Source organism: Falco punctatus (genome assembly GCF_963210335.1).
Source record: "Falco punctatus genome assembly, chromosome: Z".
Lineage (NCBI taxonomy): Eukaryota > Metazoa > Chordata > Aves > Falconiformes > Falconidae > Falco > Falco punctatus.
In genome coordinates, this window is record NC_137586.1 from 45,838,288 (window position 1) to 45,910,376 (window position 72,089).

General features: G+C 38.8%; 2 protein-coding genes across 3 annotated transcripts in view; both read right to left on the bottom strand.

The window, feature by feature from the left end:
• Positions 1–225: 225 nt before the first annotated feature.
• On the bottom strand, positions 226–36,917 carry LOC308057082 (uncharacterized protein). Of its 2 annotated transcripts, XM_080373266.1 has the most exons (3): positions 21,169–36,917; positions 15,315–15,463; positions 226–12,818 (listed from the first exon to the last, which is right to left on the bottom strand). In XM_080373266.1, exons 2-3 carry the CDS (start codon positions 15,458–15,460, stop codon positions 12,686–12,688), a joined length of 279 nt encoding a protein of 92 aa, XP_080229392.1. In that variant the 5' UTR covers positions 15,461–15,463; positions 21,169–36,917; the 3' UTR covers positions 226–12,685. The 2 variants fall into 2 exon arrangements, with proteins under 2 accessions (XP_080229392.1, XP_080229391.1); XM_080373265.1 differs by having other exon boundaries at positions 15,315–36,917.
• A 21,108-nt stretch (positions 36,918–58,025) lies between these two features.
• The window catches only part of LOC308057080 (protein FAM240B-like), a 16,531-nt gene continuing 2,467 nt past the window's right edge, over positions 58,026–72,089 (bottom strand). Inside the window, exons 1-3 of the mRNA XM_080373263.1 lie at positions 71,362–72,089; positions 64,439–64,583; positions 58,026–63,130 (exon numbers count right to left, since the gene is read on the bottom strand). The exon at positions 71,362–72,089 is cut by the window's right edge and continues 2,467 nt beyond it. Coding sequence (XP_080229389.1) covers positions 63,052–63,130; positions 64,439–64,583; positions 71,362–71,506 — 369 coding nt within the window. The 5' untranslated portion in view covers positions 71,507–72,089 and the 3' untranslated portion in view covers positions 58,026–63,051. The remainder of the gene's footprint in view (positions 63,131–64,438; positions 64,584–71,361) is intronic.

Genomic DNA, 72,089 nt, shown 5'->3' on the forward strand with positions numbered 1-72,089 from the left:
GGTTAATGGAGGTGGCAACCAAAATTCCTGAAGGGTAAAAGTGCTTTTAGCTAAACATGCTGAAATCTGGCAAGCTAAAATCAGAGGTAATATTAATTAGGAAGTTTTGTCATTGTGTAGATTTCATTTCATATTTTCAGTAAAGGGCACAGGATTTGCCTTCACTGCAGGTTTACCTGGAACACAGAGAGCTTTACCCTGTATTAAATGTTTTTTTGTTGTTGTTTTTTTTTTTTTTTTTTTTTTTACGGGATAAATGAGTATCAGTGTGCAATACCAATACATCAACATGCACTGCCTCATTGTGAAGAGCTGTTTATATGAACATAATAAGGAACTTATTGGAACATTAACTGCATTGTAGAAAGTCTACTCTCTTGACAGCTGCTCAGGTTGCTTCTTTGCCCTGCCCTTCAAATCATGTTTGGTCAGAGCACCTTACTGTGTTTTTGTTGTCTATATTTGTGTTGATCAATCTGTCACACTAAGTTAAACAACACTACAGCTGGACTGTGCAATATACTTTATTTTTAGGTTTCTGGAAAAGGTTTATGTCCTACATGAGAGCTACGGAGGAAAGGCATCATTATGGAGGCATCCTAATTGTAAATTGAACCACATAATTTCCTCCATCCCCAAACTGGCAGTGTAAGGTAAGAGGGATTGGATTTCAAAAGCTGCGGCGCTCTTCCCTCTGTTCCAGTTTACTTGTCCTTGATTCATCTGGAGAGAAAACAGGCATGTTAAAAGGCAGTATAAAGCAGATACTTCCATGTACAAACAAGCATCTCTCAGCCTCATAAAGGTTTGAAAAGTCCAGCTATTTATCATGTTACATTCTTGCTCATTGCCTGGTTTCAAATATCAAAGCAATATAGTCATACTTGTCAGGCAGAGGCGTGAATTTCTTATTGTGCCTTCCTGTGAAAGGTTCAGTGTTTTAGCTCCTCCTTTGCATCATTTGTTCATAATTATTGCCATCCTACAAGGGCTAAGATTTGGCTCCTTTGATAATTTACTTGTTTTAATACATATGACAAGTGGCTTGTCGATTAGACTGTGCAGACTAACCCTGACTTTTCCTTGGTGCTGACCAAAACGGTTCACACAGGCTGGCTGGCTGTGACAGTTTCAGCTGAGGGTTTAGAACTCCAACAGATCATCTATGGAGGATTTAGCTGCAGGAGTTTTGGATGTTACTACCCCCACCTGCCCATTTCTCCTTACCAGCTGCAGGTTGCTGCATTTCCTAGCCAGGATGACAGAATGGAAATTGCGTCTGTACTTCAGTTGTCCCAGGTCAAGGACTTGCATTTCAGTGCAAACCCTTCACTCTTGGCTTAAGCTAGTTCACTAAATTGTACCTGCATGCTTAGGTGGGCTGGGAGCCTGGGAACCTGGCAGCCTAAAAACAGGGACCAACAATTAGGTACTGCAGTACTAAATCTGCCAAAATATCTTGGTGGAAGTCCTACAAAACACCAAAAATTGGAACATCTGCCTTGTGTTGCACCAATAGATCAGTTTTCAAGCCACAAAACAGCAGCTGTTTGGGAGAGGTGAAAAAATGAAATTACCATTTATTTTTCATTTTTTTAAAAAAAGGTCAGATCCAGGAATTCTGACTCTTCTCTCTCTCCTTTAGCTTTGAAATCAACAAAAATTACTTAAATTTAGCTTTTAGCTTGGCTAGGAACAAATCTGTGAAATTGTAAGTGGGGAAAATCTATAAACATAATTGCAGAAGTATTTTTTCATATGCCTATGCTGTATTTAATATTGATATTTCATACATTATGTTTAATATATTGACCATACAAATAATATTTCTGTTAATTATTGTTCAGCATTTTACTTTGTTCAAATGTATTTATATTTTTTATGACAGTATATGCCTACACAAACTTAATTTTTAACAGGAAGCATATCTTGCATTTGGTTGTATTGAAGAGCTAAGCTATGTGAATGCCTGTGCTATAGAAAGAAGGGTTGTGTTTTTCTGACAGATTTTTTTAAGTCTGCAGTTCTCATAAATACGATTTGACATGAAATTTTAGGATCTCTTTAGGAGTTCCTCAAAAAAGCAATACCACATATGCTCTTGGAGTTCTGTATTATGATATAACAAAATCTTTCCTCAGGGTATTCTTCAGTATATTACCTGTCAGCTGGGGAAAGATGCTAATTAAAGCATGAATTCAGTTACCTGAGCTTATTAGCCTATTCCTAACTAACAAGGCAAAAGTCCCCTGAGTTTTGGGAACTGAATGGTATTGTGTTAAACTCTTCTCCCCTGTGAGAATTGCTGAGCTGCATCTTTTAATGATGCTTCGTTTCTTTGGAGACAAAGAAATGTTAAATGTTGTCAGTACCCTCCTTCCCAGTTTCTCTTTTAGCTCTGTCTGAATAACTTTCTGCTTTTACTTATTCCCTTGATGCAAAGTTTATTGAGATCTCAATTCCTTGTAAATTGGATCTCAAACTATCTTTTGAATTTTATCTAGAGGAAACATAAAGCTACTGAGAATGACTGTTCCTCTTTGTCTCTCCCTTCATGCACTCTCAGTAACTCCATAGACAGTGAATTATTTTACTCATTTCTGTGGCACCTTTGCTCTGCTAGCTGACTAATTTACATCTTGTAGAGTGACTTGAAGGTTATGAACACTGGACTCTGATAAACTGCCAATGAAGAGAGTATTTTCAAAAGTCAGGACTCCTTACCAGTCCTGCTAATTTGATGAAGGAGGCACGCTTAATTGATTGAGATTCATTATGAATTTGCTGGATTTCCTCTGCTGCTAGATGTAGTCAGAACTAGTCTCAGAGTTTTGAATCCCCTGAAAGCAAGGGATTCCCAGTCAACCCTCAAAGCCTCACCAGTACTACAGCCAGAAAAGGTTAGCTAAAAGGTGACTGCTCATCCTCAGTTCACATGAATCATTGAATGAAAAAACAGGGAGGCAACATACCGTGGCAGTATGTTCACACTTATCACTGTAAAGCTGGAAGCAGGAAGCTATACTCTGCATTTATTCCATGTCCCAGGGGAGCTTCCACGGTGTCAGGGAACACCCTGCACAAACAATTCTCAAGGCTAAAGGCAGCAAAGGGATAGGTGAACCTGCTGGTTATAGCCCTAGGTATTGAAGACTGTTGAATCCAAATAATATTTTGCACATTAATTTATTACATGCACAATGAAATTGCTAGGTTTGGGTACAGCGTATTTAATGCTCACAGTAAGGTGTGGTGTTAGGCCATCTGAATGTGAAGATAAGCCACATACCTCTTCCCCACTGCAGCTCTGCTCCCACTTTCACTTACATTGTATTTCATCGTGCCCACCCAAGGGAGCTTGTCCTGGACGAGCCAGGTCTCCCTAACCCAGCAGAAGTCTCATCCAGGAAAACTGGCTAGGTTTCTGTGACACCAGAGAATTTAATGGGCAATGTGCAGAGTCCTGCCTGCATGGGGGGAAGAGCCAGTGTGGAGACATGGGCAGGGCAGCAGGGGATATGGCCTTCCTGGTAGCAGTTGAATTCTGACAGCAGCTCAGTCTTTTTGTGTAACTTTGCAAGCTCAAGAGACAGAAACTAGTGTGAACCTCTTTTTAATACAAGTATTCCTGTACAGCAATTTGTTTATGGGGCATGATGGAATCATAGAAAAAAGTATTATGAATTTCAGGAAGGTTAGACCATGAAGTTTGAATGCCTGATAGTTTTTTCTGTGCTGTATAAATTAAAAATTAATGTGACTTTAATGAAAACTCTACCATAAATTCTGAGAAATGTTAACATAGGAAAAACCTGAGAAAGCAGACTTCAAAGAACATGGTCAAAATTTCATTGGAACAGTCTTATTTAGCTAGAGAAATATACAACAACAGTTTAAAAGCTTTCTTTTCTGGATCTTCTGTTTGGCTCCAAAGCACCTGTTAGTCTGCTTAGTACTGTGCCCTAGCACTGTTGCCTTGACTTTCATTTTCATCTTCCCTTTCTCTCTAACTTATACATTCCTCCTCTTGTTGTAGCACTGTATGGCAACACCAAAGAGAATCTTTGCCTCACGCACACTGGCTGGGATTTGTCCTGTGGCTGCCCTGCTGCTGCATTTGGGACTGACATGAATGCAGCCAGTGGTTCTCAAACAGCTTCTATCACATGCCATTTCAGGGTGACAGGGAGAAGAAAGCCAGGGGCAGGTCTGTCCTCAGACCCCATTCACATATTGCTACTCATAGACCTAGTGAGCTGTTGCTGCTACTCCTGATAATTGAAAGGCAGGTTTAGGTAGCTGGAGGCTGCGGAAGAGCAGGGTGAAAAAAGATTGGCTCTTAGGCCTGCTAGCAGGATGCCAGCTGTGGATGCAGCTGCCCCAGCTAGGCAACCTTCTCATATGGCCTTCTTGCACAGATTTGTGTTCCTCTGCCACTTGGAGAAGGTGATGGAGCCACCCCTCAGTGACACAGAAACAGAGATGTAAATCTTCCTGTAGGAAAAGGCAAAATTTGGTTCCAGACTGAGGGAGAAGCTCAGCTTGACAATGCTGGCCTGGGGATTTGAATGTTCCATCTTTGACGTTGCTCCTCTGACAGACCTCTGACCCCTCCCCCCCCCAAAAAAAATCCCCAAACCAACCAACCCAAAACCCCACAAACCACCAAAAAAACCAACCCAACCCAACCCCAACCCCAAACCCAACCAGCAAGAAAATCAAAACAAAAAAGCAAAAATATTTTGCTCTGGAACCTGCTTGTTTTGTGTGTTTAGAGCTTCCTAGAACCTGTGTGCCTGAGGCTGCTGGGGGGATGTGCTGGAATAGTGTTTGACATTCCCTAGCATGGTTTTCCTCTCTGATGTATTCCTTCTATGGCTGGCATACAGCCAGGTGAAATTGTGCGGAACACCAAAGATTAAGAAATCAGGGGCAGAGCACTGTGTCTGTGTCGCCTCCAGACTGGAGGCTGAGCATTAGAAACTGACATTTTCCTAAACTTGAGATTGGAATTGCTGAAGCATTTTAGGATAGTATGTCTGCATGTGCTTTTCTTTGGAACAGAAAAAATTATTTTTAACTGTAATTCCAGTTGTCCATGTGGAAGGCCTTCATTGTTTCAGTTATAACTGATCAAATGATACTGCTAGAAAAAATATGTTTCACAAGGGTAAAATTCACATATATGTGTTTAGCTTGGTTTACTTTTTAATTGCCATGTAATTTGGAGCATCAGAAGGCATAATTGATAGCTTTTATTTCTATTTGTTTTCAATGATTAAAAATTAATTTTCTAAGACAAGTCTTCCAAGTACTATTTCTAGTTAGAAAATACATGTGTGCAAGTCAGGAATTGCTCTGCACTTAGGAGATACAGCTTGCAGATCTGGGATACATAGTAATTACATGCCAGATCGTATCAAAGCTCGGGAAGCTTGTCACATTGACTAGAATTCATGCTAGAAGGCTGTATTTCTCCCAGTTCAAATTTTGCCCTTGACAACATAAATATAGCTCCTCTGTTTGGAAATCCTGCAGCCTAGCTGTGAATTCTTGTTGCCTAATTGCCAACAGAAATACCAGACTTTCCTAAGGTACATTGAGGACTGGCAGCCAGGAGAATTTGCACTTGGATAGGAGCCTTTACAGCTGAGTGCCAGATTCCAAGTAAGAGGTTACCTGAAAAAGGAGGTGGCACTGGTGGAACTAGGCAGTGTACCTGCTCAAATTTGCTGGCTTTTGTTGAAGACAATGGCTCAAATTTAGCAGTATTTGGGCTAGTCAGTATTACCCTCTTAGAAACCAGCTTGCTGGGAGAGATGCTATCTTCAGGACTGGCTTTCTCTGATGATTCCAGCGTATGTAATAGGAGTGTCCAGGTTAAATTATAAATACAGCAGCTAATGTAGTTGAAGGTATACTTATTTTCTGCATCCTTAATCTTTGTAGTTATGTATTAACTAATTGCTGTCAAAATTCCTGCAGTAAAGCTATAAAATACACCTGTACTTACTTTAAGATCTTTTTCAGTGGTGCCTTGGAATAAAAAAAATAAATAAAAAGACCCTGTTTTGGATTTGAGATAAAGAGGATATTCTTTAGTGCATCCACCAATTAAAGCAATAAAACATCCCCTGAGAGACTAGTATTTTGTCAGAACACAGTGAAGTGTTACATATTAATTACTTCCATGTATTGCTCTTAATTATCTGTAATGGCCAAAGGTAACCAAACTGAAAATAAACAAAGCATATACAGAAACTGTCTTGACCAAACACATGCTACAGAATTTTGATATGGCTCCAAAGGGGCTTATTATGGTTTGGAAGTACTGAAATTTGCCTGTGGTTTAGACATAAAACTTTTCAAACATGGCTGCGCTCTGTTAGTTTGTTGACAGACTCATTCCACACAATTGTCAGCCCCCTAGTACATATTATAGAGGGGTCATTAGTTCTGGGAAAATGGAGTATTTGTCATCACTGCAGCAGAAGTGTGTACATATCATAAATGGAGCCTGAAGGGATTTAGTTCCAGGTTATTAAGAGTTCATTTGAGATAGTGGATAGTAACTTTTGTTTCTGATATTTTAGATTAGACTACTCTTACTGCTTGTAGGGCTTATTTTCATTGACTGTTATTATTGTTATTACAAATACATATTTATTGATTGAGGCAGTATAAACAAAGTCAGTAGACCCATGTACTGTCCAAAAGCTGCAAAGTATCAATTCATTAGTTAGTGCTTAACAATAACTAAGCTCTAACAAGAACTCTGCTGCAACAATATCCAGTAATTAATGAAATAACATTGATATGTGGAACTTTTTTACATGTAAAAATGAACAATTGTGTGTGTTTATTCACGTATTAGAATTCTATAAAAGCACTGATACAAATCTTACAGAATAAATTTCTGTAAGGGAAGCTGCAGTGGAATCAACACCACACACCCCCACACACACCCCCTGAAAAACTAAAATGAAGCTATCAGGGCAAACACAGGTACTTTTTCAAAAGGTTTGTCTGAAGTAACACTGTCACCCACTCCACTAATGTTGTGGTTTCCTTTCCTCATCAGACTCATAGCCTATACTGCAACTTCAGACTCTAACAGTGGTGATGCAATTGCTGACTTGACTATCACATTAGAGAGAGGAAACTAACATTAACTATAGCAAAATGTCTCTGAAAATATAATTTTCTGCTGATTATTTGCAAACAGACAACACAGACTGAGCTTTTTGTATCAGTATTTTGCAGATATAATTACTCTGTGTTAAATACTAAATCTAACAGAATCAAGAACTTTTCAATATTAAGACTACATTTTGAACTGTTCCTTATGGTTGAACAGTCAAAATGTACTGGCAAGTTATGGTTTTGATCAAACTGCACCAATGTTCATGTGGGATATGCAGTACAGTCATAGTGGAAACCAAACACAAAAGAGCTAATCTTTAAAGAACTGGCCAAAATAGCTAAACTAAATATTAACTTTCGGATTTGCTATGCATCTATTTTCCCCCTTTGACTTTTGTTGGATGATTATTTTTATTACCGCAGTTGTTTGAAATTATGCTGCTGCTGCTGCTGTTTGCTGTGGAAAAAATAGTGACCCTGACTGTGAACCTCTGAAGCTATACAATTGTGAGGTATGGATTGGTATCACTGAGGCTGACAACTAGCACTGAGTACCAGGTAAAGATTAGGCCAATAGCCTCTCACATTTCAATAGCCACTAGTAGGGAATTATTATTTCATTTAAGGAATGACATTTGAGACAAGTACACTTAATTATGAAGGTAGCACATAGCAACCTATTGTTAAGTTTGGCTTCCCTGGTAATATAACCCTTTTTCAGCCTATTTGCCAGACTGCCATTTTCGGGGCTGGAATTTTCCCTGCTATGTGTCCACCTTAGCTTGAAATATGTTTAAAACTCTGGCCACTAAATAACACACAGACAAAAACACACAGCTGAAATATATGGGAAATAGGAGAAATAAGTAGGTTTTTGTATTGTCAGTCCTGATTACTGAATTTTTGCATGACATTTTGTCTCAAATGAGTAATACCATGGATAATCCTGTTCTCTGTAAGAAATAAATTGTATAGTAATGCTTAATTCATGAAGGGAAGCATCCTCAGGAAGTATAAGATTTTCTAGAGCAATTCTTTGTTTCATCCTCACTTACCTACAGATGCCATTTTCAATCCACAAGTATCTTTTATGTAATTTACTATTCCTTACTCACACTGTGGTGGTGAAACCCCACTCAGGTGCTGTTTAATAGGCAAGGTAGAGAACAGCATCCCTCCGGACACAGCCAGTTTGTAATTAGGAGGAATATTTGGGCTAGAAAATTGGTAATTATACTCATATTCCTATCATTTAACTGTAGAACACCACGCATATCTCTTTTATGGTTCCAGAAGCGAGATCTGTGTTGTTTTATTGTAGCATGGGCAGACCCTGTTCCAACACATAGCAGCTTCAATAGGTCAGTTGATCAAGCTGTGTGTGCATCGTTATGCATGTTAGCACATCTGCATGGCTGTATAATGAAATTGTTATTCCCGAGTTCAGTCATTGTATCTGCTAAGGTCTTCAGATCTACATGAAGCATATTAATTTGCTTTCATCCCATTTCTATTGTTTGGTTGGGTTATACTCATCTACGTTAGCAAGTGACTCAGCACATTACCAGCAGCTCTGTAGGTCACAGTGGCTGTAGCTGAGGTCCCTGCATTAGTCTATGAATGGTTTAAGGATTTACATCACTCGGACTAATTTGGTGAGTTGGACCAAGTATCCCCAGTAAGTAGGTGTCTAGAAACTCTCTGAAGAACTACTGCTTATCCCAGAGCCTTACAGGCTAGGGTCCTTTTGTGTGCACTTGGAGCATGGCTTCTGGTCTGGTTTAATTTTCTTTGAAAGAATTCCCGTTTGCATGCCTCAGACTTGCTCTGTGATCCAAACCAGTGTGTGCTAAGTGCAGACAGTCAAGAGTTTCACTTAAAAAGGGCTCTCCTGCTCTGAATTTAAGTACTAATTCAAATGTACCAGCTGACAGGTTTGAGTTGCTGCTTATTTAAACATGTCCTACCTGTAACTGATTGTGTGAGTGCTTCTGGGTGATGTCTGAATGAAATCAGGCTGCAGCTCTATGTGATTTATATTCACCCTTTTGACTGTCTTGATTTGAGTAAGCTGGACTTCAACAGCTGGCCACAGCTCAGAGACGGTTTAAGAAAGCAATCCTTGCTGTTTCTCAAGCATTAGTCATTGGTTCCCAGATCAGACAGCACCTAAGAGTAGCCATGTGAATGAGTGTAGTATTTGCTCACATTATCTGCCATGCACATACCTTTGGAAATGCCAGCTTAAGCACATTACCTCATAGACGTGATCCGTGCCTATTGTGTCATATATCACATGCTTAAAGTCCTATGACCAAAAACATTAGTCTCTGACCTATCTTGTACAAATTTAGTTGTTCTTTACTGGCTTAGGAGAGTGCTGGACTGGTTTATATGCTGAAGTAAGAAAGACATGGTAATAGCTTGCTAGTGCAGGCTCAGAGTGGTACTAGTTATGCAGGCTAACTGATATTTTATTCCAGTTCTTTTTCTATTAGGCAAATTAATAAACTCCAAGGAAAAAAATATTTAGGTAATAAGTTTTTCTTCTCAAATAGCTAGTCCAATTTTCTTAATATAGCTACTGTAATCTATATTTTCACTTGAATTTATTTTTTGGGTTTTTTTCCCCATTGGAAAGGGGGAGAAACTAAGGGACAAAATAAAAATGCTGTATGGAGTTGGAGACATCTGCTCTCCCAACAGCTTATGCTCACTGGATATCCTGTTTTATCAATGGGAGCTGTATATATTAGTGCAGGGGTCCTCAAACTTTTTAACCAGGGGGCCGGCGCGCGGATGCAGTGGCAGGCAGCCATCTGCGGCTGCTTGGTTTCCCCCCCAACCCCCGGCGGGGGGGGGGCGGGGGGGTCTGTAAATACCGGGGGCTGGATTGAGACCCTGGGGGGCTGTATCTGGCCCGTGGGCCGTAGTTTGAGGACCCCTGTATTAGTGATACAGATGTATTTTAATGTAACAGTTCAGCTTGTACTGGCTTGTTTGTTTGCTTTTTTTGATGAAAGTAAGGTTTGACATTTTCAGGCATGTCTGAAATGCCGAAATTCAGGCTAAAATTTCACCAGTCCTATAACAAAACCAAAAGGACAAAATGCTATCTGTCACCTTACTGTCTGTCTTCAGCTTTGCAATAGACAAGCAGCATATCTGGCTTCTGGACCTTATTATTCCTAGTACTTGATTCCTTTCTGAGTCTGGTTTTATGTGCAGTAGCAGTGAAAAATGGATGAAAATGCACGCTGGGGAACAGAAAGCATCTGGTGTTCAATATAATGGAGGTGCCAGGATACTGGTGTCCTGTAAAATATGTGTTAGAATAGCTAAGCATGACTAATGCATATGCACTTGAGCAACTCACAGAGAGCTGGTTTTCACTAAGAGTGAGAGTATCTTAGTCAGAAGACTTGTGATATACATGCTCTGCACCGCAGTGGGTGTATCAGAAACCCATTTGTGACTGAAATGGATTCCATGTACTTGCAGAGATAAACAATGCTCACAGTACTTCTCTGGCGTGTAGTCAATATGATGCTGCCTGCTTATAGCAGAAGTGATTTCACACATCCCTGGGCCTCCTTAGAGCTCCTGAAAAAGCTTGGAGACCTAAGGTGGTTTTTGTGTACTCTCTGGGAAGTGCTGTAAATTGCTGCATGTGAATTGCATCTACTTACGTGGTCTTTTTCCTGTGTCTTACATAGCTTCATAAACAGTCAGATATACTGTCATAAAAATGTTCCTAGTAATTTAAAACATTGACATTAAATGTAAGAGAACAAGAAATGCTTATTGGGACAGCTTTTTCTTGTCACACTGGCATACAGTAGGGGTAACCTTCACTGATGTGTGTGGCATTACACCACCATAAAACAGTGGTTAAATTAGCAAATCTAGTAGATCATGTTTTCAGAAGTGGGGAACCTGGCGTTTCTCCATTTCAATAGGCCCTGTCTATGCCCTTTAGCTACTGCTACAGAACAGTGAAATATGTTTTTTATGTAAGTGGAAGCAGGTTCAAGTCCTGCTTGATCTTCTTCACCAGAGATAGCTTGGGTGGCAGCAAAAGAACTTTTTAGAGAATAGTGGGAAATAAATGAACACAGAAGAAAGAGACCAGTCTGTAAAGGCAAAAGCAGCTACAACTTTATTATTTTTCCGCATTGCTTTTCTAATAGAAAAAAAAAACACGAAGAAACAATTTCTTTTTGGCTTGGATTATATGAAAAGAGACTGATTCTACATTCCATTCAGTGTTCAATAACCAAATAACATTTTATAAGTTTTTAATTGTTTTAATCTTTCCTGAATTATCAACTTTTTTTTTGGCCTATGATTTTTTCTATAGGAGACTGCCACTGTGTAAAAGTAGGAACATTCTGTAAAACAGTGTGTTTTAATGAAATGTCTTAAAAAGATAAAAAAAGCATTTCTGTGAGGTCTGTAAATGGTTTAATTTTTGTTTTGTTGTGAAATGTATTAAATTTATTCCTATCTCCTTTTTCAGTGTATAGAAAGATGCAAGGTAAAATTCCATATGTCTCAATATTGTTAGAGAAAAACAGTTGTTTAGACTTATGACTCTTGCATATCAAAGAAATTAATTTAAGACATAAAAAGTAAATGTTTTCATCCAAAATATATGATATTTAGATACACAGACATATAGGTAAATGGAACACACTGTTATTACCCCGTGTTTAGTTATTCCTCACTCTTTTTCACCTGACCTAGAAGAAGATGAAATGCAGCAAGCGTTTGGATTAGTGCACACCAGGTATGGCAAGTGATACCTTGCAAAGCATTCCTGTGCTGTTGAGATGAAGTGATTTGCTGCCTCCTATTTCAAACTCTTTCATACTCACTTGCTCTGACATTTCTCAGACTGGTTCATAATAACTTCAGTAGTCTTCTTACCTACCCCATGAAAGTCAAAATCCTTTCCTCTGTTCATTTAATGATTAAGATCTGCAAGTTTTCTTACATGTTGATCAGAAAAGTTCATTGTTATTGCCTGATTCCATTAAAGAATATATTTCTCCTTCTGCCCAACTGATCAGACTAATCCTTAACTCCCTTTGCTGTGGCTCATCAAGACAGGCAGAACAGCTTATATCTGCATTAAGCCAGACTCTATAAGCTCTCTAAATGGAAATGTGCAATTTTGCATGCAGCTGTCTAAATGTATTATTCCTATTAAACAAGTGATCCTCTTCCCTAGAAATATGTTGTTGTCACTTGGAAATGCAGAGTTACATAAGAAAGTCCTGCTGCATCGCAGTAATAATATATCATGAAGAATAAAGGTGTCTGCTTCTTATCTGTCCCTTTACATTTTTTTTCAAGATTGTGTTCTGTGGCCTTATTTTTGCACTGAATTTCAGTAGGACTTTATTAGTAACTCCAGTAAGTAGTCTGCAAAAGGGCCAGATTCTGTCCTTTTGCTTGTTCAGCAGTGTACCTGCTGGTTTATAGGTGCGTGCAGAAGGTCAGAGTCATGCTCAATGCTTTCTGTTTTTTCACAGTAATTTTAAGCAACAGTTTTATCTGGCAAGGGAACAGCCTCAACAGCCATCATCATCATCTGTTCTTTCTGTGTTTTCCTGTGAGCCTGGACCTGCCTTGTTTGTCCTTCCAGCCGCAAAGTCCATTCATGACGAAGTCTGCAAAGAGAGAACAAGTGCTTAGCAAGTACTGAGCCAAATCCTTCAAATGTATCCAGGGCTTTTCAGCAGGGTTGAAGCTTTCCTCTCTTTCATCACCGTAGCATTTGTCCCATATTTATTTACCATCTACACATCTCTCTAGCTTACTAGATTGGGAATGCAGGGAAGAAAGGGATAGTGCTGATGCTATCAGTGGTTGACATTGCCGGATTCCTAATGAGTCAAACAACTGCTGAAATACTGTCAGTGCGAAGAGCTCTGGTTTTTCCTCTGGGGTATTCTCAAAGCCACACAGAAATACTGTCTATGTGGTAAGGTCATTCAATGTATAAATTGAAAAATACAGTTACACCCCCTGACCCCCCAAGCTCCCTGTAAAATGCTGTGGAGAAGAGCAAGCAGAACGTTAAATATGTCCATTTGGGTTTACTCCGATGAATAAGAAAAAAAAAGTAACCATTTTGTAACCAAAATTTCTGCAGGCCTTGTATGTGTTTAATGAAAGGAATTGATGTCACATGCAAGAGGAGCCACATAGCTTCAAGACATAAGTATAGTGCAGGCAAAAGAGAAAATCACTAGGGACCACTTCAAGTTATTGTTGGCCGAGTCACTTTCCACAAGAAATGGTGTTATGAAACACCTGACCCAGTAATACTATAGGTTTAGGTATCATATGGTAATGCCAAATGCATCATGGAATATATGGGTTTTTATATTACATTTGGTGTGTTAAAAAGAAGAGCAGCCAATGATTTAATCTGAGAAAAAGTCAGCAGTAGCTGTTTCACATGAATGCTTGTGGTAGTTTGGCTTCAGAGTTTGTTTTCAGATTGTGTTTTAAACTTTTCTTGTCTACGTTGTCTTGGCTTTACCATTCTCTTGTGCCCATAGTTAAGCCTGAAAACATTGGTGCAGGTATTTACCAAAAATTTGCCATTGAAGGCATCAGTGTTCCTTATCAACTAATGTCTTAGGTGTCAGAAAGAGCACTTTCCTATACTTAGAGCCATCTAATTCTCCCAGGTGCCACTTACATGAGGTAGTGGACCTACAGATTTTGTAATGACAGTGTCTATTATCTCCTGAAAGTATCTTTTTTTTTTTTTTTTTTTTTTTTTTTTTTTAAATTAGAGAACACTTTGCAAGCAATTTGGGCTTTGGTAAAGTGACCTTGAAGGAACTTGATTGGGTCTGTTTCAATTGTGATCAGTCAGTTAAGGCATACTGCATATGTATGTGAAGACATAGTCCAAATTCTTTTGCTGCATTTTTTTCCTGTTCAGAGATCTTATACAAGCTTTTAACATTTTTGACTTTGTGAAGCTAAAAGTATTTTCTGCACACCTAATTGCAATTAGTTTGTGATGTCTTCTTGCAATATTTTTTTATGAAGCTGGGGTGACAAAAGTTTCCAGTGCAGCTGAACACTGTGCTGGGTTTTGTCATACATGCTTTCCCTCCAGCAACTTGGTGATTTGGTTTTGGGACTATTACTGACTAGCTGGAGTAGGATGCTGGGAGCAGGACTGTCTACATCTGACTCTGTTGGGACACGAGGCCTGCCCAGTTCTTGATTTCTTCATCCTTAAAATAATCATAGTAGCTTCCTCCTTGGGCACTAGGGTCACAGCACCTGGCATTTTTTTTAAAGAAACAGCCATTTACCAGCACATTCCAGTTTACTGAAGTCAAATTAATTTATTTGAATGTCCCAGTTTTGAGGAAAGTTTATGCAGGGGAACCTTTGTCAACCTAAGGAAGAAACCCCATCAGAAAAAAACACAAGAGACACAGGTATTTCTTATAATCTTTCTCCATCTGTTATTAGTCAGGGGATTCATGAAGAGCAACAGGTTGTGCAAGTATTTGAAGCAGTTTACTGAACTTGTATGTTGTATCTATACCACAGTCACAACTCTTCCTAGGCAATGCCTGGAGTTTTATACTATTTTTGAAAAATATTAAATACATTTGAATAACCTTATTTTTTACCTGTCATAAGCAAGAATGCTTATGAAATCTGTTTCATGGCATAGGAAAATCTTATTGTACTGTTTATGTCTTTGGGTTTATATGATGCAAAAGGCTGTTAAACATGGTAAAGACGCTATGGATTTGCTTGTACTACACATCAAATGAGTGATTTGCCTGTCCCTTTAATGTAATACTATTTTATTTATTTGTGTAGCTGTACCAGTTCCAGGTAAAAATCCTGATATTTTCTGGCTGTCACAAGCCATAGTGCCAAAGTTGTGGCTATGCTCCAAGGCCTTTGAAGAATGCTCATGAGGTTCAGGGGTGAGGGGTGTCTGAGTTTCCATGAAGAAGAGCCATGGAAATATGAGATAAGCAGCTGTGAGAGGAAAAGTGCCAAAGATCCAGAACACAATCTGTGCTATGAATAAAGCAGTACAATAATGGTTACCTTATTTTAAAGCACGTGATGACATGCCTTGCTGGTCTTGTGCAAAAGAAAAAAATACCACTTACTTGTTCAGGGCACTTTTGCTTAACCTAGACTCTTCACCTTCTCGTTGCTTAGTTTGCTCTTGGATGACTTTTTCCCAGAAATTCTTCAGCTCTTCTGCATCATGACCACCCATTTTGTAACGTCTAGAGTTGGTATGCGTGCTCATTTTCTGAAAAACAATTTGGAGGTCAGAACAGTCAGGAGTCTAACCTGAGGCAGATACCATGTTGCTTAGCCCTTTGCAATTTCTTTCTCATGGAGCGCTATTAAAATAAAACATGTTACCTGAGAAGAATAAGTAACTGATGCTTACTCTGCCTTGAAGGAAAATACAAGGCATTGGAACAGGCCTTGGGTGATAATTAAATTGTATACTTATATTTTTGTAATATAATGACTGAGTAATGGCTACGCATAGTACAGTTCACTGAAATGTTGTGGAGGCCTCAGGATGTGTGAGATTTTAACTGGTTTTGGAAGGACTTGGGATAGTCCAAATATAGTGCCATTTTCAGTGAAGTTCAGATAAGATGTTGTGAAGGGCTTTCCCTTCCTCTGCCTCCTGCAGTTTTAAAAGAGATCGTAGATGGTTGCTATCCAAAGGGTATACATTGCTCTTAAACGATTCCTTTTACTACTCCAATGATATAAAGTACAAAATATGCAAGGGAATTATCAACTCAAAGTTAAAGCACACAGAGTACAAAGCCCTGGGGAACTTGTTATGGCCATGTTCTTTAATTTATCAAAATTCAGTCTTAAATGTTGTTAAAAGTAGAGCTTGTTAAAATATAGAGATGAGTTCCAATAAATGAGAAAAAGGATGGAAATGAGGTGAATTTCTCCTTGCTAAATGCATAGTATTCAAACATGGAAGGTTTCAAAATTCTCAGCATGACTGATGCACTTGCTGATATTACCAAATATACCTTGGTTATCAGATCTTAATGGTACTTTGAAAAGTTAAGTTCTGCTGTCTATTCCCAAATGAAATAATTAGAAAAATTCCATCATGTACTATATTTGCTGCCATACTATATTTGTTGCTGTACTATATTGGTTGCTGTTGCTTTGCTATGATGTTAAATAAGGTACCAACAACCCCTTATACTTCTACCCCTGCTGTGAAACAGTATTTCCTGCATCAGTCTCCTACACTAAAACCCTCCAGCAGGTGGGAGGAGGCAAGAAAAAAAACAAACCCCAAACCCATGTTCCTGAGTTTTCTATGACTAGATCAGCACATAATTTGAAGGTTCCTGTGAAATTCCTTTGCTTCCTTGTGTTCATGTATACTCTGCTGTCACTAGATACTTTTGCTGTCTGTCCACTCTGTAATGCTGATGAATTAATACCTCATAGACACTGATATGTACTTTTGAGTCTGCTTTATAGACAGTGTCATATATTATAAGCTATCCTTGATAAATGCTATAAATATTATGCTAATGTAGGCCAATCTGAGGTGAGTTGTGCAATGTTGTAAGGAGAAGATCAGAGAAAAAGAAAAGGACGGTCAGATGCAACACAATGAAGGCAGACTTGTGTAAGGTCTTCCTATCAAATACTGTATGTTAAACTCCTGAAGTTTTAAATGGGTACGTAAGTCAGATCTTGGCATCTCCCTAGATGTAATATTTCAGATTTGGCATAATTTTCATAAACCTCTTTTTCAGAAAGATCAATAACAACAAATAACTTTGCCAAACTTGGTGCTAAGTCTGACTGGACTGAAAAACTTTCTTAACAAAAAGAAAAATCTCTTCCAGATGCAATATTTTTTCATGGAGAAGTCCAGTTGCTTAAAGGCTGGCACAGTCCAACTTGAGTAGCAAGTGTGAACTGGTTAGTCCATGTAATATAATCTCCTATGCAATGGAATATCAGACATGCTTGAGTTGTTAGGATACTGGTCTTCTTCACAGCAAGGTCAGCAAGAGCTGCAATATCACCAGAACAATCAGATATTTTCATCTGAGGCAAACAACAGTTTTCTGGTGTTTCCTTTGCTGTGAACTGGGGATGCTGTAGCTGTAGCATAGTGGGGTACATCAGTAATTGTTACACTGGTGTGGGTACATCAGTTCTACTACCTCCTTTTGCTAAATGTGCTTTGTTTATTTATGATATTGTCTAAATGGAAATATGGATAATCTTTTAATGATCTTTTATCTCACTCTGAGGCCCTAAAATAACAGTATTATTTAAAGCTTCATCCTGCAAAAACGTATGCATGTCACAGACACACTGGAACATGCCCTATCTGAATCTTAATTCTATAGGCTTTAGGCAGTGTTAGAATAAATGCTCTGGTAATAGTGAGTGATGGAATATGATTATTTCATCATTCCTAGATCAACAGGTCACCTGGGTCTTTGCACCATTTAAAGGCTCTTCTCTCAGTAGCAGCTGCCCACTTGACACTGTTCAGGTAATTATCCTGTTGCCTCAGAAGCCAAGTGCAAGCTGCTGACAAACTGTCTGAGTAGGTTTGCTCTCCGAACCCTATTATACTTTGCCTCATGTAAAAGTCTGCCATAACACATTAACCTTTTATTAAAGATTACATTTTTATGATTATTAAACTTCTAGTAGATACTCTTCGAGTGGTACAAAGAGGGCCTCCAGTCTTTATCTGAGGTCTAAATTGGTTAGATCTTTTGGAGGTGCATGAGGGTTTTGCCTGCCTTAAATCTTGGCTGCTCTAGTCAGAGGAACAAGCTGTGGTCATACAGGTACCCAAAGGATGGAAATACTTCTGCAGATGTCAGTCTGGCGTGTCTGTGGGACTTCCTGCAAGCCAAGAACTTCTGACTTGATAATAATTTCCAGGAAAAACAGAGACAGTTGAATCTTTCACGTGGTATTGCTGTAGTCCTGGCTAAGACAGATTCTTGGTGTAAGACTTCTGAAGATGGTTCTGTCTGGCATTATTAGCCAGCTTCTCTTGTGGTATGGTATGTGAAAGCATCCTTTCTTTGAGCCTGGCATTACGACATCCATGTACACAGATTATAGTTCACATATACTGTGTAATACCTTCTTTTTTGCCAATTGAAAGATTCTACTTAGGAGCTTGGTTTGGATTTGTGAGTTGTTCTTTAGGTTTCTTTTCTTTGTATCAAAAAAATTATTATTGCTCTAGAAAACATGTTTTGTTGTTGCAGTTGAGTGGTTTTCTGCTTTCTTTGTAGATGTCCCAATAACATAAATTGGAGTTACACTAACAATCTGACTTAATTTTGGCAAACTTCTTGATTCCTTCACTCACATATGTCATGGTTCAGAAACTAGCAGGACAGTTAGATTTTCTCTGTAAGTCAAAACCACACTTCTCTTAGAGTCACTCCACTAGTGTTGCCTCGATGGAAAGTGAGCAAGGAAAAGTGGTTATCATCTTTGTTTTCATTTTGGATTGCCAGGTTATAATTCCAGAGAAATTAAAGGGAAGTCCAGGAGATGTCTTTCTGGCTACTAACAGGAGGTTGTTTTACATGTTTTTCTGCTGATATGAAAGTAAAATAAGCAACAACAACACTTCCATAGGTTGAAAATGATTCATTCAGAAGACTTGATTCAGTGTAAGTATCATTTATAGACTGAAAATTTGTATTATGAAACTTTCAGCAGTACATTTCCTATAAAGGGCTACTAAAATGTGTATAACACTGGTGCAAGGCAGGGTCCCTTATGACATCTTCAACTAAGATGGTTGAGGAAGGACTGTTTCTGTATGGGTTGTGCAGTCCTACCTGCCCACTTGAAATATCGTTGACTGCTTTTTTGGGGAGTTGAGCTGATAAAACAAAATTTAAATACAGGTAAAACTTGGATCTTGGCTCAAGTGGCTTATGTATTAACTCTGAACCTCAACTATGAGAAAGATGTGTATGTGCATATGAAAGGATTTTTTTACAGCATTCATCATTTATGGGAACTAATTTGTCTGTTAAAGAATTATTAATTTATAGAGAATGTCCACAAGAAGACATAATAGTAAATAAAATTAATGTCTCTGTAAAAGAAAAATCTCCTGTTTATAAGCAAACCATAAATTACATGGCTATGCAATGATCTGTAAGGCACCCAATCACTCACAAAACACAGATAGCATTTACATGTATGTTATCTTAGAGAGCTGCTGCTCTCCCAGAGCATGTTTAAAGGAGATTCAAAGTGTGAATGATGAATGTTTTTCCTCAACAGATCTCTCCAGTGCAAGGGAGAAGAAATTCTGCTTTTAGATGGAAATTATTATATGCACAACCTTTATTCACTGCCCCAAAATTGATATAGAAACAGCCAGTGGTACAGCCTTCTGCCTTTTAAACTGATGTGCAGGCTGAATGTGCTTTGGAAAGGTGTTACATTAGCATGTTTCCAAATGCTCTGGTTTTAGTCCTTTCCTGGTCTGTACATTTTGAATTATTGTAATCTTTGACAACCTCCACTGAGGTACAAAAAGGATTTTGAAGAAATATCTAATGTGAGGAATTTCTCTTTGACACACTTTGTAATTGTATTTCTACTTCAGACTCTTGCCAGAGAAATGTTTGAAATCAGAAATGGCTCTTGATATTTTGAACAAAAGTGCTATTTTTAGTAACCTTTATCTAAAATAAACAAACAAAAGAAGAAAATACTGTCTGAAGCTTCAGGAGGCATTTTTTACACTTTGTAGTCTACTTAATACATGTCTTGAGTACCCATTGTCTCAAAAATTCAGTAATTTAAATGGAGAGACAATACTTGTGCATACAATGAGATTCTCTGAAAACCTTACTTTATAGTAAGAAGCCTTTTAAGGCATTCACTAAAGCTGTTGACTGAACATATTTTGAGAAAAATGTCAAAGTAATTTTAAATCAAAATGATACGTAATTTAAAAAATCATTTGGTTTGACTAAAAAAAAATAAACCAACCTTATTTTTTTTCTTATTGGAAAATATTTTAACCAGCAAAATAAAATAATGTTTTAACATTTCTAAATTTTATTTCTAACAAATTTCTAACAAAGTTTGCTGAAAGAGGAAAATCTTTAACAATAATGATTGTTTTTTGTATCTTAAACATATTTTCTTTCTAAAAGGTGGAGATAAGGCTAATTTTAATACTCTAGATAAATTTGATGATTCAGCCAATTTTGATATTGAACATGACCATGTTTCTGGAAGAATTTTTTACACTCACTACAGAATTTTTTGAAGACCATTGTAAACAATGGAAAGATTGCTTGTGACTTCAATGAACTCAGTCCCTTGGGTCATATCATGACCAGAAGCTATTTTCTTTGTTAGGCCACTAATTACTCTCCTATTCCTTTCGCCCTTCACTGGGGTTTGTTTGCCTAAGCATACAATATTTGCCAGCATTATAGAATAATTACAGTACAATATATGAGTTCAAAGCCTGTTTATGTTCTTTTTTAATATAAAAAAACCTTTATGCTGTAATAAGTTTTAAATTATGCTTATAGAATACATCATTAAGATGAATATTCCCTCACACGTTCATTTTACATGGTTTTCCTTTTAGCTGAAGTATGTGTAGTACAGAAGTTCTAGTAATACCTAAGCCAGACATAGGGATAAATAACAGGTTAATAACTGAAGTTAAGATTAGATCAAAAAAAAACAGAGGCAGGATGCCTCTGATATTTTATAAATCTCCCAATTTATCTCCCAATAAAGTATACCATAATATACAGAATTCAAGGTCATGGAGGGAAGATGAAGAAGAAAGCATAATTCAAATTCACATAATTTAACAAAAAATAGAATAAATATATATGCGTGTATGTCTAGGTGTGTTTAATAATCAAGATAGGAAGAGAAAATCTTATTTTGGCAAAATACAAGAATATAAATGCTTACTTTGATTGTACAGTAGCTTCCTCTTCTGTCAAAGTACGGATTTCTTGAGTGATTACTGAATAGTGTCAGTTTTACCTCTGGGTTCCCTTTTTCAAGAGGACTGCAACTGCCAGGAATAACTGATGAAATCTATTAATCCGTCACTTATTTTTATTTGGGAGTGATGACATCTGCTATTGTGAATTAGTTTAATGGCAGGGGGGAAAAACCCAAACCCACAGTCTCATTTTGTGAAGTCTGCAACACACTAAGCGGAATGACCAGACAGTTACAGGGCACAAACTCTGAATACCACATTTGATCTGTGCTATAATTTTTGGCAGGTGCCACTGATGTCATAACTTGGCTCTGGGGAAACAGTTATTCTTTGACAAGTGCAGATCGCTGGAACATAACTTCCATATGACTTGCAAGTCTTCAGTACTGTCCCCTCCAAGAAAACGCATAGATCTGAAGAGAACATGTTGAATAACACAGCTTGTCTCAGGATTGTGCTACTGAGAGACTGACAGATAAATAGATTTTTTTTTCACCCCTTTTGAAGTTTTGCTCTGTAAGAGCACCTGGTAGGCTGCATGACAGGATTCCAGCTAAGCTGTTAATACACTGAATAGTGCAGGAATCTGAACTCAGCCAGCTGCAAGCTGGAATCATAGCGTATATAATTTGTTACAGAATGTAGCACTTCCACTTCTTGGACAGATTTTTCCTCCCTCCACTGGTACTGCTGGGTGAACAGAAAACACAGGGAAGTAAGGTGCTACTTACTCTGACAAAGAGAGAGAAGACTGAAAGGGACCTCCTGTTGTCAGCTACTACTGGCAACCTGACTGCATAACCCTTCTGATAATTTCACAAGTTCTGTCTTGAAATGAGTTATGTTTCTTACTTCAGGCACTTCCAGTGAAAAGTTGCTCCAGAACTTTTCTGTGCAAAGTACTAAAAGTTTTTTTCTAATTTACAACCTGAATTTATTCAAGAGACGAGTTACCCCTCCTTTGGCTCCATGGTATGTATGGCAGAAATCACCTCCCCTCTCCTTCCTTGTTTTGAAGATACATCAGTCAAGGACTTTGGACTCTTCTCATACTCATTCTCTTGATAGGTGTCATGGCCTTTCTCTGCAGTCTCATTGAAAACAGGCAATGGGAACCGTATGTCATGTTCCAGCTGAGTACTAGGACTTTATATGCTTCCTTATTTTGTTTGTATATAACTACCTGAATCTAGAATCAGATTTAACTTTTCCAGAGATTTACAATGCTCATAAACACTCTCTAATGATTAATACACTCACCTAGTCCTCTTATTTTTTCCAACAGATAAGCTCCACCTTATAACAGAAATTTTGATTAGATCCTAAGCTTATGACCTGACTTTTTTTCCACTTTCTCTGTTTCAGTCCTTCAGGTTATCTGTGTCTTTTGTCTTTGAAATTCATCTGCTGCTGATGATCTTTTTGTCCTCCAGAAAATTTAACTCACTGCTTCATTTTGTGCCAAATGTCACCACTCAACACAGTAGTAAGACACTTATAAGACAGCTCTGGAGCAATTCCTTTTTAACCTTCTTGCAGGAAGGGAGCTTTCGCTAAAAGATGCTATCTGATTTTAACCACTCCTTATCCACTTAAATGAAATATTTTACTGAGGTTCACAGTTTATCTGGTCCACATGTGTTTGCCCACATTTATCTTGGTTAAAGAGAAGCACTGAAGTAATGTGCCATGGTTGACCTTTGACAAACCCACTTTGTATTTATTTAATCTGCCTTCAGATTTTTAATTATTAAATCCTCTGAAGTTTGTTTGGAAGTCTTGAATGATACTAAGTCAGACCAATATCTCTATTTGGAATGTGACAGAATATGGAACCACCTGTAACACAGTGGGTTTTATTCCAGTTCTCTGTCAATGCCTGAAGTTTGGATGAGATTCACATGTAGAGGTAATATCTTTTCTTAGATCAGCTAGTATAAGCTGGGAAAAATGCACAAGGTCTGAAATAGAAGCAGCAAACTTCAAAGCTAAATATCAGTTAGGAACAATTGTTCTAAGTTTAAATAGATAAACCTCAGTGAGACCATCAGAGAGAAAAGTTGGCTCCTTGTAGGAAAGAGGAGAAGAGAGTAAAGGAAAAGTAATAAAGTTCACCTTATGTCTTACTATAAAGAGAAACAGGTTATTTATTGTTTGCTGTGCTTAGTAGATGGGGAGACAGGAAGAGAGGACATTGTAATATGTCATCAAGTATTCCTATTGAGTCCATAGTTAGTTTAGATCAACAGCAAAATTAATTTTTCCACTAACCATTCAGTAAGACACTCAGCACCACTACTCTTTCTGGAAGGTAGCTGTGAAATGTATCATGAGGTAAGTAATTCACTGCTCCAGGACAGACTGCTCTGTCTGATAGCTGATCCTGGACCCTAGGCAAATGCCCATAGTGCCGATGAGGGTATCAGACTCTTACAGTTTCTCTTCTTGGAGCTGCTCCACTTTATATAAATAATGCAATACACTGGGCTTGAGAGACAGAGTCAACAGCATGCTTGTTTAATCTCCTGTGTGAGTCAGGAGGGTTTTGCACTTTCCCACATATTGGATAGATTACCTCACATTTTGGCTACTGGGTATTCTAAGACATGCTTTTTCATGGCAAGGGAGTTACTTGGAATCTCTTTTGAAAACTCTTGGTTTCACTGTGGCCTTGACATAAAACAGATCTCAAAATCCTGCTTGTGTTGTGCTTGAAACTGCCCAAATTCAACATGTCTAAGCACTTGAACACAGTTCCGCTGTGTAGTTTCAGTGGTGCCTTAGTGGCAAGAAAACATAAGAAACTCTAGGCAGAGGACTAGGCCACTACAAGACACACAGAGAAATAATCAGAGCTCTTTGATCTTCGTAATTAAAGCAGCTGAACTTGGCGTGATGTCTGATACTTCATAGAGATCAGCAGTACAGTCTGCTCTGGCCTTCTGGTAGTATGGAGTCAATTGCATGGATAATTTGTGACTTTAGAAGTTGCATGGATTTATTCCATAGACTTGCCAGACAAATCAATATTTTGAGTAAATTATTTCAACTTTAAAAATTGTGTAGATGCCACTATATGTTTGGAGGTTTATAGCCTAGCTTGACAGTTTCACCTAAGAAGTTTGCAAGTCTGCAGTGTACCTCTCTTGCTGTGGCTCTGACAGTCACTTTTCCTCATCTGTAATGATTTAGAGCCATTACTAGGTCTCATGTAGTGTTGTCTTGCACTGACGTGAGGTTTCTTATAATTGACTGTATTTTGGATGTTGTATTATAGTAATTTGCTTTGTTACTCTATCATCATCTTGTATTTTTTCACTAGTTGGTGCAGAAATCACCATTTATGTGGAGCTTTTTTCACATTATGTCAGCAATTGCAGAATACAGCTGTGAACCGTGGTGTTTATAATGGCGTTTTTGGAGTATTTCCTGGCGGTACCACTGTCAGGGCCTGGAGGACCTCAACAGGCCGTCACAGACCTGCCCATTCTCGCCTGCAGCCCACACCTTTTCCCAAGCACCCACTTTCAGCTCAGGCCCAGCAATCTGGTTCCTGCCTGAGCTCTGCCAGGCAACCCCCTGGCTCCATCCCTGTCCCTCATCCTGCCCCTGATCAGACTTCAGGCCTACATCTGGCAACAGTATTTAGTGACAGCATCATATGTAGTTTATCTTCGGACCTGTCTCCTGGATGTGCCCTAGACCTGTTTCATCCCTCCTTTCATCATTCTTGGCACTGCTGATGGATGCTGTTACCAGCACCTGATACAGCAACCTGCTTGGCCTGCCATTCCGAGATCCCACTTCTTGGCAAGGGCACTGCCTGTGCTGGGGTCACACTTGGCTCCTGCCTCATTCCCCTGTCATGGGGCACAACTGCTTCTGTTCCTACCTGACCATTACCATGAATGCAACTCCATGGGTGACAGCAATACAGGCATACCAAAGACAGTGGAATACTGTCATTAAAGCCAGGAAAGACTGGGGGGAAAAAACCCTCTTGCCTACAGTTGGGGTCTCACTAATCTCAGCACAATTTTGTAAAAAATGCTAAAAAATACTGGAGTTGGCAGCACCAGGTTCTACCTTGTTCATGCCAAGTCTGTGCTGATAATAGCTCCAGACACTCACTAAACTACCTCCTACACTGAGAAAACATGAACCCACCTCCCATGGCTGTCATCGGTGTTTGAGATGCACTGATGTAAGTGCCTCAGAACAGTTCTGCTTCATCTGGGTGACTGAAGGAATACTTTATTACTTTCAAGTACATTAAGAAGGTGGAGGACAGCTGGACACAAAACATATTTAGTGGATTCTGATACTGCATGTGGTCAGGTGTGTAGATACTTTTATCTAAACTAGGTACCTAAATGTAGATTCCTAAAGCCGAGAAAATTTCCTTGCAGTGTCTGAGTTCATGACAAGAACACATGGATTGTGTTTGCAAATGAGAAGGGACAACTTGAGTCTGGGGAACCTAGCATCTGTGCAGATTAGCTCCGTTGCTAATTTGATGCAGATGAGTAACACAGGATGCTGCAGAGCATGGAGGTGACTGTTACCCTTCCTATAGTAGTCTGACAACAGTGACTTTCGTCAATCTGTGATTAGAAAACAATTATTGCTGGGATGATCCAGGGAGTACTTGAGCAATATAAGTTTCTCTGCCTCAAGTTACTTCTAAGTTATTTCTAATTACACAGATGGTTTGTAAAGAATTTTACACAGAGAGGCTTCTCTAGCTGTGTTGATGCTGTCAATAAAATGCTTGTTTGCAATAGGTAACCAAACCTTATCCTTCATTGAAAGGGAAAGAACTCATTTGTTACAGGCCATTGAAGATTTCAGTGGGCACTTAACTGCAGTGACCTCTGGATAGTTTAGCAGGCTGCAAAACAGCTGTTTCTTTCCCGAGTTATGCTTGGTCATATGCACTTGACAACCTGAAGAGGAGTGTGCCCAGTCTCAGATTTTTGTTTGACTTCCATTTCCTTATCAGGACTATGTTTATCTTTTGTGTATTGCACATTATTTTCAAGCATGAGGGGAAGCAGATATCAAAAGGAATGAGACATACTTGCACTGCAGCATCTGGTTTCTGTTGTTTACTGACACAAAGCTCCTCCCAGCTTGCAGGGCCTTCAGTGCATGCTGGAAGCTCCCTCATGAAGGGGCTATGTTATGGATGCAAATTGCATGAAACAGGACAATGGGGCAGGTGCCGATGAGTTATAGATGGTACTGTAGTCTTTTTATGATCTGGGGAAGTGTTCTTGTTGTCTCAGCACTGCTCTTCTTTGGTACTCAGTAATCACAGCCCCCAACTACTTATTCAAGACACCTCTGTAGTGATCACTTGCTGAATCTTCTTTTAGTGCCATGACCTTCTTTTCCTTACTCCCAAGCTTCCACCTATACCGTGTGGATGTATCTTCAGTTGTGTGGCTTTGACCAGCAGGGTCAGGCTTTCTTAAGCTTGACAATCAGGGTGATGTATGTTTTCTCTGCAATTACACAGATGAACAGCCCACAAAATTTAAGGGTTCTTATTACCACCTTCCCTTCTGTGTCAGAGGACAATGCTGCTAGTGGTAGGGTCCATTTGGATGCTCTCTGTGTGCACCAGAAAGGGAGACATAATATGTACAGTTCTCATGAAAAAAACACCAGAGAGAATGAAAAAGTAGGGGACAAGGTGAAAACAGTGCAGTGTGTTGGCCTAGTGAATGATATCTTTGAGCCCACACAGAGATTATGCTGGATGATGTGACATTATTTCATCTGTGTTGCTCCAGGTTGGCAAGCATGTCGCTCCAATGAAGTCAGCCCTGCATAAGGTAACTGAAGAAATGTAAAATTATTGGACAAGAAAAGCAATTGGAGAAGCCTGATTGATGAACTAGGACATGCTACAGTACTACCTTGATCTGCAGCTTAAAGTCCTGACTTAAAGACTCAAAGGCCTGACCAATGTGAAGCAAAAGTCTTAAGAAAATGTGGAGAATGGTATACAACACAGGGAATCTATGTGAGTGATGTGGCAGGGTACAGAGGAATGGAAAGGATGCAATACCAAAAAAGAAGTATTTGTGAAAAGTCGAACTGAAATTTGGCATGAACAGACATGAGGGGACCAACGTAAAATCCACCAGAGCAAAATTAACCTGTCAAAATGTTTTGAATGAAACGGATTTTGCAGTTTGAGTTTATAGTCCATCAGTGCTTTACACTACGGAATTATATTACTGGAACTGAAATTCTGGTTTCACTATTGCAAGGAAAAGTGGCTTAGAAATGCATGCCTAAGAGGCTGTATCAGTGTACCCACTTTGTCTAAAATATACTCTTAATAACTTAGTAATCCTCCGAAGTAGAGAAGCAATGGACAGATTATTATACCAGTAAAATCTGGGAAAATAGCCACTGTAGATGAACCTGTACTTCAGCTGACAGCAAGAAAGGAATTGTATAAGAACTGCTATTTCCCAGATTGGTGTTTATTCATATTAACATGTTCAGATCTACTAGTTGCACTTTTATTATCCAAGGAAGTAATGCAGTGGTTTCCTTGTTGGTTTTGGTTTTGTTTTTTTTATTAATTAGTTCATCCACAAAAATGAGTTTCTGTTAGTACTCCACTGAATTTTAAGCCAAGTCTGCTTCATGGTATTTGAAACCTTTTCATGTTCTGATAACATTTCAGGAAATTCCTTTATGGACATGAACATGTAAATCTTAAATACTTGCTAATAAAAGAATGAGCTATTCCCAGCTCCATATTACTTATTGCATTGAGTCATTCCTTTGAATTGCTCCTTTAATGATTTATCATATTCTGCCTTATCAGGGCATGAAGCTGTTCAGAATGCAAAACATCTTTTACAGCACAGAATTTAACATAATCGTTCCTTAGTCCTAATGAGTTGCCTCATCCTTGATACTTTCTGGTAATACAGATAAACAATATTTCTGTTAATAAACTTTATTTATTTTTGATAGTACTTAAATATTATCTTTCTTTTAAATCTTCGACTGTTTTCTAGAAATATCTGAGGGTTTAAATATACAGACAAAAGTTACCATGGTAACTTTTTCTATGATATTTTAGCTGTGGCAAAAGTGAATAGTGTTGAGGTTGCTTAATGTGCAAAGGGCAGTCTAAGGTAATTTCTACAGTAACAGGTAGTGCATAATAAAAAAGCATCATTAGAGTAAATCAATTGGTGGTGAGACCCTGCTGTCCACAGCCTGTGCATTTCAGGGTCTTTAACAGGCTCACATCTGTATTATAGACTAGCTGTACTCTGGTTTGAAATTCTGTTAGCCATTGGTTGATGTGTACTGGGTGGGCTCTTGGAGCATATCTTTTGATTATTTTTCTTTTTTTATGTGTGTACGGTCTGGGAAGTGCACCAAAGCCTGGTAAGTAAGGGCAGTTAGGGAATTCGCTTCAAAGGTGCCCTTTGATTTCAAGGACCAGTGCTAAAGTATAACCAGCCTAGTATTTGAATTACTGTTTATTGTGGGCTAAGAAAGTGGATCCACAGAACCGACATGAATCAGATGATGTACATAACTTACTACCTGTAGCAATATGTTTATGTATCCAAGCTGTTGAGGCCTTTTATTTCCTTTTTTTTAATACTAAACTGAGTTAATTCACACGGAAATATATAAGAACACAAATTGTGCAGGAATATAGTCTTGTGACTTACACTTAATATTTCTTTTTACAAGGGAAACCTGAGACAAAAACCTCATCGCCTCAGACATTTTAAGTTAGACTGGGCAAAGCACCACCAAGTGCCCTGAGGAGTCAGAGTAAAATGGCAGGGAAATGGAATAAATGACCCCATAGGTCTTTTCCATTTATGATTTTTATGGTTCTATATCCCTATATATTTGCTTGCTTTTACTTTTTTTTTTTTTCTGTGACAGATAGGATAAAGTTAGGGAGACAAAATTCATTGTATGGGGTACAAAACTCAATAATGGAAGGGTCAGCAGTTAGGGTTTTTTTACTGTGTTCAACAGTTCACAATTGGGCAGGTGTAATATGCTTTTTTTTTTAATTACTATTTGTTGTTCCTGAAGCTTGGTGTGAATTTGATGAAGGAAAGCTCTGACCTGAAATGATCAGTGTGGCACCAGTAAAACCAATTGGAACAAATTAAGACTCTGATATGCCTCAGTCTGGTGATAATTTGCCAATTTCAGAAAGCATCCCTCCTAGGCAAACCTCCCATAGTTTTGATAATGGTATTGCATAGCTTTACAGTTACTCTGCCAGTTCCCATAATTTGTGTAGTTTCTTTATGAGACCCACCTAATACTTTTTCTTAAAAAAGAGACCCATCTTAGCTGGCATTGTCTGGGTATGTGGGTCCTAAATATTTTAAATGCAGGTGCTGGCAATATTGAAATTTCTGGTGGCAACAAAGCTCAATTTCTGGCCAGCTATAAGTGACACAAATAACTTCTTCCTCTATGGCAAGGCCAAAGGAAGGCATATCACAGCAGGGAGTCTTTCTTGTGGTTACCATGCAAGCATCGCAACATATCAAAAGCTTTCTGTCTCTTTCTAAATAAGCAGTAGATGTCTCAAGCTAAAAAACAGTTTGCTGCCAGCAGATGGTTTGTTGACTTGTGTGCTGTGCCTTTGTTTTGGCTCACCTTAAAGTCTTAAAATGTTTCATTCTGGAGTTTCCTCAACATATCCAAGATTTCTTAGGTTTTGATTTTACTATATTGTTCCTCCTTTCTGATTTTATTTAACATTAGCTATAAACATCAGCTATGCTACTGACACACCATTATGCACATTCAACACTTCCACACCCTTGGTAAAGCTGCACAGGCTGAGACAATGGCCACCACCATCCTGCCTCAGCTACTCATCATTTCCCCCATGCTAGCAACTACCTTTTCTGCTCTGCCAAATGCAGTGCTGAAAGGAGTCCCTGAGCTCTCCATCCAGTGCAGCCCAGAGGGTACGTCCCTGCTCACAGAAATGTTTCGATGAGAATGGTTTGAGGAAAGAGCTCATGAGAAGCTCAGCTGGCAGGCTGAAGAGAGGAATGATGAGGGCTGTCACAGATCCAGCTCACTACACCTAAACAGCACTTGTACCAGTTTGTATCATCTCAGACATGAAGGAGAGCATAACTGTGTTTTCCAAATTTGCTCTTATTTGCTCTCTCTGGTTACACTGGTGAGCTACATGTCATGTTTCTTTATTCAAATGTTCTTTGTTTTTTGTTCCAGTTATAGTTTACTTCAGAACAACTCTTAACTCGAGCAATCTAAAAGGATATTATAAAAGTAACAAGTATTTTTAAATGAGCAAAACATCACCTGAAAGTGCAGAAATAAAACCATTCACAAATATTTAAAAAAGAACAAATGTCCATCGTGATGATGGATGTTTCTGGGTGGGGACAAGGCTATGGCTAAGAGCATTTTCTACACTGGGTTTTGTGCCAATATGGATAAGGCACTGAGCACCCTGTTGCCAAAGCATCTTTAATTTAAATTGAGTGATAGCCTAAAGGTTGAGAATAAATGTGAAATCAGTTATATCACAGTAGGACATGATTTCCAAAAGGTACAGATGATGTCTAACAATATATTTTAAATGTTATTATCCATTGTTTCTCTTTCAAGGCAGAGATTGCTACTGAGAAGTTATGTCTTTATGAATAGAGGACAGATGATTTAGTAAAGTAAGGATTTTTTGAGAAATAAAAATTTGGCAAATATAGAAATAAAAATCAATGCTGGCCTTAGACTTTGGGAACTCCAGGGTCCTGGACCGTGGATGGTCAGCCTGATGACTTTTCTTCAGTCTGCCAGCTGGTGAGTGAAAATGACTTCAACTTTGCCAGTCTTATTCATTTGCCCCTGGGTTCTACAAAATGTGTTTTGTTTTGGATATCCTATGGCCATTTAAAAAAAATCTATTTCTTTAAACTACTGTTGTGGGGAAAAATTGTAGCAAAGAAAGATAAATTTTTTTTAGAAGATATTTTTTAGAAATTAAGTTTTCCACAAACAAAACATTCTAAATTTTGGTCTTTTCTGCCTTCACACCACTTAATCATTTTCTATGTCTTTGGAATATGCTATGAGTGTAATGTGGGCAGGGATGTAGACTTCAGGGTCTCCTCTTTTACAGCATAAGAACTCCTCAGGTAGCAATGAATGTCAGTTTTTCAAACTAATTTCCTTAGAGGTGGTCAAGTAATTTGTAAACTGTCTTCCCCAGAAGGGAAAGTTTCCAAGTATATTGGAAAGCACAGACAGAAAAAAATAGAAGAAAAAAAAATAAAAGAAAATTAAATGACTAGATATTTTGGGGAAAAAAGAAGAATAAACTCCCAACATTCTAACAGCTTAATGCAGTTGGGGTTTTTTGTTAAGAAATTTAGTTCTATTGAGATGTTATATCCAATTAGTTAGTTTAAAATTAGATATGAATCTAGTTATGTTCTGTCCAGCCTACTTTAAATGTGGTAATTGTTCTTTATAATCAAGCTATTAGAATGACATTAAAACGTAATACTCAGAAACAAGTCATTTATCAAATGGTGCATTAGCCTGCTTGACATTTTAATTTACAAGTTTTTTATTATTACTTTGGTCTCTTGGTTATTAATTGCCTGAAAAACATGTCATTTTTCATATTTTACATAAACAAATACAAGGAAAGAGGTCAAAATTTAATCTTGGTGAAACCAGCATAAATCAAAGATAACTGCACTAAGTCAGTGAAGAGTTATCCCAGTATAAGACAGAGAGATAACATCTTTTCTCGTATCTAAATATACACAAATGAAAGTTTGCTTCAAGCATTATGTAGTAAAGACATGATTTCTTTACTTGGATTAAAAAAAAAAAAAAGTAGGCTGAAATTTTCTCTTCTGTTTCTTCAGTAGTAAAATCATATGGGGCATTATGCAATTTCTCAGCTATTGTGTTCTTCCAGTCAATCTATGCCTTGGGATGTATCCTGTAAGGACTTGGATGACATTTTCTGAAGTCTATAAATAAAGATTTCTTTAGCAGAAAAAGAAATAAAATCACCTTCTTGTCCCATTGGAAAAGCACTGGATTTGTGCTTGTTTATGAGCTGGTGTGTACGGCACATGTATTTATTTTATTGAAAAATAATAACTATGGGTTTTACCTGAGAAAACTTGGCATTGATGTAATGCTTATTGTCATTTTGTTCCATTGTTAGGACTGTGATTACCAGACTGCCTTGTAATTTGCAAGCTGTACGTGAACAAATTCACCAAAATCCTCCAGTTAAATTGTCAGTGTTGAAAGTAAAATGTTGAGCACATATAACCAGCTGACCTGGAAAGCACAGCACCGTACATCAAATCAAAACTTGCCCTTTACGTTCACATCTCAAGCAATAAACCTAAAAATGTGATAAGCTAGCACAGTGGAGGGGATATCAGAGAAGATGTGACTTCTTTTCAGATGTTTGGAGAAAGCTTGGGGAGTAAAGTGATTTGTTCAAAGCAACTCTACAGCTGATCCAGGAACCCATTTATTAAATAACTGCAGTGAACATGTCCTATCCCATACTTACACTGGAGATTGACACAGAAACTTTTGCTGAGTTATTCACTTCCTCCACATCTCCTTTTTCGTCTTAATGTGCTTTCTTTGGGCCACTCTTGGGCATGAAAAAATGCTGGGATAAAATCTATTTTTGTGATGTTTCTAATGCAGGAAACATCAGCAAGTGCCTGAAATCTTTCATATCTGTTTTTGCCATAGAAGCTTGGTAGCCCTGTGAGTAAGGCAAATGTGGCTGTGTCACCAGTGAGTAATAACATTTCTCTCTGCTTCTTCTATCTTTTAATCTCATTCAGCCGACTGCTTTCTGAATTGTCATAATCAGACTTTGATAACCTATTTTAAAGAGAGAGAGAAAAATATCTTTCAGCGTATCTGACTGCTTTCACAGCCTTTAATAAGTATTTTAGAAAATGCCCATGTATGTTATGAAAGCAACCTTACTTCTGTTCTATTGTGGGAAGTCGGGGCAAAAAAGCACCGACATGTTATTACTGCTCTGTATTTTCTGCAGACGTGCCACAAGAAGTTAGTGGCGCACTCTGTATTTTTTTCTTAGCGTGTTCTCACATTCTCAGTCTATCCTTTTTCTTGCTATCATTTATTTCTAGACAGTGTTCAAGATCTTAAACCAAACAACTCAGTGAAAGACATGCACCTTAATCTGTTAAAAATTCTTGATGGGACTTGACTTAATTCCAGGCAAAATCTGCACATTTTGCATTTGTTTTGTGACAGTTATCTGCCTGATGCCCACAAGACTACAGTTCATCTTGTCTACGTAACATTTTTGTTTTTCTTGGTTTCCTTTGTAAATATATCTCCACCAGACCTCTCCTAAGCAAGCAAGGGCTTCTTAAAGACCTAGCCCTAAATCTGTAGGACTAGCTGGACCCAACATCATGTTTTCTTATGATTGAAATTCCTTGTTCAGTTCAGATTCAATGCTATGGTACTATCTGAACATTGTCAACAACTTTGTTTTGAATGTTATAAAAGATGGGAAACTATCTCTTGTGGATTCCCTGGACCAGTCCAAATCCTGTATCACTTTCCACCATAGTCAGGAGATACTCATCCTTCTTTTTTTCAGAAAAGGAGTTTGTGGGGTTTTGAAACAAGAGTAGAAAGCTATACGTGCTGGAAGGTATCAGAGTGTTAAGGATGGAAGAGAATGGGAACAAGGAGATGGAGAAAAAAAACCCCATGAAAGTGTACAAAGTAAAGTGAGTGTTTTGTTTATATACCTTGAGCAGCCCATGCATGGCTTGGAAAGTCTATGTTCCCTGCTTCTGTGTTTCAAGCTGGGTTTTCAGACTTACTATAAATGACTGAACAGGCAGTTTTAATTATAGTAAAACACGGCAACAGAAATGAATCCTCGTGGTTAACAGGTCATAAGACTGCACCACAGTCCTCAGGGACTGAGACATTGAGGACTCAAATGCTTGTAAATAGTGCAGGTGTTGAAAACCAATATGAGGTTATATAATTTCTTGACCAAAGAAATGCCAACACGTCTTGCAGCATTGTGGTGTGTGACAGCAGATTTCTGGTCACAATTTACAGGCAGGGAAAAAGGTCATTGTTCTCACTACAGTTGGCAACCTTTACATTTCATATTTACTCATCACTGTCTCAGGATGAGCTAGTTTTCAGGCAAAAATAGTAAGACTAAGAAAAAGTGGCCAAATGTGTTGTTAGTTTTTTAAGACAATATCCACACAGTCTATGTGAATAAATTTTATCCCATTATATATGAAGTATTACTATTACTAGTTCAATTTGTTAATTATTCTTGTGTGACTAGGAATCCAAGTCCCGCAACTCTATATCTACTGTTTAACTGAGTGACCAAAGATTGACAGGACAGCAGAAAAAATGATGATTGGCTAATGGTAATGACGACTGGTCAAAGGTAATTGGTATAAAAATAGTGGCATTTCTGTGACTGAGAAGTAATCCATTGTCATATGTCCATGAAGGCACAAGATGTGTGTCAAAAGACTGCATACCAGTGACATAGGTTAATACCATTTCTCTGAACAAAATTTTGTACTACATTTTGTAATTTTTGTCACTGTTGACATCCATGTTTAAAGCTGAATTTGTCCTCTTATCTGGTCAACCTGCATGTAAGGTAATTCTTGGGGCTCAATTTGGGCATACAAAATAGCAGATTTTTTGAGGTGTTTGAAAATATATGCAATGCTTTCAGGGCAAGATTTTCAGGAACATTTTTCTGTTTTGTTTTTGTTTTACTTTTCTGAAAGAACTTGTGTTTCTGTAGTGCCACAGAAATATTACTTCTATAATTGCTAACTCAAGCCTCTGAAATGTTACAATAACGTAATTTCAAGTCAAGTGGTAAGACATTCCATTTAAATCTCACTATTGCTGTGAGCTGTACCCAGGTTCCTCTGTAATCCAGATTTATTGCCCTCCTTATTCTCAGCAAGTATGAGCAAACATGGAATAGTTTTCCATAATTATATAAAAAAAGAAATATAAGCAATGTTTCAAAGCCTTCTATGTGATGGCAAGGTCGGCCATATGCCATTGAATAATTTCCTGAGCATCTGTTCATTCTGGCTATTGCAGTGTCCAACAGTGCATATATGGTATAAATAATAACAACACTACCATTTACTGGGGTCTAAACCTGCAACTGTGCATTTTGTAAAAGTCCTGCTGAAGGACATGGAGTTTTGAACATGAAAATTCTGGACCGATCATAACAATCAGTATACTGCTTGACCTTCATTACAGCACTGAGCAAGTACAGCCTGAAATCAGACATGTAGCTACACAAAAGGAAACACGAAGAGTTAGTGCGTCCTGGCATACGGAATTAGCTGTCCTTTTCATATCTGGACTTTGCAGAAGACAGGGGTTTGAAATGTGCTGGGCTAAAACACTTGGCAGCTCTTAAGTCGTGCACAATAAAAAACGGATAGGAGACCTTAGTTCTAAGTGTGGCTTCTCAAATGACTTTCCCAGGTTGCTTTTAATGTTAAGTTCAAAAAGGACAGCAAGAAACCAAAGACCTTGTAGTTCACAACCCCTTTTCACAGAAGTAAATGTCACAATTTTATCCCATGGACACACTATATATTTTGTTGAAATTTCTGCTGTTCCTTGCTACATCAGGTAAGAGAGACATTCTCTTGATAGCTTTTTTTGGTGACAGCTCCAGTGTATGGTCTCGTAGAAATACATATTTTTATAACATTGTGAGAAGGGCCTGAGTCAGCCAGAAAGACAGTCCATATTCAGGTCGTTTGCTGTTCCTCAGGCTTCCTGGCAGCTGTTCTCATGTCCCTCCAGGAGAAGGGAACTCTACATACACCAACAGCACACAGACCTTGTGTACAGCTGCCAGTGCTGCTTTCCTAACCACAGACTGTGTTTCTGGTGCTGTCTCAGCAGATAAGACTCTGAGAAGATCCTTTTAGTGTCTCCTGAAGGCTGTAATTTTACAAAGATCGGTTTAGCGGTGTGTCTGTTCCAGGCTTGCTGAACAAACCGGGTGCTTTGGGGTACCTTTGCAGCCAAAAATTATGGTAACATGCTGCAACAGTTCCTCTAGAGAATGCAGGAAGTGGCGCATGTCTGGGTCATTGGCAAGGCACGCTCAGATGTATTTGCAGTCCAGATCCAGATCTGAGCCTGCTGTTTGTGTAGCCCTGTGCAGGAGCATAACAAGCTGCATGGCTTCACCGGCAGAGAAGGAGGAAAAAGGCCAGTTGTTTCCATTTGAGGAGACAAGCCTTTAGTTATGACTGTTGTAGTGAAATTTACCTTTTCTCATAGTTACATAAAGAAGTGCAAGGGGGGAAAAATCAAGACTAAAAGGAACTGAAAACACCTCTGTATTTCAATATAAAAACACAGTCAGGTAATGAATAGAAAAAAGCTGTGTTTTGAAAGAATAAGAAAAGTCACCTGGGTAACTGAGTTGTTAATGTGTACCAGTTGCAATGAATAAATTTCATTAGAAAAGTGGAAGTACAAATATTTGCTGTCTTTTCACTGATACTTCCCAATCTTGTGCACTCCTGTCCCATCCCCTTCTGTTGCCTAATAAAACCTAATGACCACTTCCATGATGGGTAATGTGTTCAGTCTAATTCAATTGTGACTAAGTTAAGTAGCATTTTTTCTCTCCGGTAGCTCTGATTGTCCTTTGTGATGAGAGAGTTATAGAATCAAACTGGACTCCATTGAACTGCTCTTCCCACATTTACATCTAATGAACACTGAGTAGAGAATTAATGCTCTAGTTGCTTTCTCATCTTCATTTATTTGTACATGGATAAGAAAAAATGTACACGAAATGTAACCCCTTAGGTGCTTAAACCTTACTAGAAAAAAATAATTTAAAAAAGGGTGTTAAAAAGGTTTAACACAGCTTGTTGCTGTTATCTGAACTACATGTCAGTATTTGCTATCTTACAAGATAAGACAAGGATGACCAGCTAAGGTCTTATGGGGTGGTGGTTTTTTTTTTACGCTGGGGCAATGCCGATCAGTTATTAGGTCAATCAGATTAAGGATATTGCTACATGTTTGTGTAGGTGGGGATGGGAAATGTAGAGCCATATACTGTTGGCAGAGTTAATTAAGTGCACCTGTATACATTGTTTCTGAAAACTTGGCTGAAACAGAACTTGTCCCACATATACATAGAATGTATTTGTCCTAGACTAGGCTGGGTTGGAAAAAAATCCATTCCTGAACTCCAGATGACTTCTTTGTCTTTACTTGAAAGAATAAAAATATTTTAATCGGGTTTCCTTAATGCAGGAAAAGACAAAACCTCTTAGGCCCTATGGGGAACCAGAAAATCTTTGACAAAAATATTAGTTAAGATATTTTTCACTTCCTTTCATTACATCAACTCCATTATGATTAACTAACTTGTTTTTAAGCAAGATTTCTGTAGTCCACATAAGAAGACAAATGTCTGCAGTTGTGCTGGATAAAGCTATACCCGAATCTGTTTTCCCTGCTGTAGACAATGGCTAAGTTACTGTTGGTCTGTACAAGAGCAGTTATGTGACAAAAATTCCCAACATACAAAAGAGTCATGAAACTATTGCTTGTGCAACAGATCCTGCCTGGGTAGGAACGTGTGTTGTTTTTCATATACCTCTCTCTGACTGCTTAAAGAGACTGGCAAACATGAGGCTTTTTTGTGTGTAGAAGTGTATTTTGAGGTACAGTACCATATAAGGTTACTTCAGACTTCCTGCATTAGGATAGGCAAAGACCTCTTAGTATTCCTTTGATTCTGTTCTGGAAAAAAAATACCACCAAAACCTGCTTTTGTGAGTGAAGAAATCAGTCACTGAATGTGCTGAGAATTAATGAAACAGCTAGGACCCAATGATGTTGTCTATGCTCTAGATAAATATTAATGTTACTACTGCAGCAATCTATGTATCATAAGCAGCTTCCTAAGATTGGTGGAAAGGTCAGTTTTTCATCCAGTTAGTGCTGTTTTTAAAGAGATCATGTTTAATAAGTAATAAATATATAAAAATATAATAATTGAACATGTATTTTAGAACATGGCTTCAATTATGTGCTAGCTCTGTTGTGATAGGCATAGGTATAAATCTGCTCTGCAATGGTCCCAGATTCTTCCCTAGAGGAAAAAAGATATGAAAAGTGGAAATGAGATTGAACTTTGTGATTCTTCTTGCTCCATTTTTATTTTCAAATGAAACTTTTTGAAGTAGAAAGTAAACAATTTGGTCAGTTTGTTACTTATCAGAACCGAAAAGGCTCTGAGTGTGCACAGTGAAAATAAAGACATCTTTATTTCAAGGTGTTAATACTTCTTATGTGAATTTTCCAGCTCTTCTGAAATAAGAAAGTATTGCTGAGAAGAAACCCCAAGATAAACATGTGAAAGAAAATCAATTATGCTATTTTTGTTTTTGAAAGGAAGGTTTGATACAAAATTTCTCTACTATGTATTACCTGGTTAAACAAAGTGTTTTCTACAATAATACATGTTGGAAATGCAGATTCAAGATTCTGACAAGCATCAGTACCATATGCTTATCTTTTGTAAGAAATGGAACAAAGAAATGTTTGCATTAGTTTTGAAATAAAAATTTGTTTACACATGGCAATATTAACTAGAAAGGTGAAATACAAACCTAAACCTCCAATATTGATGATGCAAATTTTTAAAACCATGATTCAAGTGAAAACATTATCTTTAAAAAGACCAAAATCCCCAAACAAAAAAAGCCCCACAACACAAAAACAACAAAAACCTGCCCCCCCTCCAACAACAACTCCACACAAGACATTGTGAACAGTTTTAAGTAGCTGAAATGAGCAAATAAATAGCAGGAAGTTATATAAATAGGTAATAAATTTATAAAGAAGGTTTTTTTCTTCCACAGGAGGAATTAACTGTCAATACTGAACAAAATGTCAATTGTTGGATATGATAAGGTCATTTCAAGATGCAGAGAAGTCGGGGCTTTTTTTGCACCTTTTCTTCAGCTCCCAGGAAATGTGCCACCCCTTTAGTGCTGTAGCCCTTCCGTGTTCAGCCGTGGGGAAGGTGGACATAGAGGTGCTCTGCAATCCTCCCACCACAGGCAGATAATCACTCAGGTGTGGAGTTTCCAGCTACCTGAAGCTCCAAATGTGAAATGTTTTATTACGTCAGGCTACCACTGGTTTGTCTCTTTCCGTTGTTCCCTACAGAAGCTGCCAAAGCAGTGGGAACCGGGGTGCTGAAAGAAGGAGGTAGCCCTTTATGCTGAAGGCTCAGTCTTTCAGACCTGGGTCCAACCTGCTTTCAGTCAGGCAGATTTTCTTTTGTGAGACCTGAACAAACAAAACACTTGCATTTAAATAGCTTTAAATTAAGCAGAAACAAGAATTATTTGCCTCGGTTGTTTCAAGTTCTTTATTGCTCTAAACTACTTCCTTTCAGCCTTCCCAGAAACTACTTCAAGTGAAAAGGCAGTGATGGAGGGTCCTTAAAGACAGTGTTCACAGTTTTGAAAGAGCAGCAAACAGCAGCACTCAGAACGTTTAAGAAATGACTGATGAGATTTTATGGTGCTTAGGAGAGAAAATATCTGAGTATTCATATGTAAATCTCAGATATTCACCAGAATGTTGCTTTTTAAGTACTGCCATATTTTTCTTTGCAAGTGCATATGGAGTAAGTAGCTGGAGGTAATGTTCCCTCTAGAGACTCAGAAATTTGTTTTAATGTGAAACAAAAATGTCAGAGTACTAAAGCTCTCAGGCTTTTTTTTACTTTGCAAGGAAAGTCCTCAAGGGAACAGGGATAGAAAAACTCCTTCTAAAGAGATTAACAAAATCCAATTAACCTGGTAAAACCATTAAGTAAATTAGCAAATTTGGTAATCAGAACGTTGTCCCTTTTTGTTTGCTTAATTCTAGCAGTAATAGCTTAACATGTTTAACAAAGAACTCTCTTTTTTGTCACACACAAACATATATAAGTTCATGCATTTGGAATATTTTTGTTTAAATTGAAGAGCCTCTGAAAGAAGTTCACCATAGTTACTCATGAATCAAATTTGTTCAACACCACCTCGTTTGGATATAGAAAGCAGAAAACTGAAGTGCTCTCCATTTACTTTCCCACAAAGTGTAAGTTTCACACTTTGGACAAACCTACAAACTCTAGAAATTATTTATCCAAAACTTTCAAGCTGCACATTGAATTTAATACGAAAACAAACCCAAAACAACTCACAACCGAACCCCTAAACATGTAGTTCTTTCTGAAACTAACACCATAAACAGCAACTATGTAAGCAACGTCCTGCACGTGACTCAAATCTGCATCTAAAAGTCATTGTAGGGCAGAAGAGACTAAACTTGTTTTTGAAGAATCTCTCTGCTGCTGTGATGGGTCAAATGTCATTGTTGCTAATGTAGAAAAGATCTGGTGACTGGTGAAACCTAAGCTACGTAGTGACAGGCTGGTCTGTAATGGAACTGATGCTGGCTAGCGGAACCTGTCCTTACACACCTGAGATTTCTGCCATCCACACCCAACAACCCCAGATGCCACCTGTCCCCCTCCCATTTGCCCCAAGCCATGTGCTCCCTCTTTTCTGTGGGAAGAGGTAAGAGCCACTTTTGTAGCAAGCATGACTTCCTATTGCATTGGTGATCAGGGTCATGAGGACCCGGTTTTGGTCAGGGGTGGGGGTGGGGTGGAAGTATCACTAGATGCCAACACATAAAGGATGCATAAGTCCCATCATATAGGGTGTCCACATGGGTCTCTTACCACAGTCATTTCTCAGACAATGAGGAAAACAGTGAAGGACCCCATGGATGCACTGACGGAGCAGACAGCTATCCTTGGTCTGCTGCCCATGGCATAACATGAAATATTATGAAATAGTCATAACATGAAATAACAGCAATAATTAAAAGAAAAAAGCCTAGGAAGTGGAATTAAATGTCTTGAAAGTAAGCTTACTATTTTTGGGAAAAAATTCTAGTCCACATTTTGCTCACCTGATACATTTATCATGTTCACAATGTCTACCAGTAAAATACTTTGGACATACACAGGAAATCCCCAGGAAACAGGTTCCTGCATTTTGGCAACAATTCCTGTTCAGCTCGTGGGCTACAATCAGAAATAGGAAGTTATTTCAGGAAATCTGTTGAGCAAAGAAGGCAGCCACTTTAGCTGCAGACAGCCAGGCCACCAGTTTAAGCCTGATGCTTTTAATATTTGCTTTGTTTGCCTATTGCAAAGACTCTACACAGTTATCCCAACTTGTTAGCAGATTGAAAAGGTCAAAGACTAAATTAAGCAGCACCCTTATAAGTTTAATTAGTCTTTCAGTAAGAGATACAATTGCCTTCAGGGTTCTGTTTTTGTTCCTGTACTTAATCAGAGATTAAAGTTTGTAGAGGCACTCAGCTGAGGACCTGACTTTTCACATGCTCTTTAAAAACATAGCAGGAGTTACTTTCTTTGATCCATTTTTTTTGGCTGCCAAGTCTGGAAAAGACATGCAAAACCTGGTGTCCGAACAAGTGACTGCAACTCTCAAATAGACTGTTTCTGAGCTAGATGCATCTGGATTCTTAAAAAAGGGAGTAGGTAGAAATGCGGCACCAAGAATAACTCTCTTTACTAGTGTGTATTTCAGAGATGTTTCAGAGTATGCTTCCAGGTAGAGAAGAGAGACATGTGTCATATATATCTAGAGAGCAGGCACTACACATATAGCTGCAGCTGAAGCTGATAACACACATCATACATTAAGTATAAAAGTATCAGTTCTTTGTACTCTGGATGGGAGCTGGGGGAAATGTTAGGAAACATAAAAGGAAATAGCTCTCTCTGAATCAGGGCAATAGCTTTCAGCATGGTAAATTTTCCTATTCCCAAGGTAAATAAAATGCTCCAACTTTGTTAACAGCACTGAGAGCAGTCTAAGGGAGGTGTCTCTATTACTGCCATTTTATTTTTTCCTCTGGAAAATGAGAATTAAAAATTTAGAATTTTAGAAATTCTTTTCTCTGCAAGTGAGGGGAAGAAGAGAATTTGTAGGAGGCGATAACCAGCGCCGCTGAAGTATGTTCCAAGGCACTGACCAGGGGTGTCTGAGACTGACCTTCTGGCCTCTGCAGATGAAACACAGGGTGTTGTTCTTTCTTTACACACTGGCTCCTTGAGTTTGGAACTGCCCTCACATCTCAAAATTGGGAGCACAAGGTGAAAAGTGTTTTTCTGATCACATACCATCCAGTGATTAATTAGCCATACAACCTGAAGTTCTTGCATCACCTCTGAAGGAGGGAGGATTTGGCACCATCTTCTGAACCTACCTCTACATCTGCTTCCTTTTTTCAAACACTGTTATCAGCCCTTTCTGGCTTTCTGCACCAATTAGCAAACATAATGAAATGATGATGTGGCACTTCCTATTTCTCCATAAGACCAGCTTATTTTAAGTACTTCAATGGATATTTTAACAGGCATTTGTGATGTCCTCAGGAGCACAGAAGAGTGCATTTGTGTTCATGAAATGGCTTGCCAACTGTGTTGCTGATGGATGCCTGCATACTTACCAGGCTTCACAGGTGCAAGGACTCCTTGCTGTTTGCTAAAGAAACCAGACTGTGGTATAAAGGTCCTTTGCACAGAGCCTGCAAGTTTTCATTGACGTGTAGGACTTTCTTTTGTTTGCTTGATTTTAACTAATATACCTATCAGTATGTATCAATGACTTTTGTGCATTTGATTGTGCATTTAAAAGATGGTAACAAAGTATTCTCTGGAAAACAATTATCTGATCCTCATGCCATCCTTTTTCCCCCTCTAGAAACACCTTTACAGTGGGCGTGAAAGTCAGTTAGATTCTCATGTCATGAACAACTTATCATGTGTTAACTCAATAAAAGGTAAAATGTCAGAAGAGTTTCTCCTTTTCCACTTGGAAATGAGGTTATTAATTTCCTTACAAGGGTGTAAAGACATGCTCCCATTTTCCTGGTTTGGGGAATTTTTACAGTTTTCCCCTTCACACCCTTTAAACATATAAATTAAAAAAGGACATTCCTGGGAACAACTAAATCACAGAATTAACCTATGACACTTCTTAGGAAAATTGACAGCATAAACTTATTTTTTATGAAGTTAATGAGTGTCAGAGCTGTAATTTTAGAAAACGATAGAGAAGCTGATGTTCTGTACCTTATGTTAGCTACTTCTCTTTCTGTTTCACAATTCAATCCAGTGTTACTACATGGGTTCAGGAGGTGATAGAATGGTAAAAGAAAAAACACTGGAATGTTTGAAATGTTAATTTTGTTATTTACATGAAGAGTATCAAGGCATCAGGGCACATACTGTGGCCCCTGAACAAGCAACAGATAGACCCTATAATCAGATCCTGTTCAGTCTGAAACTCCATGTGGATGTTCTGCATCCTTCATCATGCAACAGACCCTGGCTCACTGAAGAAACCAAAGAGACAACATTGTGGAAGATCCTAAACCTACAAATATGAGGGCAATGTCACACACAAGAGTAACTCCACTCATGCATGAGAATGTCTGAAAACAGACTACGAGACAGCAGTTATTTTAGTGCTAGTTATTTACAGGAGAGGGAGAGAACAGTCTTTAGTATTTTCTTTGCTTGATAGAAACACCGCTTGTTATAGAAAAAAACCCCAAACAAATAAAGGTTATGTCTTACCAGTTTCAAACTGGAATGCTTGTAAAGGTAATGAAATACTTCAAAGAAATCTGCAATACAAAGATAAAGATATATGAATAATGAATTCACAGAAAACATTAAATTCTAACATGAAGTTAGTGAAACATGGTTATAACTACACTTTTGGAACGTATAAAAGGAAGCAAGCCATTGCCTAGGTAGAGTACAAGTACTGTGAGAGAAGTGATATCCCCCAGTTTTAAGTCACTACTAGAAAAAGAAGCGTCAAAGGTACAAAGCAAAAGAATTTTTTAAACTAAATTGATAGATTAATTCTTTTATTTCTGTAAGCAGTAGCAAACACTTTAAAGATGTTATTTTTATTGTTATTATTAAACAAAATGGTATTTTTTTACCAAAAAAACTTCCTATTTTTGATCTCTGGTCTGCCTATATGTCATTCTTTTCTTTGCACATGAAATTCCCCTGCTATAACTTTACACTGCTAGGTACACAAAAAAGAATTAGTTTGACAGGGAAGTTTTGGTGAAATATAGAAATGAAAGTAAAGAATTGGTGTACTTCACTTTGAGCTGTAACCCTGTACTCCCTGCAGCAAGACACTTACAGACCATCAACAGCTTTCTAGTTTTGCCTCCCATTTCCCTGTTTGACCTCTCTTCATTAACCCAGCAATTTGCAATGGCATTGGGTGGTGGATGTATCACAGCACTTGCTCTGAAGTGGTCTCTGGGGGCAACAGAAGTAAAGGTAAATTGAATTTCCTACACGAAGGCCTCTTTTTCTTTTTTCTCTTGTCTTAAAATGTAGTATCATTGCCATGACTCTGGTTAATGACATAACAATAGACCTATATGGTCAACATAGTATAATCGCTAGAATAGATCAGGAATCGATCTGAAAGGTAATATTTTAAACCTGATTCTATTTTAATTTCTATTTTATATGTGGCTTTTTGGTTTAGAGTATATTTTTATGGTACATGCAATATAGGAATTTTGAACCTAGCCTGTTGTGACAATCTAAATCAAAAAGATATTTTGTGCCAGATTTTGCCTTGCTTTAAATAAGTGTTACTAAGCTGGTGAACATTTGTGTGGAAATAGTCATAATGAAATCTATTATCCTCCTGGACGCTTGCATGCCTAAAAGAGCATGTTTTTCATTTATCATTTGCAATGATGTCAAATCTCCACCTTTTTGAAATAACTGGTTGACCTCACCACAAAAGTTTCTTCAAACAGCTGAGTTAAGCCTGAGCCTTTCAGCTTTGCTTGGTTTGCATTCTGTTTCTTGATACTGTTTTTATTTTGTGGCTTCACTTTTCCAAAGATTGCCCTGTACTCACAAACAGACCAGTCACTGAATGCCTACTAAGTGAAGACCAGGATTGTTCCACGACTGTGTGGTAGCAGGAGTTTAGATTAACACTAGATTGACATACCAGGAAGAAGACACACGGACTTTACATACAGGAAATACTTTTCAGATTTATTTGCTGGACTCTGGAAATTTGATCAGAGATGGGGCCAGTGTAACAGTCCTGTGGCTTGTTTGGTTTTGCCCTTGGAGTTTATCTGGGAAAGAGCACCTAATTTAAGAGGCATAATGAGCAAGGAGTAGCTTTGCTCTATTCGACTAATCTCCCAGAGCAATTCATTGCTTCTCTAATGATTTACTCCCCAAACCCGATGCTATCTCTTCCCACCATACCTTCTGCATACACACATGCAAAAGACTTTGTAACAATTACTATCGTCAGTACCCTGGGACAATTTAAGGAGAATAAGACTTGCAAATTGAAGCAATGGTCATTTCTATCAACTCTGATTTAGGTTAATGATTGTAAAGAATAATTAGTAGTTGATATTTGAACACTTTGTCATTGAAAGCTCCCCAGTGATTACAGCACACTAGGTGATTTAGATGAACAGTTCCACTCATTCTAAGGCAAATGAGTGGGATTTGTGGCTGAAATCTAGAGCCTTAAGCATGGTTTAAACTTTTGCAAGCCTTGAATAATCCCACTGGAAGTGATTCAGTGCACCCTATCACATTTGTCTTGTGTGAATGGCTGTTTCACCATTTGTGATGGATGAACTCCTTAACCAAATCAGCAGTGGTTTGATACAGGCTCCAGAGGCAAAGGTCTGACCCACAGCTAGGCCAAGAACTCCTCTAGGAAACCCACAAAGCAGCAGTGACACAGTGAACATCGGTGCATGTGAATTTGGAACACTGATCATGCGATTAATGCGTGAGTAGTGGGTGGTTTTTCCGAGACTCATTTCTCAAGGAACAAAGAAAGTTGTAGGTACAAGGAGTCCCATGCATACCTTCTCCATTCTATGCAATTTGTCTATGAGCCAGCCACTTTATTTCATAGACATGACAGCCTGCATGAGCTGCCTTTGAGCACTCCCTGCTTGGCAGTGTGGCTGCACGGCAGCTATCTCCCCTTGAGCTGGGACGCCTCCCAGGTTGCTTCCTAGAACAGAGAGTCTTTTACCAGTGACAGACCTTTGGATGAGTCCAGTTTGAACACTCTCTTGGAATTGCAGCTGGACTGCATGCCAGGTGACCCCCCCTCCCCTTGAGAGGGATGCCTTGCAAGGTTTGGTATTCCTAACTTGAGACTAGGAGATCTTTCCTCACCCAAGGCGGAGAGACTTGTTACCTGTAACAGATCCTTGGTAAGCAACTGATAGCGTGCTGTAGTAATACTAATGAAATGGGTACTCAATATACATTTTTATGAGCTTTGTATAGGTAATTCCACTAGACATAAACCATTGTCCAGGTCTGAGGCCAAGGCTGGGCCTGGCCCCACCTGAGGTGCATCAGGAATTCAGGAAGCAAGGAGGGGTCTGCCCTGAGCCTCCTGACCCAGCAGGGGCACCTTTCTTACCATCTCGTGTCTCCAGCCTCTGTGTGAAGCAGTCTACTCGATTCTAACTCGACTTTCCCTGTCACATTTCTTCCATGTGGCAACAGAGTGAATCTTGCCATCTAAGTCGTGCTTTTACAACACCATATTAAAACCACTTTTGCTAATACCTTTTAATGGTGATTCTTTAAGCGATCTAAGTCACCCATTTGCAACAACTGGTGTGGCTGGCAGGATCCTAAATCAGGATTCCCCACAAAATGGTGTAGTTAATCACCCCTTCAGACAAAAATTCTGACAGCACATGATAGATGAATAATTTTACAAGCTCACATTTCCCTTCTGATTCTTTACAACATGTATCTATTTTTAAAATTATATTTAATTAAAAAGTAGGATAAATATGCAGTTGCTGTAGTGAGACTTAAGAAGTCGGTGATGACTGCAGGAATACTAAGTGCAAAATGAGCTTGATTAGTTCCCACCTATTACTAGGAAGTTCAAAGTCCCTTCTACACTATTTGAATCAAAGCCTATTTATTTTCTTTACTATCCTGTTGTTTCTTTAAAGGTTGATTTTTGCTAAGTTTTATTAGTAGGAATTTGTTTTGACCAAACATTTTCTCAGAAATCTTAATCCAAAAGCAGATTATTGAAGATTGTTTTGAAATACTAAACACACACAGTTTTAAATTGAAATACTAAACACGGTTTTAAGTTTTATTTCTTAATAAACAAAAAGGATCAGTAAACCTCAGAGATAAACTTAGTTTTGATAATTTCTTGTTAATATAAAAATAATGATTTCCTGCTCCCTCTTTTGATTTCTTTTTCATTTTCCTGCAAGACAAAATTGAAAGGCAGTGCTTTTGGATCAGTGTAATACAACTTACCAGCTTTTTAAAATCTAATGGCTCTCGGGATGGGAGGGGGTGTGTGAGTGCCAGGGTGGAGGGGTGTCGAAGTAGTAAGCCTGTTAACACAAAGACTGTCTGAGTTTGTAATTTTTGCCCTTCGCCTGACTGTAGAAAACTGGTGTGGAGTCTCAGAAGCATAAATTAAACCTCAAGAATATTAGAACATAATAGTAAACTAATAATTTTTTTCAGTTCTATCAATGTATGAAATTTCCTTAACTTACTTCTTACATGAATTGTGTGGTTTCTCTACTGTTGTTGTGTGTATTTATGCCAAAGGCATGATCAAAGCCAGTATTCCTATAGCACAGCAGTGGTTGAAACCCCTTAATTGTGTTCTAACCATAACAGCATAAGTAAAGTGAGTAAGGCTGGTAGATTACACTTCTTGCACAGACATCATCCAGAAAGTGCTAATGTTCCCTTACCTCCATGTTTCATATCACTGTGGTTCAGTTTCCCATTTACAAAACACAGACGAAAGTGTTCCCTTGCATCGGAAGAGCGTTATGAGCCTATATTCATTCATAAACGTGATGAGTTACATAAAGATGTTCATAAACATACTGCTGAGAAAGTAGTGTTATAAATGGCTTGAGGATAATGGGCCTGCCTATCTAATGGTTAAAACCATTTCAAAACAGTTACTGAGATTATGGTTTTCATCTTTTTGATATACATATTATACCAGGAAAATGCAGCTGTCTGAATCTTGTAAAGATGATGTGTAACTCTCTTCTCATGGAAATTTTACCCTGGGTCACTGTTGTCAAATATCAGTTTCATATTCTACATTTACCTAGAGATAATTTACAGACTCACCTGCACATTTTGTGCAGCCCAGTGGCACCATTATGTAGGCATTTCTGCCTGTGTTTTTTGAAGCAAATGAAGGCTCCTGGGATGTTTGAGGCATTCAGGGTTAAAAAGCAGGAGAAGAGGGGATTTTGAGAAGCTGGAGTTGTCTAAATGTAGGTTCTTTGTGCAAAGTAAGTCAGATGTTAATGTTGAAACTGACAGGCAGAATTGTATATGGAAATTACGCTAATACTTTAAATATATCCTTATGATTCTTCTTGTTGTCAAAACTTTTAGGGGAAGTGAAAAAATCTCCCTTCAGTGGGGTTAATTAGGGAGACATTCTCTCTGTTCATACATGGAATCTCACTTTTTTTTCAGGTTCGACTCACACTGTAAATGTCTGTCCACACTGCTCAGACACTGGTTCTTTGAACGAACAGGATTTTCTTTGTGATAAGAACAAACGAGTTATCTACTGAAAAGAACTGGTATATTCAATCTGTACAGGAGTGCTAATATGTTTTCTCAGTGGAGTATGTCTGTTGTAAAAGCAGGTAAACCTCATGTGCTTTATTATGGTGTATCACACTATCATAGCAGATGTGTCTTGATCTGTTATTGGCACTGTCCAGTCAAACAAATATAAACTGAGGCTTACTAATTGGTGTTTAAATAAATCCATTTCCCAGTCAACTTCAAAAAATAATATAATGCCTTGTTTTTCAAAAGCTGCCTATTTCAAGGTGAGGTCATGCATGGTACTAACAGAAATAAGGTGAGAGTTAATTTCTTGTTAATGAGTTAAAGATGTCAAAAGAACAATAGCTTTAGGGCTCAATTATGTCTCTGCAGAAGCAGATGAGAGTAGAGAAGAGTATCAGTTTAATTTTTTTCCTACCCAGTCATGCGCTATCACAGAAATGTCAGTGAGTTCCTTGGTTTGAAGTCCTTTGGGCTCACACGTGCTGTTTCTGAAATAAATCATTTGGTATTTGAAAGTGTAGCTATAAGGTCTTTTTTGAGTTGTTTTAATACAGGTTATTTCTGTGATTTGTGTTACAATTTGATCCCATAATTGTTTGTATTGATACCGTGAATGTGCATAGAGCTGTGACACAGGGCTAAGAGCCAAGATACAGTGTTAACTTCATCCTGAAGTTGCACCAATCATCCTCAGGACAAGAATATTTCCCAGAGGACTTTATTTGTTGAAAGATGATGTTGAAGCATTCACAAAAGGTCCAGACACCACCCCACACTCTGCAGCTCCACACCTGGAGTGATCCCTCCTGGTACCTCTGTGCACAGCCTTCATCACCTTAAGCAATGTCTTGTCTGAGAGATTAACAGGCAGCCCAAGAGAAGGCAGAAGAGAATCCACGTGTGTAAACCACTGCCGCCTTCTTGTGCATGTGTGAACCTGACTGGGATAAACGTGTAAATGCACCTCTTCAGGGATGTAGGACGTGACATGCTGGCCACACATGAAAATCTGCTTTTCTACTAGTCTGAATGAAAACATTGTGAAGGAGAGCTCACTAACAACCAGTGTGAAAATGTTACGGAGGGAACTTTTTTCTCCAAGTGCTTTGTGCAGTGTTACGGTATAACTACAATTGAGGTTTTCAGCTATTTCCTTCGGGAATTAATTATACACTGCTGCGAGAGTGAGATGTAAGAACATTTGTCTTAATATTCACAGTTTAAACCTCAGTGATGAACATGGCATCTCCACTGTTGGTTTGAAGGTTTACACCTGTTTTCCTGGTATATCAGCTTCACCTTATTTATACTTACGGCCTTCGCTTGCTCCTTCTTGTATTGTCTGCTCTAGTGTGTCCAGCCTATACACTGCATCCCTGCCCACATGTGTTCAGAAAATGGCTGTTAACAGGCCTGACAATGAAATATATCTCTTGACTTTATGTTTAAAGAATCAGCAGACTTAGAGAAAGATCTTATAATAAAATAAATAAATTTAATATAAATAAATAAATTTGAATGTACCTTGGCCCCTAATATCACTAATGCACAGAATCTTTACAGCAGCTGAGATCCCATGAAAAACATCTCTCCATCAATATCCTTACAGAGATATTTAGCTTGGAAGAACAAGCAAGGAATTCTGCTTTTAATGCTGAAATTACAGATGGTGGTCTGTATTTCAACAGCTGTGCAAGGGTAAACATTTTCTTTGGGACTGGCCACTCAGCCACTCAGCCACTATTTCTTTTGTTCTCCTTAGGTATACTGAGGGCACATGATCCTGTTCCATGCCAGTCTTATCTGTCTTCAGGATTTTTCAGTGGTTAGACAAGGTGACTGTAGATTTGGCTCTTTCTACCGTAAAATTTTCACTGTTCCTAGACTCTGCATCTCCAGATACTCCCACACTACTCTCATGTCTTACCGAAGACACGCCGACACCACCTCTGCCAAGTGAAAAAAACTGCCCTCCAATTGGCTGCAAACCAGCCCTCATATTAACAGAGAAACCAGGAGCTCAATACCTCCCTCCTATCCCCATCTCACAACAGTCATTATATCTTCAGGCCATCAGGACATGGCAAGGGGCCAAGCTTTCTATAGTGGAGATGCAGCCAGTTTGTACAACTTTGGCTCACAGTCAGAGAATTGTCCTTGTTCCTGTTTCATTTAAGGAAAGATTTCATGACTAGTGTTCTGCTTCTACATCTCCAGGCCGAGCCTGGGGTAAGTTTCCATTTGGCCCTTCCTCTATTTCTGCTGGTCTTTTGGCTCTGCATCACTACCCTTTCCTGTAAAGCAGTTCTAGATGACAGCATCCTGAAGTGGCACTTCCCAAGTCACGTTGGTCCAGATATATAGTTTGTTAAAGTGAATATTGAATTAAATCCCCTGCTCCTCCTCTTCTTCCATTAGTTGAGTCAGAGTGGCATCTGCATCCCTATGAAACAGCAGAGTCAAATCCAGCCACCTGCATCACTGCAAATACACATGCCATCTGTTTCTTATTAAGGGCTGTCAAATTCACATCATTCAGAACTGGGTCTTTGCTGCCAGAGAAGCTGTTCAGAAGTGCACTGGAAAAATAATGAATGCCAAGAAGATAATCAGAGGAATGTGTTAGTTTTACTTCTCATATAATTTTTATAGTTTCTTGTAGATATGCGGCAATCATGAGGAAAAAAATGGCAAGAGACAGCTTTCCCATCCTGAGACATCTGCTCATAGTACAAACCAGTTAGCACTAACAAAGGTAGAACTGTAAAGAGGCAAAGGGTTTACCAGGAAAACTATGCATGATAAGATAAGATGTGGTGGGTGCTGCTATGTTTAACAATTCTGTTCTTTCCTGCAAGTGAGGAAAGTAGACAAATGTAATATTGCCATGGAGACATGACCTTAGTGATACTGACTTGGTATCAAACAGGTTTGTAAATCGTCATGCTGTCCCCACACGGCAGAAACATTCAGAAGCATAAAGGAGAATACCCTGATAACCACCAAAAGATTGAGGCAGGGTGAGCCTGACCTTGATAAGGAGTTCAGCTAAGTTACCAGTGCTTGAGTCTCCTCCCAGATTTGAAAGGTTGTAGTTAAAGACCTTCTGGAAAATCAAAGTGTGCTTGTGACCCCTCATGAAGATCAGAAGAGAGGGGCTGTAACTGGTGATGAGAGCAGGGTAGTTGCCTGCTAAAGCTGAACCAGGGAGATGCCTTGGAGTACCAGGAGGAAGGCAACTGTCCAGACTCACAGAAAGGGCAAAATTCATTGCTTTCCACAGAAAGGGTGTAACAGTGCCACGACTGAAATGCATGAATGAGCTGCAATTACTCCATCTTTTTCTTCCAGTAATCAGGATGACATTCAGTTTAGCCAGTTCCTCATCAACATACATTAGAAAGTGAATGGAGGTGTAGGAGGCCCTCTCTCAGAGACTGACAGCCAGGAGTGGTGTAATTTCGGTTGTAATACTAGGAAGCTTCTAGTCATTCATTTGTGGTGTGCTTTACTAATTGCCTGCTAGACTGAGTTCAGAGTCATGTTTAACATGGCAATTAATGGGGATTAGAGTGTTCTAAGGAGGCAGATTATGTCAGAACATTATAGTGTGTCTCCATCCTTATGACTGAACTGTCCTGGGGAGTATTGCGCTCATTATTTGATTAAAAGTTGATGGTTACCCGTTAATGAAAATCAGCTGTTATAGGTGAACTGACAGCTTTTATGGGGAGGGGATAAAATGAAAGTGAGGAAAATGGCCTCTGAAACACTACAGTCATAAATTGTTAAGTCTAATTCTTTGTGATCTCAGCCTGGACCACCTGAACAGCTTGAACTTCTGCTTTTGTCATATCACCACCAGCAGGGTTGTTCTAGGAAGGGAAAATAGATAGGGTGGCTTCTTGCCTCTGAGGCACGTAAGGCTGCTGCACACCATTTCAAAATTAAGCTGTGAGACTCGTGGGACATCCTGGAGGTCCTCTTCCATCATCTTCCTAGTATATATAGTATACTGATACAAAGATTTTGCATGCAACTTACAGGTTCAGGAAAGCTGGTTTCCTTTCACATATTGCTTATATATATATATGGGCTCAGCTTCACACAAGCAAATTTGTTTTTTCATAACAGAATTCAAATACCATAAAACAGTTGAGTTTTTTTTCACAGAGATGCAGTCAGGAATTTTCTGGGGCTGTATCTCTTCCTTGCTGGGAACATGCCCTAAATGTTAGGCAGAGTACTTCAGCTAACAAAATGGAAAGGCTTTTCTTTGTCCATTTGTTCTGTATCCCTTCTGTACAAGCTGGTATTCAGTCTCTGCTGTGTTCTCCAGGAGAGATGCTCTTCTTGGCATGTATGACAACTATGCTAGCTACATTTGCCCTGTCAGAGGCCTTGTTTGCTGCCTTGCCTTAATTATCATGCCTGAGTGAGGTGTCTAATGGTTCAGGCCAGGGCAGCCCAGTAGCAGAGCTGTGGGCATGTGTCTGCATTTAGGCTAAAATGGCAGAGGTTTTGGAAATGGCTTTTCAAAGCTATGTCACTGCCCTGTTTTGATCTTACATGCCTTAATCTGGTCTTTTTGGTTAAGCATGCTGGGTCTCCTGAGTCTTTGGACAAAAAAGATCAAAATAAGTAAGAAACTGGTCCAAGAGGAGTTTTCACATTTGATATTCTGAAAAAAACCCTAGTAGAACCTTAGCTAAGTTATTCTTCCAGCTCAGCTATGTGTTGTCTCATTCTTTCTAGGATATGAAAGTAGAGAAATGTTACATCTATGTTACACTAGGAGGCAATCTTTTGCTCCTGAAACCCACTCTGTTCAGGTAAAACAAAGTTTCTTTCATTTGCACTGTGAAGTTAAGAAGCTTTATTTCCATTTTCTTGAAGAAATATTGCTTTAAAGCTGAAAATTTATAAAAGAAGAGATCAAGGTCATCATAATCATAAAAGTAATTTGTGGTGTTCGCAACTTATGCGTAAAGAGGGATTATTTGTTGAATATAATAGTCTCTGACCTGAGATGGCCACTTTCTTGAATAAACCATTTTAATGTGAACATATGTTGGATGAATGAATTCTTTGTACAGAAGATGCCTGAAATGAAGAGCTTCTGTGCAAGCAGTTCTATAGACAGTCTTCAAAAAATTCAGGCTGGATTAATTTTCATAAAGGATTGTTAAACTCCGTGTTGTATACATGCAGGATTTGTCTTTTTTAGTTGCTTTGCCCAAAAATTCTGGAGGGGTTAGATCACAAAACAACAATGGGAAAAGGGTGTTTCTCCCCCACCTAAGCATGGGAATGAAACATGGCTTTAAAGAGAACAGAAGAACTTGTCCAGGACAGGTTTGCTATTTGTGTGATTGTGATAGACAGTATTGTTTTCTGGAAAACAAGGAATGGAGTAAATCATAGTACTGGTACATGCAATTTATGAATGAACCAAAGCCACGCATAGTAAAAGTTTGCAATATTTTTTTTACTTGGGTGCATTTTGATTTTGTTTGGCAAACAGGGAGCGTTTTCTGGCAGATAGGGGGCTGGACTGATGCACAGAGCTGGGATTATAACCAAGATCCAGCACTAGCCAGTTATGTGCCCTAAAACACAGCAGTTCCCTGCCATATTTTCCCTATCAGTGAAAGAATTATGTAAGAAGTCTCCTCTTTAAATGCTCTGAGACCTGTTAATGAAAATCACTATCTCAATTTTAGGTGTATGTTACTGTTTGGTGGCTTGGATATTTTTTTTTTAAACCATTTAGAGCAGTTACTAATGAAATGCTTTTGCATTCAAACAGGCTGGGGAGATAGCATGTTAAATAGCTCAGACATGGGCAGAATGAAGGCTGTCTTAAATAGCCAGGATGAATGCTTTACGCAGCTCCTCTCTCCATCACCCAAGCTTCTGGCATCCCCCTGTCTCCTGTACAAGTGCATGAGCAGGGAGAGAATAAGATCAGGGAGCAGATCTAGTTGAAAACCACCCAAGCAAAAATATGTGTGTATCTGTTTATTTCAGCTGGATGGGTTCTATGACTCGCTTCACTGCGCAGCCTCCTCAGCTAGAGGGGAGGGCACAGCTTATGGCTAGGAGTGGGGCTATGAGCTGCTCGTGTTTGCTCACTTATTTGTTAAATTGCAGACCATGGATTGCCCTGTGAGCTTGTGTTGAGGAATCTTCAGGAAAAGCCCTGTCTCTTGGCCCTCCAAGATTTCCATTCAGAGGAGTGAAACCTTAAGGATTAGAGCAAAGCTGTCCTTGAGAACTCTGCAATACACAAAAGACGTGGGGGCTGAGGTGGGCATGGAGCAAGCAGGCTTTCTTGTGTGTCAAGGGCCTGGGCTGTGCTGCTCTCGTGAGCTCAGCTGCTCCTCTTTACACTGTGTATCAGCTGGGTTAAAGGGTCTCTCTATTCCCACAGGTCATTAGGTCCCCAAGGGCTCTAAAAAAAGCCCTGGTATTTCTGACTTGCTAGTTCTTCTTAATACAACTGCTTTTGGACTGTTGTTGTTGAGGGCCAAATAACAGTGCTTAGGGCTTTTGGTATCATTTTGGTACACAAATCTATATGTGCGTAGCTCTAGTAACCACTGAGGAACCATTGTCAGAACTCCTTTTTGGGGTGGCAGCTGGTACAGTTAATGGCACCATTCAGCAACCCGCAAGAGTCCCATTGCTCTTTTGGTGCAGCTGATCCTTACCTTTGAAGCTGCACTCTGTGAGTAAAAAGGTTATCCCAGGATCTGGCCTTCAGTGTAACATTGCCTATTAATAACCTGCAAACAATGTAAGGATTAGATGAGCTGATTTCTGTTTGCTTTTCTTTTTCAATAGACTACCTGATAATTTCCCATACCTTTACACTTTCCCTTTAAAACATGAACTAGATCATGAGACATATCAGATATTCGGACAACATCATTTAATCCAGGTAAATCAAGTCAAACAGAGAATACGTTGGTGTGTCATGTCCCCATCCCTCCCCCCCCCCCCCTCCCCCCCCCGGCCCAGCTGATTTCTGCTCTAACCTTCCTAATTAAAATAATCTTAAATGCCACATGAAGTTTCATTCACATTGCTTGGGAATCAAATGAAATATCAGGTAGTGTAGGATTAGAGCAACATCAAAGCCCTCATAGATTTTCAGCATTATGCAAAGCCTCTCATTTTCCTTTTGATTTAGAGCACCATGAAGATTATAGGTTATATTCAATAATTATACTGGCACTGTTTTTTCCTGTCCATGGGTAAGGCTATGTCAGCATTTATATTATAATCCCCTAGTTTCAAAGGGCTTTATTACTTCTTCATAAAAATTTGTTCTGGGATAGAATTTGGTATTAACTCTCATCCTGGGATAAGGAGAAGAAAAACTGTTTAAACACTTGGTGACCGCTTCCTGGTTTTAGAGATACTATGTGCATTTAAAGCAGTTGGAGTCAGTGCCTGAAAATTCTCCACCAGTTTTACAGTTCAAAACAAGCTCTATTTTCTACAGTGAATGTTGGCAGGTCACTATTAGACTGTTTGGTGGATTTGTTCTTTCTCCTTCCCAAAGCAGAAAAGGGGCAAAGGGTCACAAATACAAAGTACTCAAATCTCAGAGTAAACTTTACCGGTGAGCTCTCATGCCAGGTCTACTGCACTGAATCCTCTGGGACAGAAGAGTGGTGAGATTATAAAAAGAAATATGTGCAAGGAGTGAGGTGGGAATAAAAAGAAGCCTCTGGGAAAGGCTCAGTGCTTCTAAAGCAGCAGCAACCAAGATCTTGCACACTGTGCTCACTAACAATAAAATGCTTGCAGAGGAGAATAAAAAGTTGAGGGAGTTTTTTCTTTGTGAGGAATGCTCTGGGAGTGCTCACATTAGTAATATCTATCCTAAAAGCAGGATGAATTGCAGAAGTGTAGGATAAGTTGAGGGTATCATATTAGCAAAAAGTAGGTTGTGTTGATAGAAGAGTAAGAAGATGTAAGTAGGGTATCCTGTGACTGCACTTTATAAGCTGTTCCTGTACTGGGCTAACTCTCCAAATGCCTACCAACAGCTGCAGGTGGCATGTTGCCAACAGAGAAGTGCCCTGCAAATGTAAGGCATCAACCTAAAGAGCTGTGAGCTTGGTGTATCACAGCTGTCTTCTCTAGAGGCTCTCAGACAGAACATGTCTTCGGTCACTCTCATTTGATTTTCCCTTCTTACTGCAGGCCCTGTGCTGTCCTTGCTCTCATTATAGAATCAGGAAATCACAGAGTTACAGATTCATATGTTTGGATTGGAAGGGACCTTTAATCTAGCCCATCCCCCTTGCCATGGGCAGGGATATCTTTCACTGTATCATGTTGCTCAAAGCCTCATCCAACCTGACCTTGAGCATATCCAATGAAGGGGCATGCACAGCTTCTCTGGGAAACCTGGTCCAGTGTATCACCACCCTGATGATAAAAAATTTCCTCCCTGTCCAGTCTAAGTCTATCCTCTTTCAGTTTCAGACTGTTAGCTCTTGTCCTGTCACTACAGACTGTGGAAGAAAGTCTCCCTCCATCTTCCTCATAAGCCCCCTTTTATAAATTGAAAAGCTGCAATAAAGTCTCCCTGGAGTTTTCTCTTCTCCAGGCTTAAAAGCCGCAGATCTGTCAGCCTCTCTCCATAGAAAAAGTGCTCTGACCATTTTTGTGGCCCTCCTCTGCACCTGCTCTAACAGGTCCATGTCTTTCTTGTACTGAGGATCCCAGATCTGGGTCCCCAGGTGATGTCTCACAAGGTTGGAGTAGAGGGGGAGAATCACCCCCCTTGACCTGCTGGACACGCTCCTTTTTATGGAACCTAGGATACGATTTGCTTTATGAACTGCAAATGCACATTGTTGGCTCACATCCAATTTTCCATTCCCCAGTATCCCCAAGTCTTTCTCCACAGGGGTGCTCTCAACCCATTCATCCCCTAGTCTGTATTGATAGCAGCTGTTGCTGTGACCCACAGGGCCACTTTCAGAATAGACTTCTCAGCCCAAGGGAGTTAAATTCTGCCCTGTAAATTCAGAGGTCATTGCAAAAGCTACCTATATTTTGACATACTTCATAATGGATATGAGCATTCCTCATCAATCTTGAAACTTCAAGACTCTCTTATTGGTCTTGCTTGTGGGATATGTCAGTTTGACCCAAACTGTGTCCGCTGTATGGGATAAGAGGGTGGTTGCAGCTTTTAGCATGGTGAAATGTCTGATGTGAGTGTAGAAAGGCTCATACAACACCATGACTTAGGCCCAGATCTACTCTAATGTGACTTCCACTGAGCATTCGCTGCAGATCATGTGTGGTTTACGTGCATGTGCTGAGCTAATACTAGCAGTGACGTCTGGGAGAGGCTCCATGTGTAACACGGAAAGGGGAGAGGGTGAGTTCAAAACAGTGAAACCTGTAATCAATGTTAGGCCTTCAAATGAATCTGTTCAAAACCCTTTCAGTTTAAGACATTACCTCTTCTTCGTCTTCTCTGACTTCCCTCCCCAGAGATACCTATCCTGTTTCTCCAGACTCAATGATCATCTCCCTGTTCTCTTAATGAATCTGGCATCCCAGTGGCATCTGACTCTTCATTACCCTCAAAATTTTACAGTGAGAATCCAGTTACATAAGTAGCAGTTCTCTCAACATGTGCTGTATTTTGCCACAGTTATGGCACTTTCCATGAATTGGTTCAGGATGTTTTTATTTTTCACACATGTTTATTAGAATGAGCTAGGTATGGATTTCTGTTGCAGCTGGAGCACAGCTACTGTGTACATGGATCACATCAGCTGTCTGGAGCAACTGGACCTTGACTTCTTACCTAGCCCACACTCCAAGGCTCTTCCCTGACCTTTGTCTTTGGCCCACCTTTCCGCTCCTCCTCCACTGTTTTTGTCCTCTTTACACAGTGAGCTGTGTGTGGCTGGGGTTATCTCTCATATTGCTTATGTATCATGGGATCAAAATCTTGGAGGTAGCAAGTAGGCTTTTCTACAGTGCAAAATAACTTATCTGTGCTTAATGCTACACTAAACACAGAATATGGTAGGTGAACTTGGTATTGTATGGTGGGTTTATTTCAGTACTAACAACTTCAGGCACTGCAGAATTGGCCAATAGATCAGTCTCCTCTTCAGTGAATGTGGCCAGAAGCCCAGAGGCATAGCTGCATGGACATGAAGTAGTTGTGCAGCAGGGAACACATAACTTTTGGGTGTCACACTGAAGACAGTCTGCTGGGTGATCCTGCACTGGGCTGCAGGACAGGCTTCACTGCAGAAACTGCTGTGGCAGCTGTGGGAGCTTCAGCTGGGTATACCTGAACCATGTCCCTGATTTATCTCTACCATCTTACCAGGAAGGCATCTAACCTTTTGCCCAACTTGTATCAGTTCAAATTCAAAACCTGGTCACAGTGGCTGAGTTATGCTTATTCACTTCTTAATTAGAAAGCTCCAGAGAGGAGCTCCTTGGTTAGACAAAGACACTGGTCAGAAAGGAGTACTGAGCAAAGAACTGTATTTAAGCTGTCACAGTTTGGGCTAAACTGCTAAGAAGTCTGTTAAGTTTCTGACAGAACCATTCTTCACAGCTGTCAGCCCTTATCCACATGCTAGAATAATCATTTCTATGGCTAAAATGTAGTGTCTGTTGCTCTTGTGCTAACATGCAATATACTTCCCATAAATATTGTTTAAAAGGACTTGGGTCCAGATTCTTTAGTGTTTTACCTTCTGAGGATGGTAAAACTTGACTACATTTTACTTTTGTCACTGTTGCAGGCTTTTTCAAAATGCTCCGTACCATGCATTCGTAATGAGAAAACAACATGCATTCTTTTGCTACTTAGTGACAGGATGAAGCAAAGAAGTGGTAAAATAGTGAAAGGTAGGAAGATAAGCAAGTATCTACTACACTTTAATTACAAAAGCTAATAAAATCAGATTAGCATAACTCAAAATATCTTGCTGCTATACTCAAAACCTGTGTGAAAATATGGATAGAAAAAATCATTAGAAATGAAGTGTTTTTTCAAGCAGCTATTTTATAAATATTTGAGTTACTGATGTTAACCTGTTTAACTGAATACTACATTCCAAAACTGCATATTGGTGAAAAATAGTCTGAAGATCATCAAAGCACCCTCTCTAACCATAATGATTTTATAAAACCCAGCTGATTTTATCAGGTTTTAGCTGATGACTTTTCTAATGCTACAGTCAGGTTTCTCTACTCCTTTTTATAACATTATGGCTTATTTCCAAGTCTCACAGAAATTGTACTTTACTTTTTTTTGTCTCCTTTTCATTTCTCTTATGACCTTCAACTTAAATTAAAGATTTATATTTTTGTGTTTTCAAATTGCCGGAACCATTTTCATCTTGGAGTTTGCTCCAACTTCTGATTAAGATTGTTTCTTGACATTTAGATTTGAATTTTAATGCTATCACACTATTTTTGCTGATTGACTCTAGATTATATTTATTTCTGTGGATATGTATTCTTTTTTTGGTGGTAAATTACAAAACTCCGAGGTAGATTACCTCTACAAAAGTGGTGGCTTTTGTATCAAAACATGTTGCTAGCACTTAGATAAATAAAGATTACATGGCCCAAAGTCCTGAATCTAATGCTGAGGAACCTGAGCCTGAAATAATTTATCTAGACACTAAAGGTGAAACTGCAAAGCTCAGAAGAAAAGTGGCTTAATTCTAGAAATATATTTTCAGAACTCCTCTTGGCCCTGGGCTGGAATAGATGCAGTCCATAAAAAAGCAAGTTCCTTTTTATCATTTTAAAGAGATGATTTTGGGGTGTCCTATGTTGATAGGGACCTATTCCAAAGCACTCTTAAGTGATGTAACCATATGAGATGTGCAATGAGGGACTCAGACGGGAGTCACTTCCTGGCATGTCTTTTCTTGGCTCTCCATGGATTTTCCTCATTCTGTCTTACTTCATGAGAAGAAAAGAAGAAGAGAAGAAAGATCATAACTATGTAAAATGCAAAAAAACCCTTGTTTCAGGAGTACCTCTTTCACTTTTAAAATCTATCAGCTCTGATTCCCTTTGTATTGCACCTTGTGCAGTCACTTGCACAATGAATGAGGGGATGCAAAATGTTTCCCTTAACTCAGTTCAAGCTCTATGTCAGCCAAAATGTTGTAAAAATCAATGCTGTTTCACAATGGAGTTTAGGAGCTTCAGAAAGCAGAAGGCACAGACAGATGATGGGAGAATTGAAGTGTGTGAACTGGCATTTTCAAAGAAATCTAGTTTTTACTAAATCCCAATATTAAGTTGTGTATCTACCTGGTGATTGTTTATTAAAGCATAGCTCTATTGTAATTATACTGTTATCCTGCATATTCCCAGTTTGTGTTACTTTTAAAATTGCTTACAAAAAAGAATCAACTGAAGAACATGAGTTTAGCAGCTTTTGTCAGCTGGCAGGCAAATTCTGCTCTCAAGTTTGGTGACATATTTGCTGATGCCTTGATTTCTGAGTACACGTTCCAAGGCTGTCTATTTTTCAGGCTTTCATGGATTTCTCAGGCTTTCCAAACATTATTTACATGTTTAAATTCCTGTAATAGATTTGGGTTGACCTTGGGACACACAAAATTGGATTTAAAAGGTGATGGATAAAGAAAGAAAAATTAGCACTTAAAATCTTTGTTTTGCTTTAAAAAGAACAGATGGTCTAAATATTTTAAAACCCCAAACCCTTCCGCTGTTCTCTTCTCACCCCACTGGCAACTCAAATCTTCTTTCTGAAATGATATAAATTACCAGAGAAGTAGTGAAACAGTCTTATAAAAAGGGATTAAAAGGTTAAGCAATTGAGGGAAGAGGTTTTTGGCATGCTCAAACCAATCAATTTTACCCCAAGCATTCTGGTGGCAACAAAGCAGTCACCCTAAAAAGCAAGCAATTCTATTACACCAGCCCATTGAAATGCTTTGATACTCTTGGAGGAAATGCCACGTTTCCTAATGAAGCATTAGGAAGGGAAAGAGAAACATTTTTGACTGATGGCAAATGGGGGAGAGGAAACCTGCCATGCTTCTGAAGGTACTGATTGTTAAGGACTATACACTGGGTCTGAGAGGGAAAAAGTGTTAAAGGAAAAAGTGTGCTTGTTACTCATGATGACAGACAACTGTAAAAATGCATCAAGCTGCTCTGTGAAACAGAGATACCACTCCAGCTGTAGACAAGCCAGGTCAGGTACCAGAAGAAGCCTCAAAACTTCAAGTTGCTTTGTCTTTGCTGATACAGTATTTCAAGTTAACTAATGTGGGTTAACTAATTAAGCAACTCTTGTTGGTTTCTCACAGAGCCTATTTCTCAGGATACATACTAATAACTTCACAGACTTTTAATACGGCATCCAGGATCTGTAACTCCCACCAAATTTGGCTCCACTAGTGATCTCAGATGTGATGGCATTGTTTGTACATGTCCCCTCTTCCTTAGTCTGAGCTGGGTTCTGCTGTGTTAAAAAAACAAACAAACAAACCCTCAACTACTTTTAAACAATTTTGAAAGAAAATAACTTCATTAGATTACAAGCAGTCTACACAGAAACTTAAATGTCACGGAAATTATTTTGCTGAGCACTAAGTGTGTAACTAAACTTTTTCCAGGTATCTACAGCTCAGTGAACCATGATTTATTAGTCTTGAAGACTTCAGAGTATTTCAGTGTCCATGTATGGAATGAAGGGATGGGTACATAATTTTAAAAGCAGCAACAGAGATTTCACATATGAAACTTCTAACAATGACAGCTAATTAATTATAGCTCCTTTAAGTCACAAAGTAAAGTTGACTCAGCTTTTGCATCACACCATCATACTTTCCTACAAAAAAAAAATAAAATTCTTTCTCCCCCAAACATGTGAAGTGTGGGATCTTCAACTAGATGGGTCTTCAGGTTGGGTCCTCAACATCTTTATCCTTTTTTCCAGCCTCTCCATCCATTCATTTCTGAGCCTAAGGACAGAAACACAGATCAGTTTGTTCCTATATTTTTACAGGGACCATGTTTATACTTCTCATGTTTCCCATCGGTGCTATCCTTTGGTGTTTTTTCCCAGTTCTCATGCAAACTGCCCTGCCCCTTCAGAGTGCTTTGCTGGATGGCACTTCAGGACCAGCTCTTCAATTCCAATTAGGGCTCACCTGAGCTTTGTGGTTCGTTTAATCTCCAGTGTGTTCTCTCTTAAGTGCCTCTCTGTGTGCTGGAATGATTTGTGATCTCCGCTGGACATTGCCTGCTGCCACCTGCTGGGTAGCATCACCCAACATTTCCCCAGTCCCCCTCCTTCTTAGAAATACATTTAAAAAACATACTGCATAGAGGCTCCTGAGCACTATTTGACTTGGAAACACCATGCATGTTGAAACTTCTCTTAGACACATAGTAGACATCTTTAGGTGATAGGTGGCACTTTGTTTTCTCTTTGGTAGTATCTAGGTACCACAGCAAGACTGCCTCAAATAGAAAAGACAGGAATTTCATAGCTGAGGAGTTCAGGTGTTGAAACCAGGTTAGTTATAAATGGGTAAAACATGCTAGGGACTGACTAATTCCAGTGTTCCTTCATTCATGGTTATTAATGCAAGGCCATCCTTGCTCTTATGTTGTCAAACATCTATTCCAAAGAGGTGTATGAGGGAGATTGTGAAAAAATGCTTGCTCCTTGAATGATCTCAAGCCAAAATAGCCATCTTTGCATGCACCTTCAACTTATGGAGACTGCATGTGAAATAAAACTGTACCGATGTTGCCACATACTGGCCTTTCTCTTTGGGGTAAATATGACTGATGAGGTAAATATGGCTATGGATGATGGTTGCCTTGGTCAGTTAGCATACTTGGACTGTCTGTTTTATTATGGTTTTACCATACTGAAGTTAGGCCACCTTAATTAATTAAATCTAAAACAAGGCCACAGAGAAAGAAGGTGGGCCAGGCACACATCTGTGCTATCTCTGCTGTGAACATAAGCCTTGACATTCAAGGCAAGCCTGCATTGCTAGATGTTGTCTTGATAACTTCAGAAAGTTCCACATTTTGGACCCATTTATGGAACAAGTGTGAGTTAGTCTCTGTCCCATGAAGCCATAGCTTAGACACATTAGCATTAACACGTAAATTTGGAAAGCTTTATTATTTTCTAAAAATGTAAAAAAAATACTTTCAGCTTTCATTGCATGACTTAAATATAGGTATCACTTTTCTTTAAAAAAGAATTACAATCCAAACTCAAATAACCTTTCCAGACACAAACTACGCACTTTGTCAGAGCACTTTTTTGCTGACGTTCTTTTTCAATTTGCAGATACCGAGTTTGTTGTTCAATAGTCTTTTCCCAGAAGTTCCTCAGGTCACTGGTTTCACATCCCCGGACTTCATGACGTATATATTGGCTATTCATTTTCTCTAAAGGAGAAATTTGAAAGAACCATATGACAAGTTATTGGTTCCTCATCTGTTTGCATGGATAAAGCACACTTCTGCTATTTTGGATTTTCAAAGTGTTAGGGTCACACAGTTTCTCTTTTGTAAGATCAGGATAACATGACTCACCAAGCTTTTAATTTCTACCTCTAACACTTGAGGATACGCTGTCTGCAGTGATATGAATTCTTACTTGTTCACCTCAAATATCTCTCACCTCCATCTGCCTGTGATCTTTAAGCTCATAATGCAGTACAGTTCTGTTGTATTCTTTAGCCTAATGATTAAGGTACCTTTTACTGTAGTAAAAAATGGAAGGGAAATATAAAAATTACCAGATCTAATGGGATTGTTCCTCTCTGTTTTCATGTCTATAAAATGATAAAGGGACCATTGTAGATTAAGACTAGAACAATGAAGAAAAAGAGGTCTGGTGATTTGCTGTTAGTCATTATAATGCTTACCTTAGCTTTATTTGGGAATGAGGAAAATGTATATGTATAAAAGTATGTACATAATTTTGTAAGATGCTGACTTACAAAGGTCCCCTTGCTTATTAAATATTTCTCCCTCTTCTGCAATTTTCAAAAGAGAGCAAACTCACTGGATGTATTTATATATCAATTCCCACTCTGTAACTCCCCCTTCGTTTAATGTCCTCTTAAAAGTGAATTTTAGAGTGAATCTTTTCCTAGGAAAAGAATATCTTACTCAGGATGACTCTTCATGGGCTAACAGTCAAGTCCATGTATCTCACATTACAGCCAGAAAATCATACAGTTTCAAAACTTCATTAAATATGGAATGAGTATATCTATGCTGCCTCTCAAATTACTGTGTGGTTTTGCATTGAACATGCCATTATAATATTTTCCAGAACATTTAATTTTTTTAGCAAGTATTTAGGGCCCTCTCATGCGTTATTTGAATTCATGGCAATTATTTGTAATTTATTTTAATCAGAGCCATGGAGATCTAGTAAACAAGACCCTCAAGGCTAGCTTGGAAAAGCTTGAAGAAATTGCTGCCATTCCCCTGCCAGGCATCATAATAAAAGCAAAACTGGGAACTGGTAATCTTTACATAATTTCTTTTGGAGATTTGGCTGTTTTGTGAAAAACTGAGAGACACATTATAAAGACTTTTAATGTAATATAAAAGTTATTATAATGTGCATATAAATAGAGCAAAAGCAGCCCTTTTAAAGTGGTCCCTTTCTTGTTGGGATTTCCCTGTGACTACCCTCTGGTTTCCTGTAAAACCTCCTCATGACATCCAAATGATAGAAGACCAGTATCTGAGCCTGACTTCTGCAGAAGAGATTTACTGAGCATGTTTTTCAGGTTCTATGCAAATTATAACTGTATAAATAAGTGTTGGCATCAGTCTGTAATATGAACTGCAAGTACAGCTGAACACCTCCATCTGTGGTAGGGGATAACCAATTCGAGGTCAAAAGTTCTCTTAATACAAGTAGGTCTTTTCATAAAGCATATGTAGTCTAAATATCCCCATATATATCATTGCCAACCCAAATCTCTGTTCCCAGACAACAGTCACTACCCTTTTAAACTTCTTGTGTACCGGGAGTTGTTATCTAAAAATATATGAAAAAGATGTGGTAACAACCATTTGGGTCAAACTAATGGACTTTCCATTCCAGGAGTTAATCTCTGAGAATAACAATATTGCTGAAGTGCAGCAAGCGAAATTCCCAGATATTCCTGAGGCTTCAAAATAAACTGCCAGGAAATAATGTCTTCTGTTTTCTTTAATCAGAAGGGATTCCAAAGCATAAGAACTTGATCCTTCTGAAAGATTATGGATTATGAATTCCTGTTTAACATACTGGTGATGTGTCTTTTCTGTATATATGAGGGTGAATACCTCTTCTGAATAAGTCAAAGTTATCGAACTCATTGCCACAAGGTATGACTGAGCTCAAGTATACAATTTCAGAACACACATATCCTTTACTTGTTTTAAATACTTCGCCTCCTGGTTCGATTGCATTTGTTCTTGGTGCTGCCTTGAATGTATTGTATATATGTATCTGTCCAACACCCCTCCCTACAGCAGAAAATCCCAAGAAAAAAGTTTTAAACCCAGTAAAAGAAAAGTTCAGAATTTTTTTATTGTTACTCACTTTACACCTGGTGCCAGCAGTATTTAGAAGACTGTTAGAACCCCGTTGAGACTAAAAGTGTGTATAGCACTAAACATTACAGGTTTGGCTGAGGTGTTGATATTTCTTTTGGGTAGGGGTGTGAATTAGTGCTTTGTGTATTATTGTGGAATTTTCTTTGTGTGTGCTTGCTTCTGCACACTAAAAACATTGTCTGAGCCTGTCCTTCTTTCCTAACCTTTTATTTTGTGTTAATGTATGGATGCCTTGGTGCTGAATTGTCTCTTACTCAGCCCTTAATCTTCCTCTTTATTTTCCTTCCCTCTAATACTGGAGAACACTCAAATATGTATCAAAGCAACTGAACTTAGAATTTCTGCATCATTATTTACTGATCCTCGTACATCCTTGATAAGCACCAGTGTGTTAATGCACCAGCATTTGCTTCTCTGAACTATAGAATCATTCTACCCTAAATTACCTTTTATTTCAAACCCTTTATTTGAGCCTGTTCACACAGTGATCGTAGGAACTGCACAATAACTCTGCTAAAATAACCCACCTGGTTTCCTTTGCCTGAACACTGTGTGCATAGGTGTTTGAATTCATCTCCATCCTGCCATCCATTTTAAAACCGTTGTCGTAGACCTTCAGGGTTGTATGGGCAATCAAGGATATCAAACCCAGTCTGTCAGTATTTCACTTGCCCTAAGACAAAGTTTTTGAGCTAAAATCTTCTCAGTGGTGGAAACACTGTATTTTCCCCTCCTACTTCAGCTTTTTTCAGAATGGAGTAATAGGATTTAAGCCTGTATTGTGGCTTTGCACAAGGAGTTATCACCTGGATACAGTTTATTTTCATGCCTTCGAACCTCATTTGAAGCAGCAAAAGGGACTTTATTTAACAGGGAAAGAGAAGAATAAAAAAGACTTCATGGAAGCAGCCTCCAAAGTAGCCTAAACAAATAATCTCTATGTATAGGACAACAGCTGGGCAGAAATATACTGTTAAAGCATATAGGCACTTGTAATAGCACTTTTATAGATCTTGCAGTTAGGTCTGACTTAAACTACCCTGCAACGGCTAGGACTAAATGAAGCGTCATTTAAGCCTCCAGTGGCAATCCTTCAAGAGGACAATAACAAGAGCTTCTTTCTGGTAATCATCTTTGACAGGGCCCTGGTTGCAAGCTGGATAACAAATGTAGCTGCTTTCAAACAAAAGGAATAGCTGCATAAACGCTAGGAAGACTTTGTCCTACACAAGATGAAGATGATTGTTTATTTTTATATTTAATAATTTTGGAGCAGGTTGATATTATTTAGACCCAATTTGCTAAAGATGATCTTACAAAGGCAGGGAAGATGTGACACTAGCACTGTTATCCAGAACTCAAGAATTATGTTGGTAGAAAAAAAGAGGAAAGTAAGATCAATTCAATGTGACATCTTGACTTTTTTGTGAGTAAAAAAATCCATGGTTTGAGGGTGGATCTTATTGATTCTATGAGAAAACATTACCACCAGAAGAAACACACCATTTCATAGAACTGGAAGTCACACATTTCTTAGCTAGAAAATGGTATATAAAGAAAAGCATGTGTTTTTTTTCCTGTATCAGAACATGATTTTATTTTAATTTGAATGTTAGTTTAACTAGGTTTTAAATTTATAAAGCATCTACACAAGTCAGAAAAGCTGGTTTTTCCCCTTCTTGTGCTTCTTGCATAGCACAATTGGTCAGAGTTTTCAGAGTGTTACGCTTCTTCCTAGAAATAATACAGTACTATTTTATTCATCTGCCTTTTCATGGTCCTTGCTTGGTGACTGTGCTTATTATATAAATGCATTGGATTAATATAAAATTGCACAATGTACAGGAGAATAGACTGTTGATGCAAAGGCTGATATTTGACTTCAAAACATTAAGAAATCTGCTTTGATTTTAGAAAATGAGACTAGTAATCTCAGCCATGATTTCCCTCTTTTTTCCTTGCATCTTGGATATATCATTTATCTTTTGCTTCTGCACCTGGCAGCAATTCACATCTCAAAGGGCTGATTGAGGTTTGCTTTGAAATCCTGCCTGGGAAAGCACACCAGTTTCAAGTCTAACTTAGGTCTTCAGACCCTGGGTAAAACTCTTCTGGGGAAGAAGAAAGCACTTTATTTTAACCCCCTGTACCTTTCAGTTTGTGTGGCAGGTCACATGGTGCAATCTATGTCATGAACACCCTGAGCCTCAGTGCTGCTTGTGAGCAACATGAGAGGTTTCTCACAGCTCTTTCTGACTGCCTCACTGGTGCACAGGTACAGAGCTGCACCTGTTGGAGCTGACCTGCAGCACCAGCCTGGGGATCGGAGAAGGCTAGTATAGTCTTCTGGTGCAAGAAGGTCCCCAACACTGTGCTGATCTCTTTCGAAAATTCATGAGAGTGTCTCATCAGCAAAGATATGTGGCTTTGCATGTATACTGCACTGTTCTCTTTCCATTTGCACTTTGGCATTACTATCAATCTATGCTTTTGTAAACAGCCCTGTCTGGAGATTGCAATGAAATAAAGGAATTCTAGGCAAGTGATTTACTCTGCCAGAAGAATTTCCTAGCTTGGCAGAATTTGAAGTGTGTGCTTTTACTAGGATGTGTGCGCAGTCAGGAGGTTGTTCTTTGCATATAAACTCCAATCAGATTAATTGGACTTTTCCACACAATGGGAATTTTCTGTTTGTGAAAATGACAATGATACTGACATGTGACTGAGCAATACTAGTAGGAGTTACCTGAGTGCATGAGTTACAGGTGTGCATCTAGCTAATAAAGTCTAACATGCAGGTTAAGTAATTTTAACGTGCAAGTTAAAATGTTTGCACTCAGGCACTATGCAGTAGTCTCTGTTCAATCATTCTCCTTGTTCCTAATACCCAAAGTTCGTTATTACTTTTCTGTGAAAAGCTGATGGGTCTCAGTCTGTTCTTCTAAACTGGAGAAGAGCTGTACTCGAAATGTTTTGAGTTGTTAAAAATTTGGATCTTTTCTCATATGATATGTTTATGACAGAGAAATGTATTAAGGCAAGGCTTGTGGCCGCTATGTGGTTTTTGCATCTCATGCTGCTACAGTGGCAGTTTCAATGCCTTTGAATGCCAGGTACTGTGTTTTGTTCTGTCCTCATCTGTTTGGCCTCAGTTCTCTTTATCTGTTTTCACTGTTCCCTGGATACCAGACACCTGAATGATTGAATTATTGAACTGGAGGGAACTGATTCACTGCCTTGCTTTTCTGTACCAGAGGCCTCAGCAGTCCTCAGGCTGAGGGTTAAAATTCTTAAAACCTTTTGAGCAAAACACTTGAGGAATCAACAGTTTCATTTCCCTCCAGGTCATCCATTCAGCTATCCTAGTTCTGCTCCCTGTTTATTTATTTAGATACGTGCTCTCACTCTGTGCTCCTCATTGACTGTCCTCCCTCAGCCTGCCGCCAAGGGCTTCCAGGAGATGTCCCTTCACTTTCTCCTTCTCTGCCTTCATCTCTATTGAGCTTCTCCCCATGGCAGCCCTCCAGCCTAACCTGGCTGACTCACACCTCTGCTTTCAAACATCTTTCTGACTGATTTCCCCGGCTCTCCCGCTCCCTCTGAAAAATCTCTCTCTACTTCTTGCTGGAACTGCATTTCTACCCGACCGCTCAAGCAAATCTCACCAAACTTTCTCTGAAGCATGTTTTCAGTGCCCCTCTGCTCCCTTAGCTTCTCCCACTCCCTGTGCCTGGCTCTCCATGGTGGCTGCTTGCATTCCTTCCACTGGCACACAGAAACAGAACTGTGGTGGCAGTCACACAGAGGCAAGTGTCAGGAGAACAGGCATTCGCAAGCATTGTGCAACACAGAATGCCCAAGTGCCTTTCTTGAGCTTTCCATAGATTTGTCCAACTCTTACTGAATTTTAACTTTCAACCTCTAAGGTGTATTTAAAGTGGCTGTAGTCTGCTTGTCTGAGCAGATATTGTTTCTGATCACTAGAGTTTCTCCACTGCCAGATACGTTTGATACATGATCCGATGAACTGCTGAGTTCATAAGATCAAGTATATAGCATAAATTAATATTTTTTAGTCAAGGATCTTGGACATGGTTTATTTTGTTGTTTTATTTTTAAGTACAGGAGGACTTGGTGGTCTAGGATCAAAGAAAATAAATCCTGCCTAGGGCTCAGGTTCTTCATTAAATCATCTGATTCTGACAAAACATACAAAAGAAACTGATCCTGATTCATTTGAAGATGTCTACCACTAAATTAAAAAACTTTCGGCAGCAAATTGCTGTTAAAAAACCTTTGTGTGAACAGTGTGTCTGTAACCTTGGCTACCCTTTAGCCCATCAGTTGAGAATGTACAGCCGCATCTCCTGGTATTTTATCCAGGGTTGTGGCATGGAAATTGCTCATGAATATTTTTTCTGTATCAATGCTACTCAGCTTCCTTAGAATGCTGCTAAACTGGGCACTCTTCCCTGGCATTTTCCTCACGCTCTCATCTTTCCTAGAATATACTTTTGTGAGAATTAAAGTTAGAGAAGAAACACATTTCTTGTTGACATTATTATGAAAATCTAACCACAAAAAACAAATTCTTACTTACCTTTGGAGTTGGGCTCTTCCTGGAAAGAAATCCTCTTTGTGACACAAATGAGGAATATTACTACTGCAGCCCTGGCTTCTCCAGTGTCACAGGGCAGTAATGAAATGCATCCCTCAGTACTTTTTATTTGGAGAGGGGGTAACATAAATCCTTCATCATATCAAGGTTATTTTGAACAGAACCAGCAGTGAGATAAGATCATTTAATGAACTTTGCAGCCCCCTGCCTGAGATGACCATGAAACACAGGCCCCTATGAGAGCATGCATCCCTCCCACACTGGCAGATACCTCAGAGAGCATGACTTGGCAAGTGCTGAGGATTTTCTTTAAAACACGTACTAGTATTATCCATTTTAATATTCCTCCTGTGAAGCTTGAAAAATTCCACACTACTGTCTTAGCTGTAATGGAGGTTGAAATGGTGTAACAGATCACGCTTGGTTTTGCATTACAGGGTGACTTACAGAAGTATGCAGTACTCTGGAGCTGTTAATCTAAGGATGTGTGCTTGATTATGACCTATCACACAATCTGTTATCTTCAAGGCAATCGTCATAGGAATTGTCTGTTTGGTTAACATTAGCCGACAAAATGCATTAAACCAGCACTAGTTTTACCGTTTAGAGTTGTTATAACTCTATTACGGCTGAACATTTGTATCATTACATTTCATTTTCTCGAGAAAATATATTGTGGGTTTGGTTGATGACAGATGTATGCACTGATC

Bases quoted from the DNA above. Each gene is read 5' to 3' on its own strand.
- LOC308057082 (XM_080373266.1), bottom strand. From the start codon at position 15,460: ATGAGCACGCATACCAACTCTAGACGTTACAAAATGGGTGGTCATGAT. The intron at 12,819-15,314 runs GTAAGTGGTATT...CTCTCTTTGCAG, and splicing joins AGCAAAAGTGCCCTGAACAA to ACTTCGTCATGAATGGACTT.